Genomic DNA, 60948 nt, shown 5'->3' on the forward strand with positions numbered 1-60948 from the left:
CAGCGGTATCAGTGCCGGTGATATCACAGTGTACCTCGGACGAGACACCCAGCAGAGCATCAATACTAATGAGGTGTCCAGAACCGGGTCCCTGCTCATCAACCACCCTGACTACAATACCGCGACCAGTGATAACGACGTCGCATTGATACAACTCTCCTCCTCGGTTGAATTCACCAATTACATCCGACCTGTCTGTCTGGCGACAGACGGAAGCGTCTTTCCCGCTGGCACCATCAGCTGGGTTACCGGTTGGGGCGCTATACGCAGTGGCGGTGAGACATCTTTCAGTGATTGTTCAATGAAACTACACATTCTCACTCCCAGGCCATAATATGGCGATGAGGTGGGCAACATCTTCAGGCTCCTGTGTCGCATTGCTTTTTAACCCCATGCCATCACTTTTCAATGGAATGCAGTCGTGCTTCCTCACTCTCAGCTCGTAATAGGTTGATGCACCATTAAAAACATCTAAAACTAGAAAAAGTGGTCCTCGGAGAACAGGTCACCGCCAGGTCAGGTAGAATCGGCCTCCTGGTGGCGCTATAACAGGCCCATGTGAAAAATTTGGGGCAGAGGTTCGGAATTGGCATCCAGGGAGTGTGTGTGCAAAGTTTCGCTGCGATCAGGGCAACGGTGCCGGAGATTAGCTGTTCACAGACAGAAGGACGGACGGACAGGGTGCAAAACATACTCTCTCGCCATGCCTTCGGCCTGGCGGAGACAACAATGGTGTAGTGTCAGAAGCGGACTTGAGCCCTGTGAGGTACGCCTGAGTGAGGCGCTAGCTGAGTGAGTGGCCGCGCTCAGCGGTGCAATGTCCACTTCTGCTGACTCAGAGCCGTTCGAGTCTGACGCTTGGTTTGATGTTGCCCAATTCTTCACCTTAGTACAACTGTATGACCTGGATGTGAGAATGCATTATATGAAACATTGCTAGACAATCTATGGCAAAGATTCTCGATCATTGGGCTGGAACGTTGCAAGATGTTCTCAAAGGGACAACACACCAATTGTCAATTGATACCTTTCACTTTATACTGAACAACATATTTTCTCTTCCAGTTGCTCTGCCTTTTCCAATGACGCTGCAGGAGGTGGATGTGCCCGTTATATCCAACGATCAATGTATGGCCAGCTATTCCACCCTCACTGACAACATGATTTGTGCTGGTCTTACAGAAGGAGGAAAGGACTCCTGTCAGGTATGTAATCTAAGTCCAGTGTCATTCATTCTCCCTTTAGACTGAATTTTCATTCATTGATTTATCCAGTAAACAAGTAGTTGGCCGGTGTTAATTTGAGAGTGGTTTGTTCACTTGTACAGAGGTGATGCCATTGAATTGGCTCTGGGGCAGATATACCTCTACTGTTTGGCTAGCTGAATTTTTAATTTAAGTAATGACATGGATTGATATAAGCACTTGCATATTTAGTTATGTTTAAGATATATTAGCATAGAGGATGTTGTTGTGCAATGTGGTGTGCTTGCACATCTGAAGACGCCCCTCTGCTAAGCTCCCTGTTGGATTGCAAATCTGGTACATGTTACAGACTAATCTTTGCCCAAGTTAATGAAGTCATTACTAACGCTGCTGGTGCATTTAAAACCCCTTTGGTTTGGGCTATAGTGTCCCTATCACTTCCTTGAAACAACATGCAACTCTAGATAGCCCCCCTCATGAAAATACAGATTTCTTGATTGGCTAGAGAGGAAGATGACATTTGTCACACATTTTTTATGCATTTTATGCATCTAAGTAAAATCTTTGCACTGTGTAGAGAGTAGACCCCTCGATATATGATTCGAATGTGGGGTTGATTGATTTTCTGTAAAATAGGCTACTCCCGCAAACTTTGGTAGCCAATTGTATAGCCAATTGGTATGGAATATCAAAAATGATATATGTTTATTACATGACTCCAGACATAATGTGAAGCGATTTGTGTGTATTTTGGACAACATCTATAGGATCTATAGCAAAAAGTGTGTTCTGAAGAAAATGCAAGCGGGCGTCTTTTTTATTGCAAGCGGGAGTCTTTTTTATTGTACAAACTATGGTTCAGTAATCATGCATCGAAATGTGGGAAGTAAAACAATTTGGGGTGGAGTAACTTCCTTGGCCTACTGGCCTACTGGTCTAGCCGAGATTAGTTCCAGATTGACACGCACACAGACAGATGCACAGACAGGGTCAAAAATATAATCACCACCCCTGGCCTTAAGCCTATAGCAGAGATAATAGCAAATATCCATTTTGTGTTTCTTGCGCAGGGAGATTCAGGTGGCCCAATGGTTTCCAAAGAAGGTACCCGCTGGATCCAGGCTGGAGTTGTGAGCTTCGGTCAGGGTTGTGCCCAAGCTAACTTCCCTGGTGTTTATTCCAGAGTGTCCCAGTACCAGACTTGGATCAACAGCCAGATCACCAGCGACAAGCCAGGATTTGTGTCTTACACCGGCTCCAGTAATGTGTCCTCCCGTGGTATATCCAATCTGTTTTCCATGTCTGTTTCTCTCCTTGTATCCATTTTACCCCTTGTATTTTCTCTCTATTTGTTCTCATAAGCATCAGCCAATGTAAGGGACATGGGCATGTTTTTTTGTTTGTTTTTTTGTTCATTCCTCAGGCTAAATATATAAAGAGCACAACAACTTCAACCCTATAGCATCTCTATTCTGGGAGGAACATTCACTGAAAATAGCAGATCACACTCAACGCGTCACATTGCGAGTTGTGAGCTTGCACTGTATGGGCTATATTCAACGACGAGATTTGTTGTAAAAGAGCAGACCAGGTACAAAGCCAACCCCGGTCAACTAAGTATTAGTTTACTAAGTATAAAGCAGAGGTTCTCAAACTATGGGCAGAGGTGGACAGAGTACTCGACCCCAGTACTTGAGTAAGAGTATACTCCCTGGTTAAATTTACTCCACTGCAAGTAAAAGTAGCTCAGTCAAAATGTTACTCAAGTAAGAGTAAAAAAGTACTTTAAATATACTTAATATATATACTTATATTATACATATATTTAAGTAATCAAGAGTACATGCTTTTAAAAATACTTAAGTACAAGTAAAAGTAAAAGTAAAAGTACATTTCTTTGGGTTGGGACTGCAGGTGGGGTCACGGGAAGTTGACAGTAGGGTCACACATTGAAAACTGAAAATACCTGAATGCATCAAATGTTATTTTTTAAGGTTCTGGCAACACAGTACATGCAATATACTGTAAACTATAGTACATTGATAAGAATGACAGGAATCACAGCTTTGTAAATGTATTTGTCTAAATAAAAGGTTTGAGAACCCCTGAGAACCCCCCTATATGGTTTAAGTGCAACCACGTGAATCCTAGCATTCCTGTTCTGGGGTGAACATTTGGCGAAAAGAGCAGATACAGTACATGCTCACGATGTGTCACGTTGTCGTTGGTACTCCTGATGTGTATAGGGGCTCCAATTAATCCAAAAGTTTTGTGTCTCTCTCCTAACAGAGAGAGGTAACGATGTCCAAATTACAATAAACCTGACAGTGCATCTAGTGTCCAATCTGGGTCACCATCTGCTTTAAATAACTTTATTGATAGTGTCAATCAGTGGGTGTCCTACCTACCCGACAGCAAGGGTAGGACACCCAACCACTGCACACATGTACTAGTTATATTTGCCACGGCCACAGGCATTGGTCACGAGGTCGTCCCACATTACCATACGTGAAGTTCGTGAACATATACCCAAGAAAGACTCATGAGCACAAAGTACCGACGAGCTGGCCAGATGGAGAACCGGGATGACTGGAGGGCGACGATGGAGGGCTCGTCCGAGGACAACATATTCTACCATACAGATTGGTTAAAATAATGTTTTATAATTTCAAATAAGTCCCAGATTGTACAGCTTCAACCTAAGTTGAATGTATAGCTAAGTGTGTATTGAATTGCCTTGTTGTTGAAATGTGTTATAAAAAATAAACTTGCCTTGCCCTGCCTTGCCTATATAAATTATGTTTACATTTGAATTGGAACAAATTTGCATTTGATAATCTTTTTCTGATGCATAACTGAAGTGAAAAGTTTCCTCTGGTGTAACCTCGTTCCCAGTTTTATCTCCATCTTATGGAGAGATAAAGCCTGGACAACTACCCAAAGTGCCTAACTGGAAGTAAATTGGGCTACATGTTGTCCAGTAACACACTTTCGGCAATAGTTTAACAATTAGTTGCAATTAGTTGCAATAGTTCTTCTGCAACTAATTGTTAAATTAGTTGCACTTTTCTGTAATCGTATTCTTGCTCTGTAAAGCACCTTGAGCTGCATTTCATGTCATGAAAGGTGCTATACAAATAAAGTTTATTATTCTTATTATTACAGCCTACCTCTAATGTTGTTCAATATCCAATAAAAATAATATGTCCATAAATGTCCATGTCTATTCCTCATACTAGAACTTCGGCCGCGCTGCGCGCGGCCTCAGCACTATATCATATGATTATTATATTTGATTAAGATATATGATCTTATAATAATCATGGGGCACGTATAATCATTATCTAATAATCATATAATATAATGAATCATCATACATCTTATTAAGTAATGTGTTTACAGAGAGACAGACAGGCTAGATATAGATAGATATATAGTTAGATAGATAGATAGATAGAATATTCGTTTTATGCTGATGGATAGATAGATAGATAGATAATGTACATTTGTTTGTACTCAAGTAGGCTACTGTACAAATGTGAGGGGTTTTACTTTTTTTTTTTACATTTGTTTTACAACCTGCACCTGGCTTTTTGGTGAGTTGTTGTGAGCTTGTAGATCAGCTGTTTTCTAAAGATTTTTCAACATGTTGACTTATTAGAGGTTGCACATGAACTCTGCAGGCTGGTGATGATTTGGATGTGACATTGTGTGACAAAAACCCACAAAATACACCAAAATAACACTGTTCAACGGGCTAATTAGATTGCATTGATGACATTGACCACACTAACGTTCATACAGGTTGTTGATAAGATGTTTAACATAGCCAGCTCACAGTGGTGGCTTATCCAACGGGCTTTAGGTGCTGAAGCACAGGGCACCAACCTGGGGGGGGGGGGGCACCAAATGGCGTGGGGAAAAAAAATCGGCGAAAATCGGCGAAATTTAGAAGCAGAGCAGAGCAGAGCAGAGCAGGGCTCAGGGCTCAGGGCTCAGGGCTCAGGGCTCAGGGCTCAGGGCTCAGGGCTCCCCCCCGTTGACAAAACGGGGGGGGGGCACCAAGCCATGGACCGCGCAGCACCCCCCGTTGACAAAACGGTCCCGGGGGGGCACCGAACCGGGTCCAAGCACCGGGCACCGCGAAGGGTTAGTCCGCCCTTGCCAGCTCAGCTCGCCCTACTCTCACGGAGCCCTGTTGTTGCTGCGTCTGCCTGTAATGGCGACAGCAAGCTCTCTGGAAACTGGCCTCAGGATGACACGACCAATGAGAGTGAGCGCTTTCGTTGTTGCTAAGATACAGTGTATGGCACATGGGTCTCTGCCCCATAGCTTGTGGATCTCTGTCACATGATTGGCGTAGCCTGCGTTGCCAGGTCTGCCTTTTGTATAATCGATTTTGGTCTTATTTGGGCGCGCATTTGGGCTCGTTTGCATAGACCACGGCAGTGCTTGTTTCTTTCCGTTTGACTGATGTGGCAAAGGTGCTCAGTTTGGTGAAACGAACCATCCGGAAGTAAATTGCGAGCTGGCGAAGTGATTTGCATAAGTATTGGGGCATAATGCGTTTCATATAATTGTACATCCTGCAAGTACAGTAACGGTATGGGAAGCAGGTATGCTGGGAGGCAGAATATTGAGGAATTTTTGTGAAAAGTTTGGAGTTAGTTGGGCCATGGGTCTGCTGGGATACCCTCCACATGCAATCATTTCGTCTCCATGAGTTTGCTTGTCAATTATAGTGGGAGGATGTCATATACATAGCCATAGCTGAGTGGTTAGTGAGCCCGCTTAGGGAGCCAGAGGCCCTGGTTGCCCCAGATACAATTCCAGGCCAGGCCAGCAAATGTGTCGATGAAATGAAATTTGTCCCTGAGCAAGACTCTTAACCCCTAATTGCTCACAGGCCCTCATTGGAAACAAGACCGCAAGGACTTTCATAAACGGACCTGTTAAAGGAATTATCCTTTATTTTAAGCACTGCTTGCCACTTCTATGACTGACTTTGTGTGTATGTGTGTAGAACGAACACTTGCAACTGATTACCAACTGATTACACAAACAGGACCACAGCGCCACTTAAAAAGACAATAAGGAACCATAGGCAGTAGGGAATCAGTAATAAGGCTGCAAAAGGCAGTAGGGAGTCACTAATAAGGGAGCATAAAGCAGAAATAAGGGAGCATAAGGCAGTAGGGAGTCACTAATAAGGGAGCATAATGAAGTAATAACGGAGCATAAGGCAGTAGGCATAAGGCATCTCCAAAGTTTCCAAAGAAGACCTACGAACGGTATGGACTATCAAAATTCCGCTTATAAATGTTTATCACATGGGTCCAGAGATCATGTGTACCGATGTTTGTGAGATCAGGACAAAATCTGTAGGAGGAGGAGCAAAAAGTGTGTTTTGAAGAAAATTCAAAAAAGAAATCCAGAGAGAAAGACATTTTTATTCTACAACCGGTTCAAGAGTTATAGGTCTGTGTGTTGATTAAAACAATATTGAACCAATGAAAATTATTAAAAAGCGCTTCTGACAAAACCAGCTAACTCCATTGGATCCTCAAACTGTCTGCTAAACCAGCTAACTCCACCAAAGGGGGGTGGAGTTAGCTGGTTTTGCTGACTCCAGGCTCCACCCCCTTTTGACCTCCAACCTCATTGTGAGCTTTGAGGTCCATCCAGCTGTTCTTATCGATGATGGACAAAACCTCCTAACACAAATTTTTGTTTTGTTTTTTCATTTCCTGAAAAATGAACATTTTGGAGTTAGCTGGTTTCTGCCCGACAGCAGAGATATACTCAATGGGTTGGGCTTATCGGGATGTTGAAAATTCGCAACATTCAGCCTGGTGACTCGCTCGCCTGTGGCTCGGCAGTGCCTCTCAGATGAGAACCTGTTAAAACGACGGAGGCACCCTCTCTACGTCTTGGGTTTGAGAACAGCACATCAGCACTCCAGTGTGGGTGGGGTTATCGGGTTGTTTTCAGATGTGTACCATGCCACCGTCCATCACTATGTGTAGGGCTTGAGAGTGAGACTATGTTGGATTCCATGAAGTTCCAAAAATGTGTGAACATTGGCGAAAATATAGCTGATCTACAAGTTCAAAGTTGTGAGGTTGTAAAGCGGCTATTTTCAGCAAAGAGGTTTGGTATAGAGGGGAAAAGACGGGGACCAAGTATAGAGCCCTGGGGTACCCCAGTCAATTGAAGTATATAGGGTTTAAATGGTTACAGTCGTTTTACATGACTATTACACAGATTTATTTGATGTAACAATTATTAAGAGTTATTGAATTTGTCCTATTAGAGATGTTATCTGGAACTTTTGTGATATTACTGTATATTAATGGTAACCTTTTTTCTTCAAACCGACCATACATCAAAGCTCTGCTTTCTCTTGTACACAAACATTTTCCAAGGAATATTCATTAGTTAATACTACTTGTAGTAGTGTGTGAGAGGTATTAGTTTCATGATTTACTGCTATTTGGAGTTTATCGGTCTATGAGAAGTGACTAAGAGTTTTAATAGTGCTTGGTGCCCAGTTAATGTTAAATTAACTGGGTGGGTTAATATTTACATAATCCAATTATAGACTTTGAGGTGACCTCTGTCTGGCAACGGAAGCGTCTTTAGCTGTGTCATCATCACCTGGGTTACCAGTTGGGGCAGTATCCACAGTACCGGTAAGAGATCTTTCAGTGATTGTAATCTGAAACTGCACATTCCGTGGGAAACATCTTCTCTCGCATCAAACGTTTGATGCGACAGTCTCCCTTGTTGCATTGCTATTCAGCAGTCCTGGTATCACACATCATGTGACCCACAATGGAACGCAGTATGTGTTCTCACTCTCATCTCATAACAGGTTGACACACGAGCAAAAAAAATCTAAAACAAGGATAGTGTGGTGTCAGAAGTGGACTTGAGCCCCTGAGGTACGCTTGAGTGGCCATGCCAAGCGGTGTGTAGCAGACATGGGGTAATAATTATGGGAAATAATAATGATAATTATGAAAATATTGAAAATATTTTCTGAAAAATCAAAATATGAATTTTCACCAAAAATTAAGGAATTGTGCAAATTAAGGGATTAATTTGCACCTCAACACAACCATGAAAAAGGCTACGCAAGAATCTTTGACACAGTATGATGCATGGGTTCTGGTTAGGGAATGATTGGAAATATTTGCTTGAAATCATTTGGAAAAAGGACCTTCGTTTATATCAAAATAATGTGTTTATTAAGATCAATCCTAGGATAATAAAACAACCAATGAAATGGGGAAAAGAACAATAGATCAGTACTTCATAAGGTGATGAAACCGGTTAAAATCTCAACAATATACAACATAACAGATCTACAATCTGATCAGATCGAATGGCCACATTTTAATATACTAAAGGAGAAGAAGGGATTACAGTCATAAAGAAAAAAGAAAGATCAATGGTTAAAAATAGCTAATCTGCCCTCAAAACTACACTCAGTTGCCACCCCACATGTGAAATGCATTATGCTCGCCTGTCCATTGGGGGAGGGGCGAAGATGATTCTTTGGTCTCTGGTGGAGAGACCATGAGGCTGTGGCTAGCAGGTTTAGCTAGCGTCCAGGCAGTTGTCATCTAGGAGCATCTGGCTTTGGCTGGAGAGCGTCCTCAGTCTCCACTCAACTCGGATTGAGGAGACAGTATTGTGTGGCTTTTGGCCCACGTGTGAGAGGGAGCGGAGCAGCTTTCGGCAGGAGCAGGCATCTGGCCTTGGCTGGACGTAGGCCCGTGGTTCTTCTCGTGGGGAGGACCTGAGGCGTTGGCTAGCATGGATAGCTAGTGTCCGTGCCGTAGCGTAGAACAGGGTGTCACCCGTGTGGAGAGGGGGAAGGGACTTCTCGTCGACCTTCTGTTGATGCTTTGTCGTCAGGAGAGAAGCGTGGGGGGATTTGGCACCCCGGAGAGAGCAGAAAGAAGGGACTCAGGGATGAGTCGACCCCCTGGTCATCGAGAGCGGTGGAAGAGAGAGAGAGAACTGGGTGACCAGTCCTCTTTATAGTTGGAAGGAGGGGTCTTCCTCCTTCTTGGCCCATTGGGGGCGTGTTGAAGGCGGCTGTGTGTGGCAACCTTCCTTACTATTATGAAAAACTAAACTTATCTGCTAAGTACCTTGGGGATTTCCTATTAATCCATTGGACTGGATATTTGGAATCACAATGAATTAAGAATTGTCTAGGTATTAAACATGACCGCATTATATCAACTAGGGAGCCGGTAAGCATTGAAGCCTAGTTAACAAGAGAAGCATCACATTTAAAAACACAAAAGTTCATATTATTGTTGTAGTCCTTGTACAGGACAATAATTATATATTTTAAAGTGACAAAACATGACACAGTTTATTCACATTCGCTTGTTTGCTCATTGTCTTGTGCTCAGTTAGTGTGTCACTGTGCTTGGTGACGACATTCCAACATGTCGTAAAAGTCCCAATTCTCTTATCTGCTAGCAAGGCAGAGAGAGAGAGAGAGAAAGCAAGTCTCTGACGACATTCCATTGGGCAATAAAAGCTTCCCTTTATCTCAAAACATACAGGATGCTTTAGAGCTCTGCGTCCAAAGGGGGAGGGGGGGGTCTTTGCGATGAGGGTCCACTTGGTTATGAACTGGAAACCATATTTAATTTGCCTTCTATGTTCATACTTGGTCCGCCATCATCTCTACAGACCTCCCCTAGTTATCAATGTCAGACGAAACGGAACGTTGACGTCACGACCTTTGATAACACAAAAGAAAATGTGAGAGGACAACAGGAACATAGAAATCATAGCATCTGCATTCACATGTCAATGGCAACTCTTTCATTAAGCTGATCTAGTGACACTGGATCCGACTGTTTGAAAGAAAATTACCTATTAGGCATTGGCAGTCACTGTCTGACTCCTATTTTCTGAGAGGGCTTTTAGGATAATCACAAACACCTAAGAAAACATTATAAATCAGAGAACAAAAAGGGAAAAACTCCTAAACATGCACACAACGATTATATGTAGTTTTGTCTTCACAGGTAGGCTTTGGGTTACCTATAGTGAAATGGGCCTAAGTGTACTGCTCACGATGGTGTGAGTGGAAATGTGGCGGTACAGGTACAGGTTAAAGTTTGTATGGTTTTTAGCTAAGGTTAAGAAGTTGCTGCAGATTTGAGAACCTATATAACAAGTGTCTTGCTCCTCCCCTTAGTCACATCCTGTGTGCAGAGACAATAATTTCTATATAGCTGAATTGACTGAACAACACTACAAGTCTTAGTTGGTCCAGTTCCTGTTAACTGGGTTCTTGTAGCAACCATCATACATCACTATCAGTGTAATACACTTTTGGTAGGATAAAGAGGGGAAATCACACTAAATGTGGGTGGAGTTACAGTGTACTTTGTTAGTAGCATGCTTTTAATCCACCTAGGGTTAGTAAAATATTCAAGCACACAAACCAGACAGTGTTCATTATCATAGAATGACTGAGGAGGTTAGTTAGGTGAGACACAAAATGAACTTGTTAAGCGTCTTGGGGAGAGGCCATGTTATTTTGAGTAACCTGATCTACCTTTTATGAACACATTTGACTGTTGACTCTTTACTATTTTACCAGTTTGATGGGGTGCATTTATACATTTGTTTGTATGTCAATGCAGTTTTGCTGCATGTCTATAAACATTGCAACCTGTTAACGCCAATGGAATGGAATCAAGCAGTTAACTTGACAAAAAGTTTTAAATTTTGAAAACAACAGACATATATATATACCGGACCCCCCTGATGTTACAGATGAAACACGAACTGTTGTGAAGTGGTGTCATCTGAAACATGCATTGAGAATAGTCACCGTGTTTTTGGTTTTTATCAAGGTGAGCTAAACGCGATTAGGACTTCTCCAATTCTTGTTGTCACGGACTGGGCTTGAATTTTGTGTGGCAGCGTGTGCGCGTGCCTTTCTTTGCCGTCGTGATTGTTTGGGGATCTCAGCTGGGAGCTGTTTTACACACTCAACAGGGTTCTCATGTTTTGTCCCAGAGTTATCCCGTGAGGGAGGGCGACCGCGGTCGTTTGAGGAGGACCGAGCACATCTCCAGGAGGGAGCTTGGTGGTCGTCCCCCCTGTATAAACCATGGTCGTCCTGTCTCTTGGGCTGCCAACTATCGATTTGGGCGTCAACAATTTTATGCGATGCCCTTTGAGGTTCATTGCATTCTCTATCAAAAGCTTGCCGTGCCAGATTGCGTAAATCAGCTGCACGCTTTTTAGAATTGATTCCAATAGGAATGTGCCTTTTAATGGAAGGGTGTAAATTATTCAAGAACAAATCCTTGAAATTCACATTTTCCTCCATATCCGGGACATTTTTGTTACCAAAAAATGCAATCCTCAAACGGTTATAAAAGAGATTAACTTTTTCACCTTCGTGTTGACAGACGGACACGGCGGACAAGAGACCTCCTAAAGCTCGGTGGTCAGCAAATTCTTCAATTATCGCTTGACACAGAACGGGCCAATTTGCTCGGACCTCGTCTGTCTGTCGCCTGATAAAACCAGTTACCTCGCGGTTTGCGGTTTGATAAATCAATTTAACCTTGGTATCTGTGTCACTTACACCACATTCTGCTAAGTGATAATCTATATCATCTAAGTAAATGTGTGTGTCTTTAGATTCACCTGGCTTTGGGTCGAAATTTGGGATGAATTTCGCAACTTTGGCTAAGTCGGTATTACTCAGCAGATGTGCCGGCTCGCACCCCCCCGTGGTTTGAGGTAGGGGTACTGGTGCATTCAATGCTGCATAACCCCAGGCATATGGCTCGAGGGCAGGTTGCCCGACCGCCGGAGGTATGTTCTGAAAAGATTGGAAAGACGGTAACATGGCGGGCAAGCCATTTGAGGCGTGTCCTTGGACATAGTGTTCAGCTCGAATGGGTGGTCTATCTACCAGAGGCTGCTGCTTTGTCACAGGGTAATGATCATAGTGAGGCTGACCAGAGAGTGCTTGTGATTGGCCTTGGAGGTCATGGAACCTTTTAGCAAAGTCATTCTCACTGATCCAATCACCCTTCTCGAGGAGCTCAGTTCTATCCTGCAATTGAGTGACACTGTCTTGTGCTATTTGTAACTTGACACTGTTTTGCATGAAGTTTTCTGCGATGAGCAGTTGTAGTTCACTGACAGTGTCTTGCAGTTGACCAATTTGCTGTTTGGCTAAGGTTATCTCACCATTTTGTTGCGTTTTCGCTTGCTCCAATCCTATGTTAAGGTTCTGTAGCATGGTGATGTAACCTGTTGCCGCATTCAGCATAGCTGTGTGCTGTTGTGTGGCCTGTACGGCTGCATCCAACATTGCAGTTTGCTGTTTTATTTGGTGTTGTGCCACTTCTAACTGAGTATTTTGCTGGCCTAAATCGGTTCTCAGCATTGTGTTGGTTTGTAGAGCACACCCCGTCTGTTCTATGTCTGTTTGACCTTTAGCTGTTTTAAAAGGTGTAACCAGGTGACATGCTCCAGTCTGACTCATATCTCTATCAAAGTCAAATTGAACAGTGTCTTGCAGTTTAGGGTCAAGGCTGTCTGTTAGAAACTCCAAGGCACGTTTTATTGTGTATACAATTGAGTGTAACACGTGACGTAGCCCTTTTAAAGGATCTACGTATATTAAAACTAACCCCAATATCACTGTAAACAATGTTATTAACTGCCCGATTATATCGGTGTAGCTGGGTGGAGTGGAGGGCTCAGACATCTTGTTGCGTTACTCGCTCTTTCTATGACTAATCAGTCGGACTCGACAGGGAAGTCTCACTTATGGGAAGTAAACTCCAAAAATTAATCCAAAAAAAAACTTCAATAAAATAAAAAAAAAATAAAAAAATTCAATTTTTAAATTTTTTCTTTCTTTTTTATTCAAATAATTTTATCCATTTATAAAAACCTCAGAATAAACGTGAACAATCTGCAAACGATCTTTGGAAAGCGAGACATTGAAAAATTAACGCAATTATAACCGAAAATCGTTTGCAATCGCCAGATTTACTGTGTTGTTTCACAAAAGGGGAAATAATTTGTACAATACTACAGGTTAGTCTTAGAATAGAGTTAGAACGAGAAACTATACCCAAACTCAAAGTGTATTAACCTTTAAATAACATCGGCCCTTTACCATAGAAGTGTTTACACTGCCAAAGTATGGACTATTAGTTACTACAAGCCAGTCACTAGTATGAACAAAACAAAGGTGGTCTACTGTTTGTCTCTGCCTGTGGTTTTATGACATGCAAGACAAGGACCAGGCTTCCTCGCCCCCCCCCCTTCTGTTCCTGTTTAAGGGGTGTTCAAAAGGGGATGGGCTAGGTATGTGTGTACCGCTATGTGTCACTAAGTTACAACTGGCGCACAAGTCTGCTTGTATCCAGTTAAAAAAAAAATAAGTGTGACACAGTCTCACTTCTACCTACCAACTTTAGCAGTTTAATTATTGGTAGTTATTGGTTACACTAAGGATTAGTTAGTTAATTTTGTTTTTACTCTACAGGAAGTGAAGAATGCTGTATTTCAAACTTCCTCAACAATGGAGAGGGGCATCCAGTAATTACAATATCAAACTAAATTCAATGCAGATATATTAATCAATGTATCAAATGTAGGATATTTGACATTACTATTCTAGTAACGGATTTGTTCACGCCACTAGGGTATACACACGGAGGGAGACTCCATGGACTTAAATTTAGCTCTTTGTCAGATCGCTATTCCAACAGGCTTGATGATTCCGCAAGACCCCTAACTCACGAGCTTCAGATTATTCTGCAAGTTGGCCACTAGATGACGCCAGCATGAGTTCTCTAAATATCTGTGGGGGTGGAGAGAAGGGGCACGGTTAAAGTGCCCTTTGTTCTCTTATCACCACAGGAATTTAGATGTTTAGGAGGGAGACCTATTTTAAACAAAAGATTTTCTCTGGCAATTTTTCCAAGATTTCCAAATTTTCCAATTATTCTCTAACCAGACATCAGGGACTGTGCCTCACAACGGGGCACCACTTTATGTAGCGGACATGGGGTAATAATTATGGGAAATAATAATGATAATTATGAAAATATTGAAAATATTTTCTGAAAAATCAAAATATGAATTTTCACCAAAAATTAAGGAATTGTGCAAATTAAGGGATTAATTTGCACCTCAACACAACCATGAAAAAGGCTACGCAAGAATCTTTGACACAGTATGATGCATGGGTTCTGGTTAGGGAATGATTGGAAATATTTGCTTGAAATCATTTGGAAAAAGGACCTTCGTTTATATCAAAATAATGTGTTTATTAAGATCAATCCTAGGATAATAAAACAACCAATGAAATGGGGAAAAGAACAATAGATCAGTACTTCATAAGGTGATGAAACCGGTTAAAATCTCAACAATATACAACATAACAGATCTACAATCTGATCAGATCGAATGGCCACATTTTAATATACTAAAGGAGAAGAAGGGATTACAGTCATAAAGAAAAAAGAAAGATCAATGGTTAAAAATAGCTAATCTGCCCTCAAAACTACACTCAGTTGCCACCCCACATGTGAAATGCATTATGCTCGCCTGTCCATTGGGGGAGGGGCGAAGATGATTCTTTGGTCTCTGGTGGAGAGACCATGAGGCTGTGGCTAGCAGGTTTAGCTAGCGTCCAGGCAGTTGTCATCTAGGAGCATCTGGCTTTGGCTGGAGAGCGTCCTCAGTCTCCACTCAACTCGGATTGAGGAGACAGTATTGTGTGGCTTTTGGCCCACGTGTGAGAGGGAGCGGAGCAGCTTTCGGCAGGAGCAGGCATCTGGCCTTGGCTGGACGTAGGCCCGTGGTTCTTCTCGTGGGGAGGACCTGAGGCGTTGGCTAGCATGGATAGCTAGTGTCCGTGCCGTAGCGTAGAACAGGGTGTCACCCGTGTGGAGAGGGGGAAGGGACTTCTCGTCGACCTTCTGTTGATGCTTTGTCGTCAGGAGAGAAGCGTGGGGGGATTTGGCACCCCGGAGAGAGCAGAAAGAAGGGACTCAGGGATGAGTCGACCCCCTGGTCATCGAGAGCGGTGGAAGAGAGAGAGAGAACTGGGTGACCAGTCCTCTTTATAGTTGGAAGGAGGGGTCTTCCTCCTTCTTGGCCCATTGGGGGCGTGTTGAAGGCGGCTGTGTGTGGCAACCTTCCTTACTATTATGAAAAACTAAACTTATCTGCTAAGTACCTTGGGGATTTCCTATTAATCCATTGGACTGGATATTTGGAATCACAATGAATTAAGAATTGTCTAGGTATTAAACATGACCGCATTATATCAACTAGGGAGCCGGTAAGCATTGAAGCCTAGTTAACAAGAGAAGCATCACATTTAAAAACACAAAAGTTCATATTATTGTTGTAGTCCTTGTACAGGACAATAATTATATATTTTAAAGTGACAAAACATGACACAGTTTATTCACATTCGCTTGTTTGCTCATTGTCTTGTGCTCAGTTAGTGTGTCACTGTGCTTGGTGACGACATTCCAACATGTCGTAAAAGTCCCAATTCTCTTATCTGCTAGCAAGGCAGAGAGAGAGAGAGAGAAAGCAAGTCTCTGACGACATTCCATTGGGCAATAAAAGCTTCCCTTTATCTCAAAACATACAGGATGCTTTAGAGCTCTGCGTCCAAAGGGGGAGGGGGGGGTCTTTGCGATGAGGGTCCACTTGGTTATGAACTGGAAACCATATTTAATTTGCCTTCTATGTTCATACTTGGTCCGCCATCATCTCTACAGGTGCGATGTCCACTTTTGCTGACTCAGCGCTGTTCGAGTTGCATGCCGCTAATCTTGGAAACGTATATCATGTCGTCCCTCCATTGAAGTAAAGGTGTGGATTTATGTAACCATTTGCATAGAGTTTATGTAAGAACATTTGTACATCTTCTAAGTTGAATTAACACAGGATATTGCAATACAATGGGGTGTGCTTACACATTTGAAAACACACACATCTGTGCAAAGCTCTCTGTTGGGTTACAAATCTGGTACATGATGTTACAGACTAATCTTTGACCAAGGTAATGAAGTCATTACTAACGCTGGCACGCTGCTTGTGCATTTTAACAGCGTTGGGGCTTGGGCTTTAGTGTCCCTACTTCCTTGAAACAACGTGCATCTTTAGATACCACTCTGCCTAATCAAAATACAGAGTTCTTGATTGGCTAGATAGAGAGGAAGATGATTGGCAAGAGGAGAGGATGATGTGTTGATTGGCTAGAGGAGAGGATGGTGTGTTGATTGGCTAGAGGAGAGGATGGTGTGTTGATTGGCTAGAGAGGAAGATGATTGATGACATTAATTTTGTTACATTTGTGGCGCACCCTTTGGGTCTAAAATAAATCACTTTTGACTCTTTTGTAAAGGCCCCTCAATATGTGATTCAAATTTGGGGTTGGATGATGCTTTCATGGTTTTGGGGAATTTTCTGTAAAATGGACTGTAAAAAATAGCCAACTCCGGTCAACTAAATGTTAGAGCAGAGCTTCTCGAACTGTGGGTTGAGACCCCGAGCGGGTTCGCAGGGAGGTGACAGTGGCTTCACACATTGACAACTGAAAAATGCATCCTTCCCATCTGTTTTATTTGTTATTGAAAAGCCAGTTTTTTATTTTTCATTTTAAGGTTCTGGCAACAGAACCTGTGCTTCCATTTACAAATGTGTACAAGAACACTTTTCAGTAGCTTTTAGGAATCACAGTATTGTAAATGTATTTTCTAATCAATCTATTCAAGGCTACCAATGCATTTATTCATTTTTACCCGCTTGCTGAAAGCTCTAGGGTCTATGCAGAGGCAGACCTATGACTCATCATTCGACAGATTCATTTGCATTCGACAGATTTGTTCGACAGATTTGCGTCATTGGCTGTCGTTTAAGCCAATGGGATACTTTCCCATACTCTGAACGGGCGGCCTCGTCCTCCCAAGCTATGGGACTATGCAGTCCTCCGAGCGCTAGCCGAATTTGGCTAATAGTTAGCTTGTATGATGTTACTAACTAACTGTTTTTAGCCAAGCGCGCTACTGTCCGCTCCCCATTAGTTATCGACGCAAGTCGCGTTATTACTCTCGTAATTTTCATGTATTGTACATCCCAAAACAAAATTTATTCACCATGTTATGGTGCTGTAATGACTTCCTATTTTCTCACCATAATACTGCCTTTCACGCGACCTGCCTTTTTACCCCCGGTCTCAGTAGCGGGGGGGCGGGGCGGGTGCGGGGAGAGACCGGCGAGTTGAGTGAAACGAGTTGGGGCAAACGCAGTCTCCACAACATCATTTACTATTCTGTGCCTATCGGTACATAACTCGGACGGCGGTAATTAGTATACATGGCAACACTAGTACGAGTACTTTTCCCACCACTGTTGCTGTTTTTAGCATGACTGCCCTGTTCACAAATGAATGACTACACACTACAACCAAGGTTACTGTAGCAACATTTTTCATGTAAGGTATGACGCTAAAATCAGCTGCATTTTATCAGAAAAAAACAGATCTACAAGCTCACAACGCATCGCCGCCTTGTGAGCTTGTACATCTGCTATTTTTTATTATGACGTTTTATTGAATACTTCATTTACAAAAGACATTAATGAAACCAAATGGACCCATTTGGGTTTTTCTTTCATTTAAGCCAGTAGTGAAAAGGGCTAACTTGCAGTTATGCATTACAACTCAAGCCTAGCTGTTTCAAACAGTGAAATCAAAAGACACGTTGTGAGCTTCACTTTTATAAAGGGTTAGGGTTACATTGCAGTATTGATACTTTTACTTAAGTAAAACATAACAGTACTTTTTCCACCACTGTTGATGTTTTTAACATGACTGCCCTTACGCTACCTGTATTCTATGGACTCACTTAGTTTATTGTGAAAATAGTTTATTTCTTTCATACATAAATGAATACTAACTGGTCACCACCGGTCTTTTGTCCAGGAACAATGCATACAACACTATCAACCAGTCCTCCTGGGTGTGTGTGTGTGTGTGTCTTGTCATTTTTGTTGTTCATACATTTCTAAGTGAAACACTGTAGTTTTGACTTGGGTAAGGGTAGGCTACATTATGAAGTAACTATATCAGCTGGTGAAAATAGCAGATCTGTCAGATTGTAGATCAATTATTTTCACTATCATTGATATTGTACACACCACACACACACACACACACACACACACACACACACACACACACACACACACACACACACACACACACACACACACACACACACACACACACTTTATATTGGTAGCCAACCAATGAACCTCTGTGGAGTTATTTTTGTTGCATTCGAATGGCTGAGATTTTATTTTGATGACAACTTTTACATTTTGTGCTGCAGATTGGGGCAAAAACAGCCTGCCGCAAGCGGGTATATTATGACTTTGTCATTTCTTGTTTAAATATGCTTTAGTTCAACTTTGAAATGTCACTATAAATCAAGGGTGGGGTTGCCAAAAACAATTTAGCCCATATATGGAGAGAGTATAAAAAAAGTTTACAGCAGATATACAGTACTTGTTGGTACTCCAGTCTATGAAGTGTAGGAATTAGTGTTTAAAGAAAAGTCATGTACTGTATGGGGGGTCCTTTGGTGTTTAAAGCAACAATCCAAAAGTTTTATTTCCCTCTCCAAAAGGAGAGAGGTAATTGCAACGATGTCCAAAATACAATAAACCTGTCAGTGCATCAAGTGTCCAATCAGGGGCTGCCCAAAGTGTCTAACTCAATGGTTCTCACATTTCAATTCTAACGACCCCATAACTGTCAGAGGTACAGAGTCAAACTGGATGTACAGGAATCACATGCAGGGCTACCAGTGGTGTAAAGTAACTAAGTACATTTTAAGTACATACTAAGTACAATTTTGAGGTACTTTTACCTTACTGGAGTATTTCCAATTTCCAGTACTTTAATACTCACAGAGGCAAATATTGTACTTTTTACTCCACTACAATTATGTGAAAACTTAAGTTACTAGTTACTTTGAAGATTTTGATTATTATTGCAAAACATACTTTACACACTTCAGCCCTTTATACTTTTTGTCCATTTGAAAATAGCCGATATATGTGTTATATATAATGTATAATGTAATAGTATGTGTGCACGGTGTCAGCCCAGTACACAGTGGGAGAATGGATAAATAAATATGGACAGTCAATCTACAGTTGGTATAATGAGGAATTTATACAATTTATCCACGGTAAAAATGTAAAATAAAACAGTTACAGTCTGTGGAAGAGAATTAGAGAATTAGCACCACAAAAATGTTATAAATGAAATATTACTATACAATGCAAGGCATTATATTACACATTTATTACATAGCATTAACACTCATCATTACTAATTATTATTACTTACATTGCATTTTTACTTTCTGTGCAAGTAATGCATTATATCAGGCTACTTGTTACATCACTAAACACAAAGGAGGTATCATATGGAAGAGGGTGGGCTACATGGAGAAAATATGTATATATATATATATAATATATATATATATATATATATATATATATATATATATATATATATATATATATATATATATATATATATATATATATATATATATATATATTATATATTATATATATATATACATATTTTTTAATGACAATCTAAATAGTGAATGGTAGACAATCTACATTGTCTGAATTGGTTAGTGGACTTCCTGTATAACTTGAACAACTGCCTATGATGAAACTATCAGACAGACACAGACACGGCGATGATCTACAAGCTTCTAGAAAATAAAACCTTCTTGCAAACATACACTGCAAGCCTGCAGTGTATTGTGTGAAGATCTTTCTCCAGGGGGAGCTGAAATACAATTTTATTTTTCTCTCTCACTCTCTCATGTCATGGCCTGACCTCCAATTACACAATCAATAATGCATCAATATTATAAGCACAATTTACATTTTAAAAAGAGGTGCTATATAGTATATAGCTGCTCAACCCTCCCAAAGAACCACTGAAGAACCACATTTTGTGTGTGATAGGTTTCTGGTTGATTATATGATCGTACCAATGAAAGTAGGGAATAAATGGTCTGCACATAAATAAATAAAGGGTTTGCACATAATAGTAGTAGGGATGACTGTATACAAAACGTCATCTAAATTTAATCCAAATATTAAGAGTTTACTTCGAGGACCCCCTCAAAAACGAGATGCTGCATCTCAAGGGGCTTATCCTCCAATGAAATTCCAAATAAATACATAAACTATAACTTTTTTAGAATAAGTGCATATTGATGCAAATGTGGGGAAACACAGAAAAACAACCAGAAACGGGTCTGGGGATCTTAGTATAATTAGATTTTCAATTGGAATTGACTTTTAAAAATAGCATTTCTCAGATTTTCGTCCCAGAACAAAAGTAAAGAAATTGCTATTTTTTTCAGACCAGATGCAGGGGAACATGAGGTAGATTCCATGAGTCACCACATGATGAGGTCTAAATGTAATCCTACAAACAGTACAGCATAGGCTGAATAGCGTCCCAATAATACAATAACGATATGTTAATGGTCCACCGAGATGTTTTAGTTTCTCTAAAATAATAATCTTAGTAATCTGGGAATTTTCTTGTTGAGGATACATTCTGAAAAGATGATGATGATGATGATGATGATGATGATGATGATGATGATGATGATGATGATGTTGAGGATGATGTTGAGGTCACGGCAGAGGTGTTGGAAGCTGGTGTTGTGTTCACCACACGTTTATTTAAATTCCTGAAACAAAATCAGTGTTTGCATATTGTTTTGTCTTAATAGTCTGGGGTATATATTGATTTCCATTGGTTTCCACTCTTTTAGTGCATTTCAGTCAGGTTAAGCTTAATGTTAATCTCACCTGTTTCTGTGTCTCTGATAGATAAACTTTCCGAGCCGTGAGTCTGGATTCACACATTTCTTGCCATTTGCTGTTTCCACACTGGAGATGGATAAAATAATATTAGTGTCAGGTGACAGGGGAACAGTGTTAAGAGTGAACAGTAGCCTACCTCACAGGAATATGACCTACTGTTGAGGCTACTGTTTAATACAATGAAACTGAGAAAACAGCCACCACACAGTAAATGTCCTTTTCACACGTTTTATTTTACCTCGCCACGGTCACGGACAGAGCAACGGACGCGTATCAACCTAACAGGCCTTCCTCAGCGTTGTGTCAAGACAACAGGAAGTGAGGTATAAATAATGTAGATGCAATCAAGTCCAAATGAATACAGGTGCCAACTGTCATCACCTTGAAAGCTAACAATGAAGAATCGATATTGTTCGTACAGTAGGGTATACTCTTCTCCATGGGGTGACTATTCGATAGAAAAAAGGTCATTTTGGGGGTGAACTACCCCTTTAAGACTGTTGTTTAATCTGGAGTGTTGTGGGCATTCTGCATTGCAGTGCTTTTACTGTTTAATATGACCTACTGTAGGCTACTGTTAACAAATATACTGTATGTAAGATTTTTCATTGTGATACCGATAACAGGAACTTAAAGTATACTATGGTAGTTGATGGTAGTTGATCCAAGCCAGAACACAATCGATTGATTGATCATTAAAATAAAAATGCTCTGAAAATGCATGCTGTTGAGTGGTCAGATGGGTGGGCCTCGAATGCTTTCGAGATTCCCGAAAAGGTTAGAACAGTGAACAGTGGTTCCCAAACTTTTTAGCACGAGACCCAAAAGAGAAATTCCCTGTGGCCCAAACTAGTGAAAACAGAAGATCTACAAGCTCACAATGCGTTGTTCCGCAACACGTTGTGAGCTTGTATATCGGCTTCTTAAAAGTTACATTTGTGGAATATATATATATTATATATATATATTTTTTTAAATCTTTTGAAATAGTAATAATTAAAAAATAAATAAAACAAGGATGAATATTTACTCACGACCCACACAAATCGGTCCGACACAAACATGGGTCTCGACCCAATTTTTTGGGAAACAGTGGTCTAGAGAACATTCTACTTACATGATCTCCCTGTGAGGACACGAGAGACTCTCTTCATACACCTGGTAACTCCTGATGAGGTTTCTGTTCATGTAGTTGACTCCTTTATCTAAGCATTTGCAGGAACCTTTATCATTCATTCCATGGCCTGTGGAATGAAGGGGAACGACATTGTTAGTCAGACAGTGGTATTCAAATTATTACATTTTTAAAACTGTTATCTGTGTTCAAACTGCATCAACAAACAGTCAAATGAAAGCAAATGATTCTTCCCAGAACAATAAACCAGCAGAGCCAACACACAATGAAAAGACAGTGAAAATCAAATGTATTATTATAAAAATCCATGATTTCCAATTAAATCAAGGCCAGGGGTCTTCAACGTTTTCAGCCCAAGGACCCCCTCTCTGAGAGAGAGATGAAGCAGGGACCCCACTATACAGTATATTGCATCAAATTGTGTTGCAGATTAAAGCTTTTTTATAGATGTTGGATTCATGTTAATGCGTATTTTCAGACATTTATGACCACTTAAACTAATACTAAACTATACTAAATACTTAATAAACTTTCACACTGTACTTAGTCTGCTCTTTTACCCCCTCTCTTTGCCGAAAATAGCCGATCTACGAGCTCACAACGCCTCGCGCTACAAGGCTTGTGAGCTTGTAGATCGGCTATTTTCGGCTAAAGTTGTCCTATAGAAATAGGGATGCTAGGGTTCAAGTTCAAATGTAAAAAACTAAGTTCCTATCACAAAATTATTTGGTGGACCCCCTGTAGTACCTCTGAGGAGGACCCCCTAGCGGTCCCGGACCCCCTGTTGAAGACCCCTGATCCAGGCACAGCTGTGGTGGCTGGTATTATCCAAAGCAACTTGATGTGCAACAATGCATATTTCTGTCAAAGCCACATTACCGTCTACATGAAGAGCAAGCAGGCAGAAGAGAAAGGCGATGGCAGCTGATTTCATGATGCGGGACATGATGGAGAGATGGTTCTTCAAGTGTTCTGCTTGTTTCCAGTGGTTGATAATGTTGTTGTGAAGTACGCTCATATTTATGTTGAAAGAAGCCCCCCCCCCCCTCAGGCTGTAGTCCAGACACTTAATCACTCATTCCTCTTTTGTGAGAGATTTATTTTCCCAGAATCGCTCCATCATTGAATAAGAATCATCTTGTTCATATTAATTTGAATTTACTCACTTGAACGTTAGGCACTACTCACCATGTGAGTAACGTGAACAGAATTTGATTGAAACAGTTATTGTAGAGCACTGTTACGAAAGAGCTCTACTTCAAAGTGAAAATGTGAGCACGTTTTGTGTGACACATGCGTGACTTGATGGGTGATTAACTTTTATAACCTGAATAATACTTTACGTCATTACAAATGCATTCCAAGTATTTGAGAGAGCAATGCAACAGCAGAGAAAACAAGAAATAGTGAAAGTCTTAAGACAATAGTGCTATGAGGTCCTCCCCTCAAAACTGATGCAGGAACTTACTGTCAGTGGTGTAAAGTAACTAAGTACATTTACTCAAGTACAGTACTTAAGTACAATTTTGAGGTACTTTTACTTTACTGGAGTATTTCCAATTGTCTATACTTTTACTTCTACTCCACAACATGTCAGAGGCAAATATTGTACTTTTACTCCATAAAAATGATTAGAAAACTTTAGTTACTAGGTACTTTGCAGATATGAATTAATACAGTATTATAAAACATACATTAACCACCTTAGCCCTATTTTATTTTATACATAGGCTATTTGAACGCATCGCGATGTGTTGTGAGCTTGTAGATCTGCTATTTTCAAACATTTTAGTACTTTTACTTTTGGTACTTTAAGTACATGTTGATACCAATACTTTTGTACTTTTACTCAAGTAAATTTTGAATTCGGGACTTTTACTTGTAACAGAGTACTTCTACATTGGAGTATTGATACTTTTACTTAAGTAAAACACTTGAGAACTTTTTCCACCACTGCTTACTGTGTTACATTGGAATTTATTTCAAATGTGACTAAACAGACGCTCTGCTGACTGATAAGAAATCAGGTGATCTTCCATCCTGGCAGTCAGTGAAAGTTAAATTATGAGAACTAAAGCCCTGCTCTAGGAAGAGGAATGTTGATTCCCATTTCTTACTTTACTTTACTACAGGTGATTTGTTGAAATTGTCAAATAGCACTGAAGCTGACAGTTACATGTTGGATATCATATTTATTTGACATTTTGTTTGTTTTGCAGGCATAATTGTTTTTCATTCTTTTACAAAGGGTTGGTTGTTGGTATGCGTTTTTGTTTCAAAGCGTTCAAACACTGAAGCAACAGCAGTTGCATGAAATACTGACACATGTATCTGTCAGGGTTCATTCCAGCAGGGTAGCAAAAAGCAGAAATGTCCAGCCACAAGAAATAATCCAAAACAAGCAGACAGTTCAGTATAGACAATTCCAAAATAGTGAACAGGCAGCAATCCAAAACAAGCAAACACCCATACCACAGGTAAAGTGGTATGGGTGGAAAGTAAATCATCTAATAATAGATTTTCAGGCCCTTCACATCCAGATTTTCAGGCAGCTTTGCAACCATCATGGGGGCATAGCATGATTGATGGGGAAAATGGGATGGGCTACCTTTCGACCCAACTCGCTGTCGTTACAATGTAGGACCAGTTTGCACCTACGCCAACCAGCTTAGGTCCACTTCCAATTCGCACTCATCTAAACCAGTTTTGGTCCAGCATGTGTCTAGTGCTGGGCTAGCACCAGCTCTAAAAGTAGGCGGTCAGAAGGAGGATGATAGCAAAGCCTGTCAGCAGGCCGGCATTTTGGATGGCGAATGTCACGAGGAAGCGCCGGCCACCCGCCTCCTCGTCCTCTCGGCTGACCTCGTTCATCTCTGGGTGCATGCGTGCCAATGCGATGTAGAGGAACATGCCCCCTGCCAGGGCGAAGATCCAGGTGGCCGAGAAGCTGTTACCGGCCAGCATGCCAAACACCAGGCCCAGGTAGCAGCAGCAGGCAGACAGGAAGTTGTAGAAGAGAGCCTGCTGGATGCTCATGCCAGCATTCAGCAAGATAACAAAGTCACCCAGCTCATGGGGGAGCTCCTCGCACAGGATGGCCACAGAGGTGCTGATTCCCAGGGAGACGGAGGTGGTGAAGGAGGCGGCGATGGCCATGCCGTCGACAAAGTTGTGCAGGCCGTCGCTCAGCGTGATCATCCAGGCCAGCGTGCCGATGTCGGAGTAGGCAGTCCCCTTCAGCCAGTAGCAGCCGCCGTCGGACCGACCCGTCCCCTCCATGCTCTGGGACTCTTGTGGAGCCTGGGACTCCAACATGAGCTGCCCCTCTCCTGTATCTCCTGCCATGGCCAGGCCCAGGCCGCCGGCCTCCTCCCGGCCTTTGTGTTTCTGTGTCAGCAGCACCTTGAGGACCTTCTCGGTGAAGAAGAACAGATAGAATCCTCCGAAGAGCACGGTGGACTTGGGAACCTCCGCCTTGGGGTCCAAACTAAGGGCCTCCGGGATGAGATGAAACATGGCATTGGAGCACAGCGTGCCAATGGCCAGTGCTATGAAGTACAGCAGCAGCCGCTTGTAGAAGGGTTTCGTCATGCACTGCTTCACGCTGACGCCCAACAGCGAACACAACGAGATGAGCGTCACGGACAGGAACCCATAACCCCACAGCTCAGCGTCCGAGGGCCCGGGAGATTTCTCCTGTTCCTCCTCCACCTCCCCACAGGTTTCCAGTTGCTGCAGCATGATGGGGAAGAGTTCTTGTAAGCCCTGGGCATCCAGACGCGTCTGCTCACTGATGTTGTAAACAGCCAGCATGTCTGCAGGCAGGCACTTGGAGCTGTTGGCCTCGGGGCGTGCGTCTGGGTGTCCATCGGTGGCGGTGGTCCCGTTGCAGCTGTAGTCCCCTTGGCCCCGACTGAGACGGGCCAGCAGAGAGCGGAGCTGGGGGACTGAGATGGTGCCGTTGTCGCCGCAAGTAGCCAGCAGACCATGGAGGACCTCCGGAGCAGGGGACTGGATCTCTGCCTGGCCCTGCACCCTGCCCAAAGGTGCAGAGCAGCAGAGCAGCAGCAGAACGGCGAGGGCCTGGGTGTTGGTCACAGTGCTGGTGGTCACACAGGCATGACTGAACCGATGAATCATGGCTCCTCAGCTGGCTGGTGGCCTGGTCAGTCTGTCTGTTTGTGTGATGCAGAGAACCTTCTATGGCAGTGGTAGGCAGCTGTTCTGTTTTCACTGTCACCTGTACCGTGAAAGTCGGTGGACTACTGAGAGAAGGGACCAATCCCAGACCCTGTCTACAAACACGAATCGCTACAATCAAAGAAATGGGAGGTCACTCACAGCCTGTGAGTCACACAAAAAGGCACCACAATGTCCTTGCTCCCAACAGCACACAGTACAAGCTTTTTTATTTCATTTTATCTTAGAGCGTCCTGTGAAACTGCATTTCACGTGCCTTAAACAATACACTGTTTCTTCTTTCTAAGAGACCTTGATGCATTAAAGAGCTCTTGTTCGAAAAGGAGTATGACTGTCTGTTTACAGATACTATTTTGACATTTGAATAAATATTTTCTCGGTGCCACATTCAAGGATTTCTATCTGCACCTATTAATTGCATTTCTATCATGCAGCGGTATGCAACATAACTACTGTGCACTTAAAACAACCTACTAACATAGATATATACCATAATGTTTATTTTCAGATGTCAGGGAAGACAGATTTGACCCCTGAGGATCATGACGAGAGGTCGAATCCAAGATGCTTGTATACTTTTGGAACCAAACAGTGTAGAAAAACATTTAAGGTGTAATTTCCAACTAAATTGGGGGTGCCCATTGATTCATTTGGTGTACTTTTGAGATCAACAGTAATCGAGAAAATGCGGTTAGATCAAGGTCAATGTACAAATAAACCAAAAAATAAGCAATCAGTGGAAATTTGCAAATAATCGTCTGGTGGTGTCCCTGTGGTGAATTTAGTTATTTAGCTTGTCAGTGTCCTTGTAACAGATGTGGTGCAGTTATGTATTGTGATAGACATCACTCAGCTTATAAAGTCAGACTTGGAGCAGCTTAATGGCTTGACACCATCAGACTGAAAAAAACAACTGGTGCTTCCTGGTCTGAGGGCCTATTCTCAGGGAAGTTTTGAGGATATTGGACCAGCCCTCATGATCGCCTTCATCATGACATTGATGTCTTACTGTCAAGAGAGCAGAGGACTCCACTTCCATCTGTTGCATCCATTCCTTGCCCTCTGCTAGAGGCAGATTAACAGCTTTGCCTGCCAGAAAAGCTAACAATTTGGTTTTGTTCTCATTGCACCGAAGGAAGACCTTCCAATTCTGGTGCCATTTATATATTATATATATTAAACCCGCCCAATAATACCCTGGCTAGTTATCTCCACAAGGCTGAAGGCAAGGGGGAGATAATGTTTTCGCCTGTGTGTCCGTTCATCCGGGCCTAATCTCGCAAACCATTTCTTGTCAATGGAAGTCATTGCTGGTGGTATCGGGCTAAAGCCTCACCCAAATATGGAGTCATAAGTCATATAGGTATGTCATAGACTGGCCACACTTCCTGGTGGAGATATGCACTCCACTAAGCGGATGAATCTTTCTAGTTGATGTTCAGTGCGTCGCCTGCGCAAATCTGCGTTGTTAGGCATGCATGAGAACAGTTTCTGTTGTGCCACATCAAACTAGAGCTCTAGTCAGCCTATATAAGGTGTGAAGTGTCTTTAGATTCCAATTAATTATACAAGCGTTCTACGAGGTCAAGTGTCACATACTTATTTGAGTTCTGCGATAAGAGAGAGAGAGAGAGAGAGAGAGAGAGAGAGAGAGAGAGAGAGAGAGAGAGTGTCTTTCACTCACATAGAGCAGGAGTGTAAGCATATAAGGACAAATCTTCCAGTCCCCACAGACCTATATCCCATTCCCATCACAGTCCATGTATAGCAGCAGTGAACCGCCGCTCCTGGAGGGAGTGAGTACATTGTCTTCCCAGACTCAGGTTTTCTCCTGTTCTAAGTGTTCATATGCCGTCATGTCTGAGGTCTTCCTCTATAAACACATGAAGAGGAGCCACAACGACCTCTACTGCCAAATGCTGAGGAATGGACAGGTCCCCTCCGATCCCCCCTGCATCTGTAAACAATGTAACAAGAGTTTCAGTGAGTTAAGTCCTCTGCATAGACACCAGCGTCTCCACGCTGGAGCAAAACCTTTCCACTGTAAAACGTGTGACAACGGTTTCACTAAGTTAAGTTCCCTGAAAAGACATCAGCGTCTCCACACCGGGGAGAAACCTTTCCACTGTAAACAGTGTTACAAGAGTTTCAGTCAGTCAGGTCACCTGAAGACACATCAGCGTATCCACAGCGGAGAAAAACCTTTCCACTGTCAACAGTGTCAGAAGAGTTTTAGCGAGGCAGGTAGTCTGAAGAAACACCAGCTTATACACACCGGAGAAAGACCGTTCCGCTGCAGACAATGTCACAAGACTTTCAATGATTTAAGTAATCTGAACTCACACCAGCGTGTCCACACTGGAGAAAAACCGTACCCCTGTGAACATTGTGACAAGAGTTTCAGCCATTTAACTAACCTGAATAGACACCAGCGTCTCCACACTGGAGAAAAACCATACCACTGTAAAGAGTGTGAGAAGAGCTTCAACGTGTTCAGTAAACTCAAGACACACCAGCGGGCCCACACTGGTGAAATTGGTTAGATGAACTCTCTCCACATGGGAGAAAACATGTAGGTTTTTCTATGCGTTTGGGCCTACATGCAATACACATTTTCGATCCTTGAAAAAACGTTTTGGAAAACTATGGCCAAGGTGTAAAAGATAAAAACGCAGTTTTCGCGTTGATGTGGACAAGGTTAACAGTATTTTGTCTGTTCGTAGTGTGCACCAGAGTTTTTTTTTGCCTGTGACGTCGTCATCTGGATTATATTATTTTGTGCAACGGCAGATGTGGACAAAATAGGAGCTGGTTCTAACCCTATTACACGTTTATACTGTACTGTAATAAAAGTACAGTTTCTATCATACAGAGGAACAGAGGTGTCAGAATCCAACAGTCTGGTGCTACAGCCACCAATGCCATTGCTGATTTTGTACTGGTAATTGTGGAGAGCTCAGTGACTACGTCATTTTCTAGGCACTAAGCAGAAAACTGGAGCCAATAGTGATGGAATGCTTTGAAGTCAATGAGAGCCGCGTGGACAAGCGTATGAATAAACACTACATTTGAATTATTGCAACCTTCATCAGATAATCGGTTCAGGTAAATAAAAGAAGACATCAGTGCGGACTATTATATACTGTATACTTTTATTGAGTTATCTAAAGAGCATAGAGTAGGCTACATTTCTGACAAAGGTCTCCTCCCTCTCTCACTCTCTGTCATTGTGGGAATGTCAAGTGTTGACAGTCTTGCAATGACAGTCGTGTCTCAATCACAATCTTTGCCTCTTTATTTGACAATTTGGCCAATGTTTGTCCAGTTTTTATAGTATAGTTTGTTGATTGCTTTTGATGCTGTAATGGTCTTTTTCATTTTTTTTTTAGGTATTAAAAAAAGTCTTAAAAGTCCTTCAATTGTCACTTACCTGTCATCTGGGACCTCCCCCCCAAAAAATCCTGTGGGGACCCCCCTGGAGGTCCCGGCCCACAGGTTGAGAACCCTGAAAACACACCAGTGTCTCCACACTGGCTAACAGTGTCATAAGAGTTTCAATGAGTTAGTTAGATCAGTGGTTCTCAACCTTTTCAGGCCGTGACCCCCCAAAAAATCTGATTTAAACTGGGGACCCCCCACCCTGACAAGCACTTGGACTTGTAGTTGAGGCATTACATTTTGTTTGACTCGTTTCCGCAGATAAATATTGTGAACATTTTTGCCTCTTTCTCAGGTAATAAATATTTCACACTTTGGCCAATATTTTGAAATGTATAGTTTGCTGATTTCTTTTGACGCAGAAATGGTGTGATTTTGTATTTTATTTTAGCGGTATTAAAAATGTCTTAAAAGTCCTTAAATTGTCACTTTAGAAATGTGCAGATACCCTGTTAATACGCATACTGTTGGTTGTTGGTTTGTTTACCTGACTACACCTGAAGTACAGTTTGCTGTGAATGCTTGAATCTTCTTAATAAATTCTCAACACTTCACCCAGACTGGATATTAATATTTCCCATTATAATGTGGATCTCACACTACATGTGCTTTGCCAATTTGTCAAATCTGGTCTAGAGTGGAAACGGCCTGTGCGTGCTTGCAAGTACGGTATGTGTGTGTGATGTATATAGTTGTTTGTTGTTTTGTATGTTGGTTGTTTTTGATGTAAAGCGTCCTTGGGTTTATGAAAGGCACTAAATAAATTCAAGCCATTATGAATTATTATTATTAAGGAACTCACATTGCAAACAGCTACGTTCATGGACCCCATGCAGTTTGCTTATAGAGAGCAAATCAAGGTGTGGAGGATGTTCCACACTCTACTTTGTTGGAAAAAATATATAGTCACCTATAGACACTTCTAAATGCCATAAGAAGCATTTGTCCTCCAGCCAGAAAGTGATGACTGGTTGTATTTTAAATATTATAGCCCAATCAGACCAATCCACCAGTGACTATACCTGTAAAAGGTCACATATGCCATAAAATGCAGTTTGCATCCGCTGTCCCGCCAAGTATGAGAATGAACCATAGGGAATGAACACGGGATGCATAGGAAGTCTGCCCAGTAACTACTGTATGTATTTTAATACTTGACTTTATAAGTCATTATAACAAGCTTTTGTGTTATGATTATTATAAAGCATCATGAGTATTTATAAGAGTTTATAACTGTAATTATACAGTGTAGATTAGATTGCAGATTACAGTATAATGCATTATAATTATGTGTATAATGCATTACAGACATAATATGGGATACATGGTAAGTGTTTACCAAAGAAATACTCAAGTAAAAACTGGAATTTATTTGCGCATACATTTTGTTAGAACAGTAACTTATGATGCATTCAGCTTGGTCTGTTGCTTGCAGCACCTTGTAACAGTAAGCATTTACAATTTAAAACGTAACCCCCCTCCCTTGAAAACACACCCACACCAACAGCCAATACAGCACTTTAATATTCATACATTTAATATAAACAAAGCAGAAATGTTTGTGTGTGTGTGTTTAGTAGATCATTTCTGTTAGTAAAACAATGCTTCTTGGCAATAACCTTTATTATTGAATAGAATATATCATCTCTGTCAGGTGGAAACCTCATATGTCCAAAACAATTACTTTGCCGGATGCTGCCCGACAGCAACGATATATACTTCAAACCATCCACCAAACAAGAGACAATAGCAACCACAGAATGATCTGTTTCGGCCAGGGGAGTTTGGCAAATTGTCAGTGGTTAGAAACTACGTACATTTACTCAAGTACTATACTTAAGTACAATTTTGAGGTACTGTTTTTACTTTAGTGGAGTATTTCCAATTTTCAGTACTTATACTCCACTACAATTATTTGAAAACTTTAGTTACTGGTTACTTTTTAGACTTAGATTTGTATTACTAAACATACTATACCTCTATGGGTTAGGGTTAGTACCACTTTTACTTTTGGTACTTTGTGTAGTGTATTTTGATGCCAATACTTTTGTACTTTTACTCAAGTAAATTCGGAATACCAGACTTTTACTTGTAACGGAGTATTTCTACATTGTGGTATCGATACTTTTACTCAAGCAAAAAATGTGAGTACTTTTTCCACCACTGCAAATTGTTCATTGACACAACATAGGCTACTCAGCTGTGCAGCTCGTCCCACAAAAGCCTGTTCCCTACAAATGAAGAGTGAAATAAACAGGCTTTCTAAAGGGACCTGCATGCTACCAAATGAGGTGGACACCCTATCACCCTTTAGCGGTGATAGAGAGAGCGCTCTCTATCACCACCGCGGTGATAAGGTGACCACCGAAAATGGTAGCATGCGCCCCCCTTTACAGTATAAAAGTTATTGCCAAGAGGCAGTAACAACAGACAATCTACCAAACACACATTTATGAACTTTTCGTGTTATGTTTAAAATGACACTTACGTTATCGTTGCCGTTAGGCAGAAACCTCTTATGTCCATATTTAAACATTTTGTGTTTTCTTTGTAAATTAACGCCCTACTTGATCATGCAACAGCGTTACACAAAGTATCAAAAGTAGCAGATCTACGTGCATTGAGCTCCGAGATCTGCTATTTTTGGATTTGAATTCTGAAAAGCAACAGCTTTGGACATGTGAGGTTTCCACCCGACAGAGACGATTATGTTTAACTTGCACAATGCTCCAAAGGACGGTGACGCCAATTCCTTACCGCAACGCTTATACCTATGATTCTCAAATAGAACTAAGACAAACACTATTTACAATTTGATAGAAACAATCACATGTTATATATCACAAGGGACAAATTTACTTAAAGGGGAAATCCACCCATTTTCAATATTTAACTATGTCATTAATATAGCATAAAGGAGTTGTGTGGAAATAAGAAAAAATTAAAAAAAAAATTAACATTGCAAAAAAATTTAACATTGCAAAAAAATTAACATTGCAAATTACACCATGATGAGTCATCACAGTGTAATTTGCAATGTTAATTTTTTTGCAATGTTAAATTTTTTTGCAATGTTATTTTTTTTTTTAATTTTTTCTTATTTCCACACAACTCCTTTATGCTATATTAATGACATAGTTAAATATTGAAAATGGGTGGATTTCCCCTTTAAGCTACCGGTAAACTTGTAAATACACATACTGTATGGGCAGCAGTTCTCAAAGTGGGGTCCGTCGACCCCACAACAGGTGGGTCCCCAGCTAAATTATCGATATAGTTAGGATCCAAATGGACCCTTACAGGTCTGTTAACTCGGAGAGTGTATGAATGGAACCAAATGGACACGTTCCATTTGCACACTCAAGAGTTATAGGGGGGTCCGCGGGATAATGCGTACCAAACTGAGGGTCCTTGAAATAAATAAAAAAGTTGGGAGAATCACTGCTGTAGGGGTTAAAACGACACTATACTGTACTTTGGCAACTCAACCATCTTTCAATTAACATTCAAAGTCAGATGGATTGTTGCACTTGTGTGTATTTGTCATTCAGTTGGTCAAAACTCTTCTTTGTTTTTTTTTTATTGCCGATGTGCAAAAAGAAGCAAGTATTGGCCCTAGCAAACCATGAAGATACACTGTATTGATATATGTGCATAAGACACTCTGAGTGCGCGTCTAAAAGCTTGAGTTTTATACTTAGTTTCATGCAGAAATTAACCTGAACTACCAGCTCGCAATGTGCTCGCGCCGCAACATGTTGTGAGCTTGTGGATCTGCTATTTTTCCGGGCAACTGAGCATAAATCAGGCGTAATACCGACTAAAGCCGGAGGTGTAATACGGAGGAAGGGTCACGCTGATCACTACACACAGAGGGCGGATAATTCCATTCAAATTTGGAGACAATTCAGAATCTAGAGCGTATACTTGGCTAAGTAGATGTCGTTCGCTAAGGAAATGTGCTTTTTACAGCATGATCAGCAGGCACGGTCTGAGCGACTTTGTAATACATCACATTATGAACAGAAAATAGGCAACTACATGTATAGAGCCGTTTACATCAGGGGTCTTGTTTTTTCAGGCCAAGGACCCCATAGCTGAGAGAAATGAAGCAGGGACTCCCACTACTTATTGGATTCATGTTAATGTGTATTTTCAGACATTTAACCCTCAATACTTTGTAAACTTGACCTTTGGCTCTGTACTTGGTCTGCTCTCTTTTCCCTCTACACCAAACCTCTTTGCAAAAAATAGCCGATCTACAAGCTTACAACGCGCCGCGCGCGTTGTGAATAGGGATGCTAGGGTTCAAGTGGCTGAAAAATAAAAATAAGACAAATATATTTAGCGCCCCCCCTGCGGCATCTCTGGGGACCCCCTGTTGAGGACCCCTGGTTTACATAATGAAATGACAAAGGTGGGGCGTGAACGTGGTACAGTCTCAGTTGAAGGGATATCTTGATTTCTAATACCCGACTGAGAATAGCAGATCTGGTGTACAACCTCAGCGCGTGATGATGACATCCATGCGCAAAGTGCAGTTTAACTCAGGCGTAAAAGGGTGGCCCACCCACTAAATGATTGTCTGCAAGTGACATTTTTTTTACTTCAGTAATGTGTTTGGTATATATTCTGAGGCTTAAATCTTATTTGATAAGAAACAATATTAGATTGCACTCAGCGAATGTCAGAAAAAAATGCATTCAAAAAATGGCATGCCTCTTCACTAGTCCCGCGTATAGCCAGACGATCAGAGATCTCTGCTTATACCGACCCTCTGTTTGAGTGTATAAGACACCTAAATTCAATGCACGGGACTAAAACTGGGTGGAAACTATTCCAGATTTAAACGAATGACAAAATTGCAGAATCAATGGAAAGACTTTAGAGCGGTCCTTCGCATTGGGACGGTGGTATTTGTTTTCAAAACAGCGGCCGGTGGTTTGTCAGCGGCCGATCTCGCCGCTGTCCTAGCCGCTACATTCAATGTTGTTGCCGTCGGGGCGGAAACCGTGTAAACCCAAACCGTTCCTTTTTTGATTATTAAACCGTTCCTTTTTTGATTATTTTAAAAACAATCTAAATGAGTGAGAATAGCTTTTGTGCAACACACTTGTATGATGGAGTAGGGGCGTGAAAAAGTCGAAATATGGAGAAACAAGGTTTCCACCCGACAGTCAGCAACAATATATAGTAGTATTATCGCTCAGCGTTCGCCCCCCAGAATAGAGACATTCTTTTTTTGTGTAGGATGTTCTTGTGTCCACCAGGGATCAGTAATCCTCTACCCAGCCGTTCTCCATGGTGAAAGCATCAATGACTTCCTTCATGGCCAGATTATGGATGAGCTGGTCTTGGGTCAGCGGGGCGCGGGTCACTGGGTCAAAATGGCCGACACGCTGAAAGTAAACATCAAACAATTAGACTCTAGGGCATGTCCTATAAACATTACATTTGTTATAAATTGTCATTTTGTCCAATCTGTATGGTAGAGTTACAGTTAGTACAATAGAACTTGTACAATTGGGGGGGTTGTATTTGGTCTCCCTGCTCTTCTATTGAGACCAGAGCATGTGAGCGGAGTGGAGCGAGAGCGGAGTGGAGCGAGAGCGGAGTGGAGCGAGAGCGGAGCGGGACGATTTTTAACGTAGCGGGAGTGGGTTTATAAAAAGGTTGGAGCGCTACTCGGAGCGAGGACCGCCTGCCGCTCCAAGCCGCTCGGGCGGGAGCCGCACACCGAACGTTTGAGCATACCCGGTCGCACGGACTCAGAGACACACAGACATCCAGCAGTGCACAGCGCACGTCCATGATCAAGATTTCATTCAAATTTAGACTTTTTCTTTTCTTTTCTTTTTTTACTGTTGAGCGGCCCGTTTTGAGCGGAGCATGGAGCGAGAGGTGCGCAAATCAACGTGAGCGACGGGGAGCGGAGCGGTCAACATGAGCGAATAGCGAGCGTGAAACCAGACCCCTGGAGCGCCGAGCGGCATTTCCACCCGCTCCACTTCGCTCCCATAATCTGATTGAGACATTCATATCCTGTGTCTAGGTTGGACACAACCTTCTTTGACACAATCCTGTTTCTGGTTTGACACGGACCTTGACCTGAAGGTCAAAATTCCATTTTTCCCCAGAGCAAGCAAGCAGGCAGGCTCTAGAAGTTCAGTGGTACAAATGTCAGCACTTGCGCCGGATACCCGGGTTCAAATCCGGGGTCGAACAGGAAAGTTACATAGTGGTGCTTTAAATAGCACCATATTACATTGCTATGGACTTGTTTATTCTCTCCACCTTTTTTTAAACAAACAGAAAATACACTTGGTCGGGATATCAATTGCATCCAATCAGGAGATGACATATCATGCAGGATACAGGATAAACAAGTGAAATTGTGTCCATGGTTCAAATGAATGAATGGTGTGTCAGTGTACCTGCAGATGGTCTTCAATGTCTTTGCGGTCGTAGGTGATGCCGCTGGGCGTGATGCAAGGTTCCTTCATCAGCTCAAAGCTGATCTTTCCACACAGGTAGTCTGGGATGTCCCGCTTCTGTCAGAGCACGCACGCACACACGCGCACACACACACACACACACACATGCACACGCACACACAAGTTGTGTTTGCGTCTAGCTCAGTCTTTTCAGGAAATATCTTGCCTGGATCTGTACGGTCAAGACCTGCAGCCTGTTGCTCTCTCTCAAGTTAACCCATTAAGGCCTGCGGCCGATTCTACAAATTCCTTCTAGATCAGTGGTTCTCAAACTGTTTTGTGTCAAGGACCCCCGAATTGATATGTATTTGGCCGCGGACCCCCCATCTGTAAATGTTTTGTGCCAGGGATCCCCAGAGGAGAAGATTTTTGTTAAACATTTCGAAATTATTCAACACATTTTCAAACACAAAAATAGCCGATGAACAAGCTCACAGCAAGGCACGAGGTGACGCGCTGTGAGCTTGTATATCTGCTATTTTTGAGAACCACTGTTCTAAATACAAAGAGTTTTCTGAAAAGCGTATGTTGCTATATAGCTAAAATCTAATGACAGATGCTTTCCCGGTTTTAATGGGTTAAGTTAAGGTGTAAATTCCACATTCAACCATATGAAACCAGTTAGATTGACAAGCTGTTTGTTTTGCACCACAATAGCCTCTAATTGCCAGACAATCAGAGATCTCCACCTACTACCGATACATCTGGGGAAATCTAAATTCAATGTACAGGCTCTACAATGTAGGCTCTACAAACTCACAACACGAAGCGTTGCGAGCTTGTAGATCAGCTATTGTCGTTCAAAATGTATTGTTATTTTGAAAAGATTTATAAAAATAAATTAACAGTTACATAATTTTAACCATTTAAAAACATGTAAATGGTTTAAAAGCCAGCTGTGCATTCCTGATTGCTCAGAGTGAAGCTATAACGTTAAAGTTACCAGCAGTCACCAGTACTAACCTTCCTCTTTTCATCGACTTGACAGAACAGCTCCTCCATGTCTGAAATGTATTTATCCTACAAGGGAAACATCGATAGAAACATCAATTTATTGAAATGATGTGATCATTTAACCAAGTTTAAAGAAAGCAGCTGGCATCGAGCAGTCCGATTTAAAGGAGGTGTCATTTTAAATAGCTCTGTAATCAGATAGTAATCATTGCCAGTATAGAGTTTGTTCGGGAACAGGGGTCTCTACGTCTCTCCCTGTCTTTAGTAAACACAAAATACATGTTTAGGTCATTATTTTTACCACTTTAATCCAATCAGGAGAGTGGGAACTCTTGAACCGTTTTGTTTTTTTAAAATCAAAAAGCACTTTTTGGCTTCACTAGCCTTAGAATGTCATAGCCCTAATCCCTTTTCTTAGTTTTTGTCGCATTCCTAAACCAATAATTTGATGACCTGCAGCGGTTCCGGTAGGAGACACAAAGAGTATCCTTTGTATCTCCTACCGGAACCACTGCCTACCGGTCCGCTGGTCATCAAATTACTGGCTTAGGAATGTGACAAAAACTAAAAAATACCCATGAATTCAAGTCTCCACGGGGTGAAAATTGATAGAAAAAAATATTTTTTGTGTGAACTATCCCTTTAACTGATCATCATGGTGACAAACGTACATATTTGGACTGGATGGTGGTGAGGTTGTGTTGGTTTCTGCCGTCCTCCGACTTGTCATCTTGTTTGTGTCTGCAGCCCTCCAGCTCTCTGTGGAGCAGACGTGAACCAATTTATTCACAATGCATCTCTAACACTTTAACTGCAGGCCTAAACCACTTAAACCCCTGTAGAACTGGACTTGAGTTACAACTGCACTTTGACCACTTTTTCCATCTACACCAAATCTCTTCGCCAAAAATAGCCGTGCCAAATGGGCAAGGACGAGACCGTCCCCGGGGTCTCCCGTACCGGACAAAAACGAGTCCTCCTCGCTCCGCCTTTCCCACATGTTCTGGCTTCCGGTAGTTTACTTAAGAAGAATTACTTACTTAAGTAAAAGCAATGTAGAAATACTCTGTTACAACAAGTAAAAGACCTGTGTTCAAAATGTTACTTGAGTAAAATTACCAAAGTATTGGCATCAAAATATACTTAAAGTACCAAAAGTAAAAGTACTAAAATGTTTGAAAATAACAGATCTACAAGCTCACAACACGTCACATAGCTTGTAGATCGGCTATTTTCAAATAGCCTATGTATGAAATAGGGCTAAAGTGATCAATGACTACAATATTTGCCTCTGAGATGTAGTGGAGTAAAAGTAAAAGTATTGAAAATTGGAAATACTCCAGTAAAGTAAAAAACACCTCAAAATTGTGCTTAAGTACAGTACTTGAGTAAATGTAGTTAGTTACTTTCGACCACTGCCAACAACAACAGGCCTTTTCCACCCACCTCTCTTTCTCGGTGAGGATGAGTTTGGTGAGGTAGGCGTGCAGCTCGTTCTCCTGGCTCAGGCGCTTCTCCTCCATGCTGTTCCAGCGCTTCTTCTTGGCGATTCGGAGCGCGCTGGGAATGTCGTCGCCGAAGTTCAGCCGCTGCTCTTTGGCTAGGTTGTAAGCTACAGCAACAGACAGGGTTGTCGTCACGATCGTGACATTTCAGTCGATGATTAATTGGCTCTATGCTCAGCCGCCATATTGGAGAGAAATTGGGCCTCTTCCTTACTTCCTTCACAGGTGTTACCAATGATACTAATGAAGGCTCTGTTCCATTCTGGTCAAACAGAGTCAGGGTGCTGGTATTGTGCATGTTGGCTCACTGGAAACACTCTGCTACACCAGTGGGTCTCAAAGTGTGGTCCAGGGACTCTCATGGTTCCTTGAGGGGGTTCCAAATGGCCCCTTACGGGTGTGTAACTCTGAGAGTGTACAAATGGAACCAAATTTGGTTCCATTTGTACACTCTCAGAGTTGTGGGGGGTCGTGGAAATTGAAAAAACTGAGAACCACTGTGCTAAACTAAATGGAACAGAGCCTTCATTAGTATCATTGGTAACACATGTGATTGAAGGAAGTAGGGAAGGGGCCCAATTTCTTTCCAATATGGCCGCTGTGCATAGAGCCTATTGTTGTACAAATAATTGCGACTAACAATTTCATCACATTTTCGGCATTGAACGTCGGAACATGAATAAAATATGTCTCTACTGTCTCATGAGGACCACATCACTATATAACTGTCACTGTCGGGTGGGAACCTTGTATGTCCAAAAGCGTTCCTTCTTTATAACTTTTCTTTTTCAAATGATAAAATAGTGATAATAGCCATCGACAGCCAGCTTGTAGATCTGCTATTTTCACTAGTTGTGTGCAACACTTAATTTACAAAGTTGATATATGGTGGTGATACGAGGTTTCTGCCCGACAGCAACGATTTACAGCAACAATTTACTACACATGATTTGTACGCAGTATGTTCTATCAATGTCACACAGCACTAGAACTAGTCAAGTCAAGTGTGTTTACATAGCACATTTCATATGACAAGTGCCGACACAATCTGTTATCTAGGGATGGGCATTTGGACCTTTTTCTGTAAACGTTTAACCTTGCAGTTGCAGTCCTATGTGTGGGCAGTTCATATAGGGCCTAAATAAAACATGTACTGTAACATACTGTACATTAAATGGTCTATATTTCATTCTGTATGGCTGTTTCATCTCTTCAAACATTTTTGTTTTTTAAATTAGGTATTGTAAAATAATGTAAGAAGAACAATTATAGATTGTATTTAAGTGATTTATTCCATTAATATTGTATTAGTTTTTATATGACTCCATTTCGGTTCATTAGTCCTAAACGGTTAGTGACCCTCTTGTGTAAGAAGTTTTGGCAGTATGATATGACAACCGGATATATGTTTTCACCCGGACCGCTTTCTGCGAGGTACCTAGGTTCCCCTTTATAAGTGACACCTATGTCTGTATGCTTCATTGGCCCAATTCCAATGTCCGCCCTGCACCCTCAAGCCCTGCACCCTCACAGACTTTAGTGACGTCAGCTGGTAAGTGCTTGAGGGTGAGAGGCTGCAAGGCCAAGGGCTCCAAATGGTATAAAGGGAATGGGACTGCGCTTTGAAGATGAGTCCTTCATTCATGACACTTTATTATCACCTTTAATCTATTACCGTCCTTATTTACAGTCAGTGCTTAAGATCGTGATCGTTGGTTATTATTATATTTACGTTATTCTGTTTTAATTTGTGTTTATATTTGGGATTGCAATATTATTAATTTATAATTTTATTTCCAAATTCTGTATATATATTTACTGCAAATTTCTTATCTTGTGTCCCAAATTTTTGGTAATTATATCTCCCCCCTTCCATCTCCCTTTCAGAACGGTGAGAAATCGCAACTGATGTTGTTTGTTGACATCCACCGCTATGCATGACCAATTTGCATACTTCAATGATTGACATTTGGAGGATTCCCCTCATTACCCTGGTAATGCAATGAACTGTGGGTAATTCCCTAAGCCAAGGTCTGCATCGATGCTGACATACAGAAAGGGTGCATAAAGGGCTCTTGCCTGAGCCCTCATTGACGTACCGATTTCAATATATATTTTTTAAAGCAAACATTTGTAACTGAAATCTTATTGCTTCTGGGGGATTCTACAAATGTCTTCTAAATCCTACAGTTTTTAGAAAAACGTATGTTTCTATATCAGTCGTTCTCAAACTTTTTCATGTTGTTCCAGCACCCCCAAAATGATATTTGTCCGTGGAACCCCCCCCATCTCAAAATGTTTTGTTCCAGGGACCCCCAGAAGCAAAGATTTGAGTAAAAAATATTTATTTGTATACATTTTTGAATAGCCCAAAGAAATCTTAAAATGACACACAGATGCATTCCCGGTCGTAAAAGGGTTAACCGGCCCATCCCTAAAATACGCATGACGGTGGAAACCAACCCCCCCCCCCCCCCCACACACACACACCTTTCTTCAGGTTGCCTATGGCTTCGTCGTAGTTCTCCATCTCCAGGTGACACTGTCCCATGAAGAAGTGGGCCTTGACCGACTGGCTGTCCAGCTCCAGGGCGTGTTTGCAGTCGGCCAGGGCCTTGTCATGCTGCTGCAGCTTCACGTAGCACAGTGCCCGGTTGGTGTAGTACGCTGGGATGGATGGCATGTGGCTCTGTGAGGGCGGGATGAGGAATGGGTTACTTTTAGATTGGTTGGTGTAGTGCTTCGGGATGTATGGCATATACGGTACGTTTTATGATACTCCACTACATCTCGGGAGGCAAATATTGTACTTTTCACTCCACTAGCAATTATTTGACAGCTTTAGTTACCAACTTTGAAGATCTTGATTGTTATTACAAAACATACATTAACTAACCACTTAAAGGGATAGTTCACCCCAAAAAAAATTTTTTACATCACTGAGTCACCCCATGGAGACTTGAATTCATGGATATTTTTTTGTTTTTGTTGCATTCCTAAGCCAATAATTTGATGACCAGCAGACCGGTAGGCAGCGGTTCCGGTAGGAGACACAAAGGAGACTCTTTGCGACTCCTACCGGAACCGCTGCCGGTCATCAAATTATTGGCTGCGACAAATACAAAAAAATATCCATGAATTCAAGTCTCCATGGGGTGACTAATCGATATAAAAAAATAATAATTCGGCAGTCTACATTGCAGTATTGAAAACTTGTGAAAACTTGTGAAATGGGACAATCTGAGTACTTTTACTGTTGGTACTTTAAGTACATTTTGATTCCATTACTTTTGTACTTTTACTCAAGTCAATTTTAAATTCCAGACTTTTACTCGTAACAGAGTATTTCTACGTTGCAGTGTTGATACTTTTACTGTATTTTTTTTTTTACTTTTCCCATCACTGCGTAAAAAGGGCGTCACTTACAATGGCTTTGGTGTAGCAGGCAGCGGCCTCCAGGTACTTGCGGCTCAGGAACAGCCTGTTCCCCTGCTCCTTGGCCTCCTGGGCGGACACCGAGGCGTGCTTCTCGGGGCTGCCCTCCATCTTGTCCACCAGGCGCGCTGCACCGCCGGCAGCTGCCGCCTCTCGGCTTTGCTTCCCTATCCTGCTGCTCTTTAAACCCGCCACAGTCGCAGGTAGGGCTGTCAACGATCACAACATTTAACCCATTAAGACGGGGAATGCATCCGTGTCATTTTTAGATTTTGTTGGGTTTGGAAAAATCGTGAAAATGTGTGCAAATCTTTGAATATATATATATTTTTAAAGCCAACATTTGTAACTCAAATCTTTGCTTCTGGGGGGTCCCTGGAACAACATATTTTGAGATGGGGGTCCGTGGCCAAATACATATCATTTTGGGTGGTCCCTGACATGAAAAAGTTTGAGAACCACTGATATTATTATAGCATTATTTTCAAAAAACTGTTAGGATTTAGAAGACATTTGTAGAATCGCTCAGAGGCAAAGATTTGAGTTACAAATGTTCGCTTTAAAAATATATATATATTCAAAGATTTGCACACATTTTGACGTTTTTTCAAAAATAGCAGATCTACAAGCTCATAGCGTGGCACTCGGTGCCGCGCTATGAGCTTGTAGATCTGCTATTTTTTTATAGCCGAAGAAATCTGTAAATGACACAGATTCTTCCCCGGTCTAAATGGGTTAAGTTGACGATTAATTGTCACACAAACGATTGCGATTAATGATTTGATTGTGCTTTTTGGAATTGAACATTGGAACATTATGAATGAAAACTTAATTTCTGTTTGCCTTTTAGGCTTCGTAAAAAAGAAATTGCACAGGGCAGATATGACAAATAACTTAAACATACAAAGAAATTACTGACATATTAAATCATTTTCAAAATAGTAGAAATAGCTGATCGTGACGCGTTGTAAGCTTGTAGATCAACTATTTCTGCTACTAAGTCAAATTAATCACACATTATTACAGTAAAAATGCATGCACGAAGTGCGCGCAACGTCATTAAAATAGCATCCCACGACTCCCACCAGTTAAACAAGAAATGACAAAGTCATAATATACCCGCTTGCGGCAGGCTTTTTTTGCCCCAATCTGCAGCACAAAATGTAAAAGTTGTCATTAAAATAAAATCTCAGCCATTCGAATGCAACAAAAATAACTCCACAGAGGTTCATTGGTTGGCTACCAATATAAAGTGTGTTTGTGTGTGTGTGTGTGTTGTGTACAATATCAATGATAGTGAAAATAATTGATCTACAATCTCACAGATCTGCTATTTTCACCAGCTGATATAGTTACTTCATAATGTAGCCTACCCTTACCCAAGTCAAAACTACAGTGTTTCACTTAGAAATGTATGAACAACAAAAATGAAGACACACACACACACACACACCCAGGAGGACTGGTTGATAGTGTTGTATGCATTGTTCCTGGACAAAAGACTGGTGGTGACCAGTTAGTATTCATTTATGTATGAAAGAAATAAACTATTTTCACAATAAACTAAGTGAGTCCATAGAATACAGGTAGCGTAAGGGCAGTCATGTTAAAAACATCAACAGTGGAGGAAAAAGTACTGTAATGTTTTACTTAAGTAAAAGTATCAATACTGCAATGTAACCCTAACCCTTTATAAAAGTGAAGCTCACAACTTGTCTTTTGATTTCACCGTTTGAAACAGCTAGGCTTGAGTTGTAATGCATAACTGCAAGTTTGCCCTTTTCACTACTGGCTTACATGAAAGAAAAACCCAAATGGGTCCATTTGGTTTCATTAATGTCTTTTGTAAATGAAGTATTCAATAAAACGTCATAATAAAAAATAGCAGATCTACAAGCGCACAAGGCGGCGATGCGTTGTGAGCTTGTAGATCTTTAGCGTCATACCTTACATGAAAAATGTTGCTACAGTAACCTTGGTTGTAGTGTGTATTCATTCATTTGTAAACAGGGCAGTCATGTTAAAAACAGCAACAGTGGTGGGAAAAGTACTCGTACTAGTGTTGCCATGTATACTAATTACAAGCGACCTTGTTTTCTGTGAAGTTGCTTGTAAATGTAGGTAGTTGCTTTTTATTTGTTATTATTTTGTTGTGAGCTTGTAGATCGGCTATTTCCAAATCGTCTATTATCAAATAGCCGATGCATATAGGGTTAAAGTGCTCATGTAGCCTAATAGTCACTTAAATCTTTGGGCTTGTTTTCATTGACCTGGTTGCTTATTTTTCTCTCAAAATCTGGCAACCGTGTCATTGTTTAGACCAACGAAGAAGAAAATGGCGGAAGCGATCCTCTTTTCCAAGGCCCGTGTGAAAGACAGTATTATGTTGAGAAAATATAAAGTCATTACAGCACCATAACATGGTTAATAAATTTTATTTTGGGATGTACAATACATGAAAATTACGAGAGTAATAACGCGACTTGCGTCGATAACTAATGGGGAGCGGACATTAGCGCGCTTGGCTAAAAACAGTTAGTTAGTAACATCATACAAGCTAACTATTAGCCAAATTCGGCTAGCGCTCGGAGGACTGCATAGTCCCATAGCTTGGGAGGACGAGGCCGCCCGTTCAGAGTATGGGAAAGTATCCCATTGGCTTAAACGACAGCCAATGACGCAAATCTGTCGAACAAATCTGTCGAATGCAAATGAATCTGTCGAATGCAAATCTGTCGAATGATGAGTCGTAGGTCTGCCTCTTCATAGACCCGCAGCTTTCAGCAAGCGGGTAAAAAGAAATCACCACTACAACACTGAACATAGGACCACAATGGAAACAAGTCCCCAGGACCTTTTTGTGTAAGATCCTTTTAGCTTTAATCTCTTACTGTACCACGTTCTGTTTCCATTTCTGACAAATAGAGTAATTCAATCAATCAATCAATCAATCAACATGACAGAAATGGTTCATTTGGTTCCAAACTATCAATTATTTAGCTGGACCCCCTGGGGGTCCCCAGACCCCACTTTGAGGCCCAAGCACATACTGGCCTACAGCCACTGAATTTCAAGCAACGATAATTATGTGAACTTTCAGTCACAAATTAGTCACATCGAAAATCTACTTTTTTTTTATTTCAAGGACCCTGGTACATCAGGTCCCCCCCCATTTGATAATAATTTCTATCTCTGGACCCCATCTACACTGTAGATAGGCTCTATGCACAGCAGCCATATCGTGAAGACATTCACAGGTGTTACCAATGATACTAATGAAGGCTCTGTTCCATTCTGGTCAAACAGAGTAATGGTGCTGATATTGTGCATGTTGGCTCACTGGAAACGCTCTACACTGCTACACCACGTGACGTACGTGGGTCTAAAATGTGGGTCCAGGGACACTCATGGTTCCTTAAGAGGTTTCCAAATGGTCCCTTGCGGGTGTGTAACTCTGAGAGTGTACAAATGGAACCAAAAGGGTCCATTTGGTTCCATTTGTACGCTCTCAGAGTTGTGGGGGGTCGTGGAAATTGAAAAACCTGAGAACCACTGTGGAACAGAGCCTTCATTAGTATCATTGGTAACACCTGTGAAGGAAGTGATATGGCTGCTGTGCATAGAGCCTATTATACACTGTGTTCATTTAACTCAGAGAGTGTACAAAACGGGTTCACGGGTCCCATTTGTACACTCTCTGAGTTACAGACCGACTCTTAAGGGACCATTTGGTTCATAACTATCAATCATTTTGCTGGGGACCCTGACACCCCTAAGCCTAAGGACCCGTGGGGTCCCAGTGTATTAAGAGATGAAACATGATGTCTGGCTTGCTGTAGCCCTAGAATGGCTGATATTCCTCACATAATAACAATATAATAATTGCATGTAATAATATTGCATGTATTATACACACATGCAATGTATGGAATATCAGCAGCAGTGGTGTAAAGTAACAAAGTACATTTACTCAAATACTGTACTTAAATACAAATTTTGAGGTATTTACTTTACTAGAGTATTTCCAGTTTTCAGTAATTTTACTTCTACTCCACTACATCTCAGAGGCAAATATTGTACTTTTACTCCACTGCAGTGATTTGAAAACTTTAGTTGCTAGTTACTTTGTAGATTTTGATTATCATTACAAAACATACAGTAACCACTTAAACCCTATATACATTTTGGCCATTTGAAAATAGCCGATCTACAAGCTCACAATGCCAATGTGACGAATTGTGAGCTTGTAGATCTGCTATTTTCAAAAGATTTTTATACATTTGAAAACTTGTGAAATGGGACATTCTGCATAATGAGTACTTTCTACTTTTTAGTAGTTTAAGTACATTTTGATACTTTCGTACTTTTACTCAAGTAAATTTTGAATTCCGGACTTTTACTTGTAACAGAGTATTTCTGCATTGCAGTACTATTGATACATTTACTTAAGTAAAAAATGTGAGTACTTTTTCCACCACTGAATATCAGTCATTGTATGAGCCTTGATATCTACAGGATAAGCCTATATCCCATTGTCTTAATGGATTGTCTCACATTACAGTTACCTCTTGTCATTTGAAACGATTGTTGAGAAGGCAGACACTTAACATGAATGTAAACAAACCTGGGATCGTTAACTAAATGTCCAATCATGACACTGTAGCTGTAACCTGCTAGTGTACGTTACGCCGGATCGAGTGACCTGTAGAATTGAGTGACGAAAGGCTTTTACTTTTGCAAACTGGCGATAGAGCGGGTGGTCATTGGTTGTCGCTCTAACTTTCTTTTACTGTTGTTCTCAAGTGTGTCCCGACTAAAAGAAAAAGGCTATGATGAAATATAGTTTCTCCTCAATATAAATCATTTATTATTACAGTGGTTCCAAAAAATTACAATTACACCAATTTACATAATTAATAATATGAATAAGAACAATAATAACAACAACAATAATAACAATACTAATATTAATAATAAGAATAATAAGAATAATATCCTCGTTTGCGACTGTCGAAATTCCAAAACAGCGACCTCTGGGAATAACATAATTCGATAGGTCACCGATTTGAGTGCAACAGCGGCTAAAGGCTGTCTAGTAGACGTGCATTCATTGTAATTGTCGTCCAACAGACAACGACATTTCTATAGCAAAGTGGTTGTAATGTTTATATAAAAAAGGGTTGTGCTACCTTGTTAGTTAGCGTTTAGAGTCTGTCTGCTCTGTTGAAGACGTGCTCAATGTACTGCTGTCTGTGGACAGCTAAACACTAACCTGTGTTGCCAGATTGTGTGCTATAAATAAGCAGGCAGGTCTAAGAAAGCAAGCCCAAAAGGAGCAACTGGAATATTTTTTTTAAACATTCTAACAACACAAAAGCTCCCTGCCATAAAACACTTTAATATTTTTGAAAATATTTGAGAACCACTGTTTTTTTTGGAAGCAAGCCTAAATAAGCAAGTACACTTTAGAAACAAGCCCAAAAAAAACAAGCAACTTTACAGAAAAACAATCCCAAAGTCGCTTATAATACGCCGATATGGCAACACTGACACTAACCAGCTATAGGCTAGCAGCTTCTTTGGTTTAGGTTTAATAGCAGCTTAATAGCACCTATGTTTCATTACTGCCACCTTGTGAGAGTTAGTCATTCCTACAGCAGTGGTTCTCAAAATGTTTTAATTACAAGGACCCCCAGTTATTTATCAGTGGTGGAAAAAGTAATGTAGAAATACTCTGTTATAAGTAAAAGTCTAGAATTAAAAAAATACTTGAGTAAAAGTACAAAAGTAATGGTATCAAAATGTACTTCAAGTATCAAAAGTAGAAAGTAGTCATTATGCAGAATGTCACATTTCACAAGTTTTCAGATGTATACAAATCTTTAGAAAATAGCAGATCTACAAGCTCACAATGCGTCGCATCACGAGTAATAACATTAAAAGTATGTTTCTGCGTTGCACTGAATGACATTATGTTTTTGTTCCAAAGATTACTAGAGATTATAAAGGGTGAAATTATCAAATATTACAGGGAGATTTAGTCACCTCAGTGCATTGACAGAGACATTTCAGTAGGTCCTCTTTGTTATGACACGCTTTAAGATGGCTTTTTTTTTACCTGTTGCGCTGAATGACATTGATGAAGCACAAAATCCGGACAAAATGTGATTCAAGTTTTATACATATTTTCTGGGTACAATATATTATCCATTGATTTATATGTTGCTGTAAACAGCACAATTATGCCATGGGTGTTCACTTATTTTTTAGGATGGATTTCAACATTTTAAAGATACTTTTGTCATTAATATTTTTAGTTTGTCATTCAAAATTAATAGTTTGCAGTACAAATATTTCTGGGTCTAAAGAGGAGTATGAGTTGAGTTATTTAATATTATATTAATAAATATTTATGTTTTTCAGTTTCTTTTGGATGGCCTCCGGACAACACATTTGCACGCCTCGTCTTTGACCCAACCATAAACAAACCCCATATATAGGCATGTCACCATAACCATAAACAAATCAGATACGCCCATTTATAGGCATTTATGGAGATCCGGTTGTCCAGAGCCACAGATCCGACCGCTATGCCCATATATGGTCGTGTGCATATATGGGACCAACCGACAACAAACTCAGCGTGCCAATCGGCAAAGACTCAAGGTCGTTTGGATATGCGTTTGTCCAGAACCGCCGATCCAACTAGTGTGCCCATAGATGGGCATGCCAATATACAGGGTATGCACATATACTAATGACATCAGGGTTCTCCATATATGGGCATAAAAGGGACAAGGACAGACAGATACAGAGCTCTCCATATATGGGCATTAAAGGGACAAGGACTGACAGATACAGAGATCTCCATATATGGGCATAAAAGGGACTCAGACAGTCAGGCACAACGGGTACTCTGACAAAGCCCCCGACAATATGACATATCGGTCGGATCGGCGGTGTGACGTATATTGTGTGCGGGCCGCGTAGATGTGAGGGCTGCATAGCGGCCCAAACCTCTAGTACAAAAAATAATAATAATAATTATAAAATGGCATGGCTCCAGTGTGGATCTCAGACTTCATGTGCCCATGCATGACATCTATGACAGTGGTCTTCAAACATTTTCCATGTCAAAGACCCCCAAATTAATGTATTTGGCCACGGATCCACTTCTTTACACTTGTAAACCTGACAATAAAGGTTATTCTGCTTCTGGCAAGGGTCCATTTGATTCCATTTGTACACTCTCATAGTTACAGACTGGTAAGGGTCCATTTGGGCCTCACGCTACAGAAACAGGAGCAACAGCCTAAAAGCTCGGCAAGGCTGACTATTAAGGGTCCATTTGGACCCCAGTTGAGTGACTTTGAGCAACAATACCGTTGGTGATGTTTATAGTGCTACGACAGAGTTGTGCCAAGGACCGGCCGGCCATACCTTCTTCTGATTGGCTGAAATAAAGTACGGGGAACAGCCGCTTTCTACCGAAAAGGGAGCGGCGTCACATTTCAAATAATTTCCGAAGCCCCATTCCAGTACCATGTGTTTTCCAGGTCAGCCATGCCCAAACATGGAGTCCTCCATGCCAGATTTAATCTGACATCATGCAACAGATGCCTGATGTCATAGACTTGACAGCCTATGGCATCAGGCATGTACTGCATGATGTCAGTACTATGACATCAGTACTGTGTGTCTGGCTATAATAGTACCCAGCATTGCCCGGGTGGAACCAGTTACTTCTTCTGTACCGTTCAGGATAGTTGCGGGCACATTAGAACCCTTTACTGTCTTTAACACTTTACAGAGTTTGTTTTTGAACAAGTACGTATTAGATCAATTGCTTGTACTTATCGCTGTGTCAGCTTGTTGTTTGGTTCACAAACATGGATCCGGTATCACTCATTACCAACATACCCCGGGGCCCATGGAGGGGGCGTCCTGTCCAGACCTCAAGCTGCTCTCTCGCTGATGTAATGAGCGAACAGCTAGCCAAACAACTGGACGATGAGAACCACCACGACTTAAACACACCGGCTAAGTTTGACCTCGAGGAGTCTCATACTCCGCTGCATCAGGAGGAGAGGAAGTTAAAGGACCTGGAGGCAGACAACCACAACCTAAACACACTCTCCGAGTCCAGTGCAGAAACAGACACCACCAGTGACCTCATGTTGGCTCAGAAGCTGCAGATGCAGTTCGACAGCGAGTTCGAAGCTCAGCTGCGTACGGAGGACAAGAACACACCGGTTAAGTTTGACCGCGAGTTTGACCACGAGGAGTCTGATACCTCGCTGCATCAGGGGGAGAGGAAATTCAAGGACCTGGAGGGTGACAACCACAACCTAAACACACTGTCTGATTCCAGCGCAGAAACAGACACCACCAGTGACCTTGTGTTGTCTCAGATGCTGCAGATGCAGTTCGACCGCGAGTTCGATACTCAGCTGCGTACGCAGGAAAATAAGTTGAACAAAGACAGCAAGCTGTCCATCTCCTATGTGAACCATCTTAAGGTCCATCCGTACGAGGAAAACAGCGAGAGTTCAAAGGACGAGGACGACTTGCAGGAGGAGGACGATCCCTACAGAAGAGTACCTAAACCTCCGGTCATGTCCAGAAGGGGTTACATAGGAAAAGGAAAGAACATCACAACTAAACACGATGAGGTCATTAGTGGACGTAAGAACACAGCCCGCATGGACAACTTTGCACCGCGTGTTCACGTAGGCGACGAGTTGGACATGGATCTGAAGCTGTCCAATCGGGTGTATAACTCTCTGAAGCAGCACTGTAGCAGAGAGCAGAAACGCGGCGCACGTCTGCACGAGAAGAAGGAGTTCTCCACTGCCGAACAAGCTGTAGACCCTCGCACGCGTCTGATGATGTTTAAGCTGGTGAGCAGTGGCGTCCTGGATCGCATCAACGGCTGCATCAGCACTGGGAAAGAGTCTGTCGTATTCCATGCTAACGGCGGGAGCCCGGAGGGCCAGAGCGTCCCGGACGAAGTGGTGTTGAAGGTCTTCAAGACGACTCTAAATGAGTTTAAGAACAGAGAAATGTACATCAAAGATGATTACCGCTTCAAAAAGCACTACAGCAAATTCAACCCCAGGAAGGTCATCAAACTCTGGGCAGAGAAAGAGATGCACAACCTGACCAGAATGAGGAAGGCGGGTATTTTGTGTCCTGAGGTCGTGTCGTTGAAGACCCACATCCTGATCATGTCGTTCATCGGCCACGATCACGTGCCAGCTCCCAAACTCAAAGATGCCACGTTGACACCAAAAGACATGAAGGCCGCCTACGACCAGGTCCTACATATGATGCAGTTGTTATATCAGCGGTGTAACTTGGTCCACGCTGACCTCAGTGAGTACAACATGCTCTGGCACGATGACAAGGTGTGGCTGATCGACGTGAGTCAGTCTGTGGAACCAACTCACCCTCACGCTCTGGAATTCCTCTTCAGAGATTGTCGCAACGTCTCCTCGTTCTTCCAGAAGCGAGGTGTGGAAGAGGCGATGAGCGAGTACAATCTGTTTAACGCCGTAACGGGATTGGAATTCACCGTCACTGAAGGCGATGACCAAGCTGAGTTCATAACCCAGATTGTATCTATGGGGAAGATAAGCGAAGACCATGTCCAGGTGAATGAAAGAAAAGCTCACCGGTTCGCTATGAATGACGAGGAAGATGATGAGGAAGATGATGATGAAGAAGCTCTCCTCCTTTAGAGCACCACAGCGATGACAAACGCTGGCCACCATGTTGAAAGAGGAACGCCACAACAAATGGCTCCTTTCGACTTTGAAGGGAAACCCAGAACCTTCCGTAACCTGAAACTTTCCAGAACCTATGATGTTCTGTGACCTATCTTTTTTTGTCCACGTTTCCCTTATAACCAGATCGACCCCTGAAGGGGGAGATGGTATGGTATAAAAGGTAGAGGATCTACAAGCTCACAACACCTTGCGTTGTGAGCTTGTAGATCTAGTTTAGCTATTTTTGAAGTACACGTTTTGAGTTGGTTCTGGGAAAGGTTAGTACAAATTAGGCTTCGAGAACCTTACCTGAAACTGAGCCGTATTGTATGGAAACAAATCCAGAACCTGTGAAATATGTTACAAGAGCAACAAAAAAAAATTATTAGATTTTCCACGTTTTGGTCTTATTGTTTGTTTGGACCTGTTATCGCACACGGCATATTTAGGTATAGCCGCAGTGTGAACTCTAAAGTAGAAGAATCATAGTGAACTCTATGGCTGAGTCATAGTGACAGGTCGATTTTAATATACTAGAGGTTTGGGTCGCTACGCTTCCCTCACATCTAATAATAATAATAATAATATACTTTATTTGTATAGCACCTTTCAAATGCAGCTCAAAGTGCTTTACAGAGCAAGAATGCAATTACAGAAAAAAAAGTACAAATAATTTAACAATAAAGAAAAAAACAAAAACAAAAACATAAAACAACATTAGAATAATAGCAAAAAGGCAGTGAATCAGGCAAAACAGTGAATAATGTCATGAATAATGACATGAATAACAACACAGAGATTTAAAAATCAACTAAAAGCTAGAGTGAAGAAATAGGTCTTGAGCTGTGCTTTAAAGCTATCCACTGAGGCTGCCTTTATTCCACACTGTCGGGTCTAGAGTTCGGGTCGCTACGCGGTCACACCTACAGTATGTCGCACCGTCGATCCGTCCAATATGCCCATATATGGAGATACTTGATGTCAACTTTATATGCCCATATATGGGCATGTGATGGGATTATGTCTTATATAGTGAGTCATATATAGCGACAGGCCACCGGCCGGCCTCTATACGTATATGGTTATGTCTGCATGACGTCATGCGTGAGTCACAGTCACACGCACTGTTGTATGTGTGACATCAGATTGATTAGAGCTCTAATCAGTTAGAGGAGAGAGAAGTTATGAAGTATTGAAGTAGAAGAAAAGTGGAGCAGAAGTAGGGAGAGAGACAGAGAAGTTGAGAAGAGGAGAGAGACAGAGAAAAGAGGAAAAACAAAGAGAGAGACGGTAGTGAAAAAGCAGCAGAGACATTGGAAACAATCTGACAGAATATCAGGAGGATACATTATCCAGAGGACTGTGGAAGGATGGGAGCCTCACTGTCGACCCCTGCTGCTCCAACGTTGAAGACTGAAGAAGTGATGAACGGCCCACCCCAGGGCTGTCCCACGCACCAGGACCACCTGCCGCAGCCTGTCAACGGATCTCCTCCGTCAGAATGTCCCATGCACCAAGCGGCGTCACCAGCAGGTCCGGCCCATCAGGACAGGGCCTATGAGTTTGTGGACTGTCCAGCTGGTGTGAAGATCGACCCGACAAACATGATGCCTCCTCCTAACCAGGTGCCAGCTCCAGACCAGCCTTTCCCTCTGGCCGCCAACCGGCAAGAGTCCACCATACCCCGGTACGGTACCGACAAGAACTGGGTCTACCCCTCCGAACAGATCTTCTGGAACGCCATGCTCCGGAAGGGCTGGCACTGGCGTGACGATGACCTGAGTCCTGAAGACATGACCAACATCATTAAGATACACAACCAGAACAACGAGCAGGCCTGGCAGGAGATCCTCAAGTGGGAGGCTCTCCACACACGTGAGTGCCCATGCGGTCCCTCTCTCAAACGGTTTGAGGGTAAAGCCCGACAGTATTCCCCCAGGGCACGCCTTCGTCACCGGATGGGGTACGAGCTGCCATTTGACCGCCACGACTGGGTCGTGGACCGCTGCGGGAAGGAGGTGCGCTACGTCATCGACTTCTACGATGGAGAGATCAACAAGGACGCGTACAACTTCGCCATCCTGGACGTCCGTCCGGCTTTAGACTCCCTGGGGGCGGTCTGGGACCGCATGAAGGTGGCCCGGTGGCGCTGGTCCTCCTAACAAGGCTACGTACCCCAGGGGTTTAAACTGCGCGTCGCATCGCGACACGTTGTGAGCTTGTTGATCGTCTATTTTCAAATAGCCTAGGTATAAAATAGGGCTGAAGTGGTTAATGTATGATCTATAATATAATGATTTATATCTGCAAAGTAACTAGTAACTAAAGTTTTCAAATAATTCTAGTGCAGTAAAAGTACAACACTTGCCTCTGAGATGTATAGTGGAGTAGAAGTAAAAGTATTGAAAACTGGAAATACTCCAGTAAAGTAAAAAATCACACCCTGTGTGCAGTGGGCGGTGTCTTGCTAGCTAATCACAATACTGAATGGAGTCAACAAATCATGTACAAAAAATAAATACATTTATTGAAACACTCTTTATGATGGAAGAAACCATAACTTGAAAGTTATGGTTTCTTAAGGCGGCTTTCCATATACATGGACTTACCTAGCCCCACCCCACACCGCCCACCACAGCGACGGTTTCCACTACAATGAAGTGGGTAGAGTGGTGTGTAAGTGGTACTAAACTGGTGCCTAAAAAGTACCCAGTCTTGGGTAGGTCTGAGCTGGGCTAAGCGGGGCTAAAGCTGTGACGTATAACGCTGCTGCTACTGATTGGTCGGCTCACAGCTGTGTCTGTCCACTCAGGTCTCTGTAAAATGTAAACACTACGGTAGCAGTGTTGCCATGTCCACTTATTATAAGCGACATTGGGCTTATTTTTCTGTAAAGTTGCTTGTAAATATTGGTAGTACTTTTACTCCACTACAATTATCTGAAAACGTATCAGTTACTAGTTACTGTACTAGTTACTTTTCAGATATAAATGATTACATTATAAAACATTAACCACTTAAGCCCTATTTTATACCTAGGCTATTTGAAAATATCCGATCTACAAGCTCACAACGCATCGCATCATTGTAGATCTGCTATTTTCAAACATTTTAGTACTTACTTTTGGTACCTTAAGTACATTTTGATACCAATAGTTTTTGTACTTTTACTCAAGTAATTCCAGACTTTCACTTGTAGAGTGCTTCTACATTGCAGTATTGATACTTTTACTTAAGTAAAACATTTGAGTACTTTTTCCACCACTGCTTGTTTCTTAAATGTAGTTGATTATTTGGGGCTTGTTTCCATATGTTGTTGAAACCAGTGGTTCTTAAACATTTTCAAGGACCCCCAAATTAATATGTATTTGTCAACATTATATGTATATATATTTTTTTAATAGCAGATGCACACACTCACAATGCGTCGCATCGCTATGCGTTGTGAGTTTGTAGATTGCTATTTTCAAATAGCCGTAGATAGTCGCTTCTTTTGGGATTGTTTTCATAGACCTGATTGCTTATTTTTTTCTGCTAAACCTGGCAACAATGAATGTGCGACGATACACGCTAATAATGTTTTTTATATAAGTGATGGCAACGTGTTTAGACACCACACAGGTCTTCCCAACAATAGCGAAGATTAAAGTCAGGGTGAACATGGCCAAATAATAACTTAAGAGCCAAACTAGCTCTGAGGAAGCACGCTAGCATTTAGGCTAACCCTGTAGCCTGAGGCTAAGTTGGTGTGTTAAAGAAAGGGGCGTTGATTTCCTTCGGGAGGGGAGGGGAGGGTGGGGATTTTGCGAGTGGGGACTTTTGTGCAATGGAAACGCAAGACATTTTGAAGCGGTGCGGTGCGGTTCTGGACTGTACTGGACAGTGTCGTGCTTAAGCTGTGATGGAAAAGCGGCTTTATATAGGGCTATGCACATGTGTCATGTGACACTGGCCAATCACAGTCCTGAATAGACTGTGATTGGCCAATCACGGTGCATTGTACAAATTGTACAAATAAAATTGTACGAAATTGTACAAATATCCAAACCTCACTTATAGGGGCGGTTTCACCGCCCAAAAATACCCCCAAAAATTACTTAAGTACAGTATTGAGTAAATGTACTTAGTTACTTTCCACCACTGGTAGCAGCCCAAACCTCCAGTAATAAAGATTACTGGAGGAGATCATAAAAGAGATCTGATCTGACAACACACACAACACTGTTGCTAGTATGTGTTGTGTGTGTTCTCAGATCAGATCTCATTAAATGCCCATTAAAGGAAATTCAGACCTTTGGCTATAACCTAGCAAGAGTTGCCAGTAGGCTATGTGTTGTGTGTGTTCTCAGATCAGATCTCATTAAATGCCCATTAAAGGAAATTCAGACCTTTGGCTATAACCTAGAAAGAGGCCATCACACCCTGAGTTCAGATGCAAGCCGTATTTTATCCACTCTTTGCCTATCTCCAAAAACGACTTCTCAAGGCTATATTCGCATTCAACCTTCAAGTTCCTTGACCAGATTTCGCCAGGAGAGACTCCGGAAACTTCCGTTCGAGTCAGGATATTTGGCCTTACAACCCAAATATCTCTTTACCAAGGCTTTCACTCACCCTCACGTCAAATGGGTATTTCGGTTGCCATAGTTACCCACTGAATATTGGCACTCCATATATGGGGCTATCCGACATATCTAACTAACCTATCTAAGTCTGACATCACAAACTCCATATTTGGGCGTGGTTGATCTAGAGCTCCATATATGGAGCCGGCAGAGACATCCATTGCTGACATCATGCTAATGTAAAACTCCAAATACGGATACGGCTGACCCATCGTGACATCAGTGAAATCAATGCCACAAGCATCCAGCCAAGCACTATATAAAGGGTGACTGTCAGTGTATTCACTCCACTCTTTGACTTAAGACACTACTTCTCAAGACTATATTCGCCTTCAATCTTTGGGTACCCTGACCGGAGAGACTCCATCACCTTCCCTACGAGTTAGGATATTTGGCCTAACCAGATATCTCTGCGTTATACAGGGATCTTCAGATCCATTCTTAATCATCAGGGTTGAGTTTTAAGATTAAGTTCTTACCGGCCACCACTGCGGCGTGTCATAGACTCGGACATCCAGTTCCCTTTGAGTAATATTTTATATGACAAAAGAGATAAACAAATTCCAACTACAACAAGCTCAATTTAACATACTTGTCACTGATTAACAGTGGCCCTTTTCAATTTAAATACAAAACAAATGATATCAAAATGCCTCGTCTTGGTTCAGTCCAGCAGAAAATGAAGGGTGTTTTCCAAAGGGAAGTGAAAGAGGAACAGTCCAGCAAACACGAAGGCCAGCCATTTCAGGTTGTCGCAACTAGAAATGTGAATCCCGTAGCATTGGAATCTCATATTCATAGTGCGCTTGCCACAGAAAAACTGGATGGCACCTGCTGTTATGTTGCAGAGTATAAAGGTCAGCCTTACCTCTGGGCACGGCTAGACAGAAAGCGTGAAGGAGAGAAGAGGCTCAATGAGTATAAAGAATCTCACGGTGGTTGCTGTAAAGGCTTCACATGGAACTTTGAAAAGGACTTTAAGACAGTGCCGAAGACATGGATTCCCGCTCATGGTGAAGACAAACATCCCAACGGACACCCTTGGCCCGATAAACATGGACACATCCTAGGTTGGGTTCCAGTAGAGAAAGGCAACAAGCTGTACCCCTGGCATTCCTCTGTGGTGAACTATAACGCTGGTGCAGCCATCGTTCTGAGGCCCAGCTCTGAGAACAAAGAAGAGCTGATGGAAATCGCTATGGTTCCACTGGCTGATCTGCTGGGACAGACACTGGAGCTGATTGGAGTCAAGCTCAACAAGAACCCCTATAAATTGGGGACGTCCATCCACCTCCTGGTGGCTCATGGAACTGTGCGTGTGAGAAACCCTCCGCCTCTGGACTTCCAGCAGTTGCATTCCTGGTTCAAGGACAGCCCAGAGGGACGTGTGGAGGGCATTGTGTGGCACTGTCACGATGGCACTATGTTCAAGGTTCATCAACAACACATGAGTCTGAAATGGCCGGATGGGGACACATACCTCGGCAGCAGGCCTGTGGTCATTAACGTTAACAGTGAACAAATACCATATCAGCAGCAAGGCAGCAGCAAGGGCAGAATGGACATGTTGACTGCCTTCTCCAGGCTGAATGGACAGCGTTTCAGTCGGCTGCAGGACATCCAGGTTTGACTAAGAAATGGGTCAATAATGAGACCTGCAAATTTGTTTTCCGGAGGCCATCCAACAGAAAAACTTAAATATAAATACATATAAATAAATAATACAAAATGATAATCAATACAAATAACTCAACTCATACCTTTCTTTTGACCCAGAAATAACTAGAAAACGTCTTTGACCCAAATACAGTCAGATGTTTGGAAGGAAAACTCCATTCGCTTAAAGCCCCCTCCAAGCTGCGCTGTAATGGCTTATGGCTACGGTTTGCAATTTCAAATTTGATATTTGACAAATATAGTCTTGTGTAGCCAGACAAATCAGAGGTCTCCCCCAACTGATAGGTCTGGTGACATCAAAGTTTAAATAATAATAATAATAATTATTATAATTATTATAATGATAATAATGATACTACTACTACTACTACTACTACTACTACTACTACTACTACTACTACTACTACTACTACTACTACTACTACTACTACTAATAATAATAACTAGAAAATGTGCTCCTCGGAGCACAAGTCTCCGCCAGCAGACCCGTGCTATTTTAATAGCACGGGTCGTCTTGGTAGAACGGGTCGTCTTGGTAGAATGCGCGTGGTTTTTGGTGTTCTGCAGGGGCGACTGAAAAATGGCATCTAAAAAATGTTCTTCTTGAAGCAATGTGTCATATGGGAGTCGTCGTAATTGACTGGTTTGTTCAAATGCTTGTCTGTCTTCTTCATCTTCATTGTCTTGAACAGTTTCAGCAGTTGATTGGTGTGTTTGATCTATGTCAGTTTTCTCTAGTGCTACATAATGTATTTGATCAAGGTGGCCAATTGTTACAGTATTAAGACTTCGGCCTTGTTGTGGGATCAATTCAACTCTATAGTCCTCTTCTGTGTTACTGTTGTAGATGAGTATGCTTTCTTAGCTTTGGCCTTCTGCGCCTTTGCTTGACCAATGTTAGGTGTTCTCAGAGGGACACACACACACGCACGGACGGGTGATTTGTACTGGAAGGTACTGTTCCAATCAAGACTGATTGATCCTGTCTTACCTCACTTCAAAAACATAAATGGCTTTTTGAAGTGACACACCTATTTATAGGATTTTATTTCGTCATGCGTCCCTCTAGCCAATCAAAGGCATTGGTGTCAACATATTGACACGTGTCACGTGGAGCTTGACCAATGTTAGCTTGGCTAGGAGGGAGGTGAACACACGGCGGGACGAAGCGAAAACATACACTCCGCCTCCGGCGGAGACAATAATAATAATAATAATAATAATAATAATAATAATAATAATAATAATAATAAGGGCATGGCCGAATCCGCCATTCCTTCACCGGGTAAAACAACACAGCTTTCACCATAATTGCATTAAGGAACGCACACATTGTTACATTTTGTGGGTTTAGTAGTGCAGGTAATTGCAACAACCACCGATCTTCTGAAAAATGATCATAGCCTACTAGGTCATACTAGGACATGACGTATGTGAAGACAGAAGACTGCAAAGACTTTTTAGAGCAGTCCTTCATATTGGGACGGTCTCGGGATTGAATTTCAAAGCAGTGGGCATTGTTTTGCTAGCATTTGCTAGCATTTTCTCCATTCAAATCCTTACATCTATGGGCCTATATCTACACAGTAAATGCATGAAATCTCTGTGCGTGTGGGTTCTCTCTCTCTCTCTCTCTCTCTCTCTCTCTCTCTCTCTCTCTCTCTCTCTCTCTCTCTCTCTCTCTCTCTCTCTCTCTCTCTCTCTCTCTCTCTCTCTCTCTCTCTCTCTCTCTCTCTCTCTCTCTCTCTCTCTCCCTCCCGGTCGATCGACTTCAAAAACAGAACGTATATCACTGGGAATCTGAGCGGCGAGTGATGCTCAGAGTGGGAAGTCGGTCAGATCGACAGTTGTCCAGAACCGCCGTGCGGCAATTGATCTCTGTATATGGAGATCCTTGAATATGTCATATTGATGACATCACGGATCTCCATATATGGGCATAAAATATACACAGACAGACAGAGATATCTCCATATGGGCATTTTGGGACACAGGGTATTGCATAACATAACATGTTTTTTTCCACCTCAGGAACATTGCTAAGCTCAAGTCGATTGTCTCACCCTGAGTTAGAAAGGATTATTCATGCTTTTGTCTCCTCACGCCTGGACTAATACAATTCCCTTTTCACCTGCCTCAAAAATGCTGCAGCCATAATTTTAATAATTTGAATGCATCATGCTGTGTTTTCATTCCTATTGTATGTAAAGCACTTTGTGAGTCCTCTCTGTGAGAAGTGCTATATAAATAAAATGTACTTACTTACTTACATAATCGGAGGGGCATGCATTCCCAAAGGGTATCGTTTCCAACTGGCATTGGCCTAGTTTAGTGTTTCTCAACCATTTTGGGCCAGTGCCCCATATCCAATTTCCAGGTCCCTTACCGGTCCAGTCAGGTTACCAGCCCTGTCACAGGGATGTCAGACAGGCCGTGTGACCGGGCCTGACATCCATGTGACAGGGCTCTGTCCTTGTCAGAGAAAATTTGTTAATATACCCATATCTATTTTATACTTTGGCTATTTGAA

General features: G+C 41.8%; 6 protein-coding genes across 6 annotated transcripts in view; 4 read left to right on the forward strand and 2 right to left on the reverse strand.

Annotated features, from left to right (window-relative positions):
* The window catches only part of LOC308097925 (tryptase-like), a 9912-nt gene extending 5548 nt beyond the window's left edge, over nucleotides 1-4364 (forward strand). The window contains exons 4-6 of the mRNA XM_080446064.1: nucleotides 1-275; nucleotides 1066-1205; nucleotides 2276-4364. The exon at nucleotides 1-275 is cut by the window's left edge and continues 3 nt beyond it. Of these exons, the coding sequence (XP_080302190.1) occupies nucleotides 1-275; nucleotides 1066-1205; nucleotides 2276-2566 (706 nt within the window). The 3' untranslated portion in view covers nucleotides 2567-4364. The remainder of the gene's footprint in view (nucleotides 276-1065; nucleotides 1206-2275) is intronic.
* A 20704-nt stretch (nucleotides 4365-25068) lies between these two features.
* On the reverse strand, nucleotides 25069-26463 carry LOC308099641 (metal cation symporter ZIP14-like; the record flags this gene model as incomplete). Its single annotated transcript, XM_080448377.1, has 1 exon — nucleotides 25069-26463. One exon carries the CDS (start codon nucleotides 26461-26463, stop codon nucleotides 25069-25071), a length of 1395 nt encoding a protein of 464 aa, XP_080304503.1.
* Nucleotides 26464-33070: 6607 nt separating this feature from the next.
* LOC308099707 (E3 ubiquitin-protein ligase CHIP-like) lies at nucleotides 33071-47631 on the reverse strand. Its single transcript, XM_080448440.1, has 8 exons — nucleotides 47539-47631; nucleotides 42341-42558; nucleotides 41405-41603; nucleotides 38856-39021; nucleotides 38081-38168; nucleotides 37419-37475; nucleotides 36396-36512; nucleotides 33071-35360 (listed from the first exon to the last, which is right to left on the reverse strand). The coding sequence occupies exons 2-8, from the start codon at nucleotides 42458-42460 to the stop codon at nucleotides 35235-35237; spliced, it is 873 nt and encodes a 290-aa protein (XP_080304566.1). The 5' UTR covers nucleotides 42461-42558; nucleotides 47539-47631; the 3' UTR covers nucleotides 33071-35234.
* A 2697-nt stretch (nucleotides 47632-50328) lies between these two features.
* Nucleotides 50329-52089, forward strand: LOC308099643 (serine/threonine-protein kinase RIO3-like; the record flags this gene model as incomplete). Its single annotated transcript, XM_080448379.1, has 1 exon — nucleotides 50329-52089. One exon carries the CDS (start codon nucleotides 50329-50331, stop codon nucleotides 52087-52089), a length of 1761 nt encoding a protein of 586 aa, XP_080304505.1.
* A 1397-nt stretch (nucleotides 52090-53486) lies between these two features.
* Nucleotides 53487-54278, forward strand: LOC308099644 (holocytochrome c-type synthase-like; the record flags this gene model as incomplete). The annotated part of the gene is made up of 1 exon (XM_080448380.1): nucleotides 53487-54278. One exon carries the CDS (start codon nucleotides 53487-53489, stop codon nucleotides 54276-54278), a length of 792 nt encoding a protein of 263 aa, XP_080304506.1.
* A 3112-nt stretch (nucleotides 54279-57390) lies between these two features.
* Nucleotides 57391-58371, forward strand: LOC308099645 (RNA ligase 1-like; the record flags this gene model as incomplete). The annotated part of the gene is made up of 1 exon (XM_080448381.1): nucleotides 57391-58371. The coding sequence occupies one exon, from the start codon at nucleotides 57391-57393 to the stop codon at nucleotides 58369-58371; it is 981 nt and encodes a 326-aa protein (XP_080304507.1).
* Nucleotides 58372-60948: the final 2577 nt, after the last annotated feature.

This window comes from Gymnoscopelus braueri, assembly GCF_963280865.1.
Source record: "Gymnoscopelus braueri genome assembly, chromosome: 13".
Taxonomy (NCBI): Eukaryota; Metazoa; Chordata; class Actinopteri; order Myctophiformes; family Myctophidae; genus Gymnoscopelus; species Gymnoscopelus braueri.

What these genes read in the sequence shown, in the direction of transcription:
- LOC308099707 (XM_080448440.1), bottom strand. Translation starts at nt 42,460, where the DNA reads ATGGAGGGCAGCCCCGAGAAGCACGCCTCGGTGTCCGCCCAGGAGGCC. An exon ending in CATAGGCAACCTGAAGAAAG is followed by an intron (nt 39,022 to 41,404) that starts GTGTGTGTGTGT and finishes CTGTTGCTGTAG; the next exon opens with CTTACAACCTAGCCAAAGAG. An exon ending in ACATTGAAGACCATCTGCAG is followed by an intron (nt 35,361 to 36,395) that starts GTACACTGACAC and finishes GTTTACTTTCAG; the next exon opens with CGTGTCGGCCATTTTGACCC.